Source organism: Zea mays, chromosome 5 (assembly GCF_902167145.1).
Source record: "Zea mays cultivar B73 chromosome 5, Zm-B73-REFERENCE-NAM-5.0, whole genome shotgun sequence".
NCBI classification, from domain to species: domain Eukaryota; kingdom Viridiplantae; phylum Streptophyta; class Magnoliopsida; order Poales; family Poaceae; genus Zea; species Zea mays.
Genome location: NC_050100.1, coordinates 177,781,040 through 177,851,554, shown reverse-complemented (window position 1 = coordinate 177,851,554; position 70,515 = coordinate 177,781,040). Strand labels below are relative to the sequence as shown.

Genomic DNA, 70,515 nt, shown 5'->3' with positions numbered 1-70,515 from the left:
ATACAAAACAACATATAAACTAACATTTTAATTATAAAACAACGTGAACACTAATTTCATTTTTTTTATTCTTTAGGGAAAACTAATTGATATATAAATAATATGGACTTAATTTGATGAATGGTTAATCATGCATAGAAAACTAATTAATTCATTATAATTTAGCAACAAATGATCTAATTTATTAATAAGGAAATTGTATTCGATATAATATAAACTATCATTTTAGTTTACAAAACAAATAAGACTAATTAATCCATTTTAACATTTATTTTAGGAAAAAGCCCTATATTACTTTTAAACATTGTGACACGTAATATATCATCATTTATAAGAACTTGAATGTAAGGCTAAATCAAATTTTATGGGAAATATAATTAGACGTATATTTATCTTTTATTTGTATTAAGAAACATATGGTCTACAATTTCTTTTAAATTTCTATTTAAAAAGGTTATACTTAAATAACTATGTTAAACAATATTAAATTATCAAAACATGATATCTATTGCAAACGTCCTTTATATTTATTTTATGTTCCTTATTTACAAAACTACACCCAATTAATTATAACAAACATAATACAAATTAATTTAAAACACATGTAAATCGTTGCAACTATCAATTAAAACTGATTAGTGCACTAACACAAAGCTATCTAAATACTATTTAATTTATTTGGATATTGAATACGCATAAATCGATTGTAGTAAACATAATTCAAATTTATTTGTGAAAACATGTAAATTATTGGACATGTAAATCAATGTAAATCGATGTAAATTTACAAAGTTAACAAATTAATATTTAATTTATTTGAGTCTCACATGCGCATTAAAATAGAGAAAATTGTAGTAGTGGTCAGCTCAAAATTAAACGTAGACGATAGGGGGTAGCGTGTAAAAATTGGACCTTTCTTCTACCTTCGGATGACACACGAAGAGAGCAGAACACGAGATCGACTGAGACGTGACGATGCTTTGATGACGGTGAGCTGGTGAGACGGTAGTGGGCGCAGAACAGCACACGCACAGGGATTTCGGCGCGACAACGGTGTGGCCACCGACCAGCATAGCATCTCGGCACGACGACGACGGGTAATCAAACACGATTGCTGGCGTTGAGGGGCAGACAACAGATGGAACGATCAGGCCTTGGCGACGAGCGTGTGGTGCTGCGAACTCCACGGGCACGTTTCGACGAAGCTCCGGCGGCCGACGAGGAACTGGCATGCGACGCAGGTGGCAGACATAGAGTTGGCAGTAGCGTGGGAGAGGGAAGGCTGGGATGGGCTCGGCGTGGCGCAGGAACGATGATTTATAGGGGCGAGGAGGGAGCGAGCCGGGGAAGAAGAAACGGTGGCCGGTCTTCATCAATGGACATCAATGGCGGCTGTTACCTCCATTGAAGGAGAGAGGACGTGGGGAGGGAAAAAGGGGAGAAGAAACGGCAGCCGTTTCCGGCTTGGGGACTCGGGTCGCGGTCGGTGCGCTGCTCGACGGGGCGTCGGGATGGCGGGGTCCTTGCTCGGCTCCTGGGCTGCTGCGTGGTGGCGGTAAGGTCTTCGGGTCGCGTCGTACTGGATGCGGTCGGGCAGGGGCGCGCGCGGCTCAGTCTTCGGCAGGGCTGCTCGGCATCGGTCTGAGCGGGCGTGGGGCAGGTGGCTTGGGCGCGCGAGAGAGAAGCGAGGAGATGCGGCGGCTGGCCGGCTGCTCGGGAGATTGAGGAGGCGGCGCAGCTGCGTTTCCTGAGCATACTACGGACCAAGAAAATGGGGAGGGAGAGAAAAAGCAGGTGGGGGAGAAACAGTCGATTCAAGGCGCCATTGATGAGAGATTGATGAGAGGGAGTGATGGGAGAGAGAGTAACGGCTCCATTAAACTCCATGAATGCAGAGGAGCAACAGTCGCGGAATCTTCGGTCGTCGGGCTGGGTGCGCGGCTCGGAGTCGAGTCTGCGGCGTCGCACGGTCAGTTCCTTGCAGCGCGGTGTCGGCTTGGCGTGCGCGGGGTCGGCTTCGGTCGGTTCGGGCGTCGCGGCGAGTTGCGCGGCTGGAGCAGGGTCGGGTCCTGGCGGGGCGCGTCGGGCAGGTTCGTCCCTGGCGCGTCGAGCGTGACGCGCGGGATGCGGACGGAGCGTCGGGGGCGCTGCGCAGTCGAGTCGGGCGTCAGGGTGCGGTTGCTGGGCTCGGTGCTGCAAGGCTGCGGCTCCTGCGGGCTGGCGGGGAGAGAGAAACAAGGGGAGGAGAGAGAGTGCCGAGTGGGAGAGAGAGGTTTGGGGAGGGAGAAGCAGTGGCGGCGGCCACCAAGGAGCAGGGGCGGCGGCGCTACTCTGCCTGAGTCAAGTGGACGGAAGAAATAGAGGAGAGAAGATGAATGGGGCATAGGGGGGACCCACATGTCATTGGATATAAGAGAAAGCTAACAATCTATGCCATATAGCTAGACCGAGCACCTACGTGTGGTTTAGTTTTTAGGTTTTTTTTCCTTTTCTTTTTAAATAGAAAATGTTATATATATATTCTAAAATTCTAAGTAAATCCAAAATATTAGTAGCCAAAAATAAAATACATGTTCTCAGGAAAAAAATATTATTCAGTAACTTATTATATTTTTTTATAACAAGTTTCCACACAAGAAATAAAGCCAAATAATACATAAACTTATATATATTTCTGAAAACATAATAATCTCAAAACTATTATTTGCAAATCGAAATGCATACTCTCTAAAAATATTGTTGCTAATCATTCATTACTATTTTATTTTATGAAAACATAAATATGATCCTTTTTATTGGAAACTAATAAATCAAACTGGGTTATTTTCATTTGATAGATTTAGGGTGTTACAGAGAGGGAGGGGTCGCCGGAGAGCACCAGATCGCCGGAGAGACGCCGGTGGGGGAAGATCGCCGGCGCAGGGGAAGAAATGCCAGAGACAGAGAGGAGCACGCGGCTTGCTGGGAAAGAAAGGAAGTCTCTGGCTCGGTCGGGCTGGAGGCTGTTTTTAAAAACGCGAGATGGGCGCACCGGACAGCGCACAGTAGTTGTCCGGTGAACCACCGGACAGCGCACAGGAAAATGAATTTTAGCGCGCGGCTGCCGGTGCACCGGACATTGCACAGTGCAGTGTCCGGTGCACACCGGACTGTCCGGTGAGCCCAGACATAGGGGAGTTTGGAAAATTTTGAATTTTTATATCTAACTCCTAACCAAACCAAATCCCAACTTATAATCACACAAAATAACACTTGTTGGGACAGGTATTGGCACCCTTATATATTTTTCAAAATATTTTGCCATAGGCTAGATAATTTTTAGATAAAATAGGCAAACGGTGAAATTTGCATTTGGGCTTGCACTAGGGGTTTTCAAGAGTGATTTGAGTTTTGAATACTCCCCCTAAGTGCAGTACCTCATGCACATTTCAAGAACCAATAATTGCATAGAAAGTAAGAATCTAAGTGCTAAAAGCTTAAAAACTAAGACTTGTCAAGTTTGACCCGAGTTAAGCTTTTTCACTCGCTTTGTTGGCGGTTATCTCAACTAGGTTAGGCAAGTCCTAGATGCAATACAAGGAATTTAAATATGCAATGCAAGTGACAACACCATTTGACATTTCACATATAATTTCTGAGATCAAGAATATTTAGTTCATTCCTCAACATGCAAAAGCGGGTCTTATCAAGAGGCTTAGTGAAAATATCCGCTAATTGATCTTCCGACCTCACTCCTTCTAAAATGATATCTCCTTTAGCAACATGATCTCTAAGGAAGTGATGACGGATATCAATGTGCTTGGTGCGAGAGTGTTGAACAGGATTATTAGCAATTTTAACAGCACTCTCATTATCACACAGCAAAGGTACTTTTTCTAGGACTACGCCATAGTCTAGAAGAGTTTGTTTCATATATAAAATCTGTGTGCAACAAGCACCTGCGGCAATGTATTCCGCTTCGGCAGTTGACAAGGCAACACTATTTTGCTTTTTGGATGTCCATGAAACTAGTGATCTACCAAGCAGATGGCATCCCCCAGAAGTACTTTTCCTATCAATTTTGCAACCGGCATAATCCGAATCGGAATAGCCAATTAAATCAAAAGTAGCTCCTTTGGGATACCACAGACCAACGCTTGTGGTGTGCTTGAGATACCTAAGAATTCTCTTAACAACACGAAGATGAGCTTTCTTAGGATTAGATTGAAATCTAGCACACATGCAGACACTAAACATAATATCGGGCCTAGATGCGGTAAGGTATAATAAACTACCAATCATAGAACGGTAGAGAGTTTGATTAACCGGGTTACCTCCCTCATCTAAGTCGAGATGTCCATTTGTAGGCATGGGGGTCTTGATTGGTTTGCACTTCTCTATGTTGAACCTTTTCAACAAGTCTTTGGTATACTTCTCTTGTGAGAGAAAGTTGCCATCTTTCATTTGCTTGACTTGAAAGCCGAGGAAGTATGTTAGCTCACCAATCATCGACATCTCGAACTCCTTCGACATCAACTCACCAAATTCCTTGCAATGATAGTCATTTGTCGAGCCAAAGATTATATCATCAACATATACTTGACAAATGAAAATATCACCGTTATGTTTCTTTGTGAAGAGAGTTGTGTCGACGGTCCCGATTTTGAAGCCCTTTTCGATGAGGAAGTCGCGAAGACGCTCATACCAAGCCCTTGGAGCTTGCTTTAGCCCATAAAGCGCCTTGGACAACCTGTAAGCATGGTTAGGATATCTAGGGTCTTCAAATCCAGGCGGTTGCTCAACATATACAAGTTCATTTATGAAGCCATTTAAAAATGCACTTTTTACATCCATTTGATAAAGTTTTATATCATAGCATGATGCATATGCAAGTAGGATACGGATGGCTTCCAGTCGAGCAACCGGTGCAAAGGTCTCTCCAAAATCTAAGCCTTCAACTTGAGAGAATCCCTTTGCGACAAGTCTTGCCTTGTTTCTTACAATCACACCTTGATCATCTTGTTTGTTTCTGAACACCCACTTTGTTCCAATGATTCTTGCATCTTGTGGGGGCTTCTCCAGGGTCCAAACTTCGTTACGAGTGAAGTTGTTAAGTTCTTCATGCATGGCATTCACCCAGTCCGGATCCTGTAGCGCCTCATCTATACAAGTAGGCTCAACACAAGAAACAAAAGAGTGATGTTCAATAAAATTAGCATGTTTATGTGATCGAGTAATAACCCCTTGTGAAGGACTCCCGATGATTTGGTTTTGAGGATGAGCTTGAAGTAGTGATGAGTTTCTCCTGTCAACCACTTGGGAAGAAGATCCTGGAGCATCAACATCTTCGGCTTGTACCCTTGCTTGTTCATGAGAGACAAATGTATCTTCATTTGCATGCCTCTCATCTTTTTCATCATCTTGTGGTACATTTGATGAAGAAGGCCTGTCAATGATTTGCACCTCTTCTTCATCTTCTTTTGGTTTGATAGCTCCAATAGGCATGTTCTTCATTGCTTCCCTAAGTGGCTCATCACCTACATCATCAAGATTTTCAAGTGCTCCTTGGGAGCCATTAGTCTCATCAAATTCCACATCATATGTTTCTTCTACCACGCCAGTGGCATGGTTGAATACTCGATATGCTTTGGACTTTAATGAATAACCCAAGAGAAAACCAATATCACAACGTCTTTGAAACTTCCCTAGGTGATGGCGTTTCTTGTAGATGTAGCATTTGCACCCAAATACCCGGAAGAAAGAGACGTCTGGCTTTTTCCCATTTAGCAGTTCATAAGGAGTCTTCGCAAGTAGCCGGTGAGGAAATAGCCTGTTTGATGCATAACAAGCAGTGTTGACAGCTTCGGCCCAAAACCTCTCCGGTGTGTTATACTCATCAATCATTGTTCTTGCAAGGGTGATCAAGGTCCTATTTTTCCTTTCAACAACTCCATTTTGTTGAGGTGTATATGTGGCAGATACTTCATGCTTGATCCCAATTTCATCACAGTACTCATGAATGTTGGTGTTGTCAAATTCTTTGCCATTGTCACTTCTAATCTTCTTAATCTTGCAGTCAAATTCATTTTGTGCTTTCTTGGCAAACTTCTTGAATATAGATGCAACTTCAGATTTGTCATGGAGAAAGAACACCCAAGTGTATCTTGAGAAGTCATCAACAATCACTAGACAGTAGAGGTTGCCACCGACACTGACATAATTTGTAGGTCCAAATAAATCCATGTGAAGTAGTTCCAGTGGCCTTGATGTTGACATGAAATCTTTAGTGGGATGTGTATTAGCAACCTGCTTTCCAGCTTGACATGCACTGCATGGCTTGTCTTTTTCAAATACCACATCCTTTAATCCTCTAACCATATCTTTCTTTAATACCTTCTTGAGTGTGCTCATCCCAACATGTGCAAGCCTCCTATGCCAAAGCCATCCAAGAGAAGCTTTGGTGAAGAGGCAAGTTCTTAAGTCTGCATCTTCTGAAGTGAAATCCATTAAGTAGAGGTTGTTGTATCTAAAACCCTTGAATACCATTGATTCATCATCCATTTTTGTTACAATAACCTCTGATGGAGTGAATAAGCATTGAAGTCCAAGATCACAGAGTTGTCCCACTGATAATAAATTGAAGCTCAAAGGTGCAACTAAGAGAACATTTGATATTGATAAGTCATTTGAGATTGCCACCTTGCCAAGTCCTTGTACTTTTCCTTTTGAGTTGTCTCCAAATGTGATTTTATCTTGACCATCAACATTCTCATCTAATGAGGTGAACATCCGTGGGTTGCCTGTCATATGTTGTGTGTGATAGTTGCCTAGAGGGGGGGTGAATAGGGCGAAACTGAAATTTACAAATATAAACACAACTACAAGCCGGGTTAGCGTTAGTAATAAAGAAACGAGTCCGCGAGAGAGGGCGCAAAACAAATCGCAAGCAAATGAAGAGTGTGACACGCGGATTTGTTTTACCGAGGTTCGGTTCTCGCAAACCTACTCCCCGTTGAGGAGGCCACAAAGGCCGGGTCTCTTTCAACCCTTCCCTCTCTCAAACGATCCCACGGATCGAGTGAGCTTCTCTTCTCAAATCAAAGCCGGGAACAAAACTTCCCCGCAAGGGCCACCACACAATTGGTGCCTCTTGCCTTGATTACAAGTGAGTGTTTGATCACAAGAACAATTGAGAAAGAAAAGAAGCAATCCAAGCGCAAGAGCTCAAAAGAACACGGCAAATCTCTCTCGCTAATCACTAAAGCCTTTTGTGGAATCGGAGAGGATTTGATCTCTTTGGTGTGTCTAGAATTGAATGCTAGAGCTCTTGTAGTAGTTGGGAAGTGAAAAACTTGGATACAATGAATGGTGGGGTGGTTGGGGTATTTATAGCCCCAACCACCAAAAGTGGCCGTTGGGTGGCTGTCTGTTCGATGGCGCACCGGACAGTCCGGTGCACACCGGACAGTCCGGTGCCCCCTGCCACGTCATCACTGCCGTTGGATTCTAGCCGTTGGAGCTTCTGTCTTGTGGGCCCGCCTGGGTGTCCGGTGTGCCAGTATGGGCAAGCCTGACTTCTGCGCGCGCTGTGCGCGCATTTATTGCTCTGCAGGTAGCCGTTGGCGCGGAGATAGCCGTTGCTCCGGAGTCGCACCAGACAGTCCGGTGCACACCGGACAGTCCGGTGAATTTTAGCGGACTAGCCGTTGGCGTTTTCCCGAAGCTGGCGAGTTCCTGAGGCTGACCTTCCTTGGCGCACCGGACACTGTCCGGTGTACACCGGACAGTCTGGTGAATTATAGCGGAGTCGCCTCTGGAAATTCCCGAAGGTGGCGAGTTTGCGCTGGAGTCCTCTGGTGCACCGGACACTGTCCGGTGTACACCGGACAGTCCGGTGCTCCCAGACCAGAGGGCCTTCGGTTCCCACTTTTGCTCCTTTGTTGAATCCAAAACTTGGTCTTTTTATTGGCTGAGTGTGAACCTTTTACATCTGTATAATCTATACACTTGGGCAAACTTAGTTAGTCCAATTGTTTGTGTTGGGCAATTCAACCACCAAAATTAATTAGGGACTAGGTGTAAGCCTAATTCCCTTTCAATCTCCCCCTTTTTGGTGATTGATGCCAACACAAACCAAAGCAAATATAGAAGTGCATAATTGAACTAGTTTGCATAATGTAAGTGTAAAGGTTGCTTAGAATTTGAGCCAATATAAATACTTACAAGATATGCATGGATTGTTTCATTCTTATATAACATTTTGGACCACGTTTGCACCACATGTTTTGTTTTTGCAAACTCTTTTGTAAATCCTTTTCAAAGTTCTTTTGCAAATAGTCAAAGGTAGTGAATAAGAATTTTGCAAAGCATTTTCAAGATTTGAAATTTTCTCCCCCTTTTTCAAATGCTTTTCCTTTGACTAAACAAAACTCCCCCTAAATGAGATCCTCCTCTTAGTGTTCAAGAGTTTTGATATGTCCTTTTTGAAATACTACTTTCTCCCTCTTTTTAACACAATAGGATACCAATTCAAAATATTCAACACTTAAGTTTTTGATTTTGAAATTGGTGGTGGTGCGGTCCTTTTGCTTTGGGCTCATTTCTCCCCCTTTTTGGCATGAATCGCCAAAAGCAGAATCATTAGAGCCCTTGAAGTGCTATCTTCCCCTTTGGTCATAAAAGAAAGAGTTAAGATTATACCAAAGACGAAGTCCGGTCCTTTTGCTTTGGGCTCTTACTCTCTCCCCCAAGGACAAGGTCCTTTTGTTGGAGCGATGGCGAAGGATGAGTTACGGAGTGGAAGCCTTTGTCTTCGCCGAACACTCCAATTCCCTTTCAATATACCTATGACTTGGTTTGAGATAGACTTGAAAACTCATTAGTCATATAGCACATGAAGAAGACATGATCAAAGGTATATAAATGAGCTATGTGTGCAATCTAGCAAAAGAAATTGCGTGAATCAAGAATATTGAGCTCATGCCTAAGTTTGGTAAAAGTTTGTTCATCAAGTGGTTTGGTAAAGATATCGGCTAATTGATCTTTAGTGTTAATGTAAGAAATCTCGATATCTCCCTTTTGTTGGTGATCCCTAAGAAAATGATACCGGATGGCTATGTGTTTAGTGCGGCTGTGCTCGACAGGATTGTCGGCCATTTTGATTGCACTCTCATTATCACATAGCAAAGGGACTTTGGTTAATTTGTAACCATAGTCCCGCAGGGTTTGCCTCATCCAAAGCAATTGCGCGCAACAATGGCCTGCGGCAATGTACTCGGCTTCGGCGGTGGAAAGAGCGACCGAATTTTGCTTCTTTGAAGCCCAAGACACCAAGGATCTTCCCAAGAACTGGCAAGTCCCCGATGTGCTCTTCCTATTAATTTTACACCCCGCCCAATCGGCATCCGAATAACCAATCAAATCAAATGTGGATCCCCGAGGGTACCAAAGCCCAAACTTAGGAGTATAAGCCAAATATCTCAAGATTCGTTTTACGGCCGTAAGGTGGGATTCCTTAGGGTCGGATTGGAATCTTGCACACATGCAAACGGAAAGCATAATGTCCGGTCGAGATGCACATAAATAGAGTAAAGAACCTATCATCGATCGGTATACCTTTTGATCCACGGACTTACCTCCCGTGTCGAGGTCGAGATGCCCATTAGTTCCCATGGGTGTTTTGATGGGTTTGGCATCCTTCATTCCAAACTTGCTTAGAATATCTTGAGTGTACTTTGTTTGGCTTAGGAAGGTGCCCTCTTGGAGTTGCTTCACTTGAAATCCTAAGAAATACTTCAACTCCCCAATCATAGACATCTCGAACTTTTGTGTCATGATCCTACTAAATTCTTCACATGTAGGCTCGTTAGTAGACCCAAATATAATATCATCAACATAAATTTGGCATACAAACAAGTCATTTTCAAGAGTTTTAGTGAATAGAGTAGGATCGGCCTTTCCGACTTTGAAGTCATTAGCAATAAGGAAATCTCTAAGGCATTCATACCATGCTCTTGGGGCTTGCTTGAGCCCATAAAGCGCCTTAGAGAGCTTATAGACATGGTTAGGATACTCACTGTCTTCAAAGCCGGGAGGTTGCTCAACATAGACCTCTTCCTTGATTGGTCCATTGAGGAAGGCACTTTTCACGTCCATTTGATAAAGCTTAAAGCCATGGTAAGTAGCATAGGCTAATAATATGCGAATTGACTCAAGCCTAGCTACGGGTGCATAGGTTTCACCAAAATCCAAACCTTCGACTTGGGAGTATCCCTTGGCCACAAGTCGAGCTTTGTTCCTTGTCACCACACCATGCTCGTCTTGCTTGTTGCGGAAGACCCATTTGGTTCCTACAACATTTTGGTTAGGACGTGGAACTAAATGCCATACCTCATTTCTCGTGAAGTTGTTGAGCTCCTCTTGCATCGCCACCACCCAATCCGAATCTTGAAGTGCTTCCTCTACCCTGTGTGGCTTAATAGAGGAAACAAACGAGTAATGTTCAAAAAAATGTGCAACACGAGATCGAGTAGTTACCCCTTATGAATGTCGCCGAGGATGGTGTCGACGGGGTGATCTCGTTGGATTTCTTGGTGGACTCTTGGGTGTGGCGGTCTTTGCTCTTCATCCTCCTTGTCTTCCTCATTTGCATCTCCCCCTTGATCATTGCCATCGTCTTGAGGTAGCTCATTTGCTTGATCTTCTACTTCATTATCTTGAGCTTCAACCTCATTTTGAGTTGGTGGAGATGCTTGCGTGGAGGAGGATGGTTGATCTTGTGCATTTGGAGGCTCTTCGGATTCCTTAGGACACACATCCCCAATGGACATGTTCCTTAGAGCGATGCACGGAGCCTGTTCTTCACCTATCTCATCAAGATCAACTTGCTCTATTTGAGAGCCGTTAGTTTCATCAAACACAACGTCACATGAGACTTCAACTAGTCCAGTGGACTTGTTAAAGACCCTATATGCCCTTGTGTTTGAGTCATAACCAAGTAAAAAGCCTTCTACAGTTTTAGGAGCAAATTTAGATTTTCTACCTCTTTTAACAAGAATAAAGCATTTGCTACCAAAAACTCTAAAATATGAAATATTGGGCTTTTTACCGGTGAGGAGTTCGTATGATGTCTTCTTGAGGATTCGGTGTAGATATAACCGGTTGATGGCGTAGCAAGCGGTGTTGACCGCCTTGGCCCAAAACCGATCCGGAGTCTTGTACTCATCAAGCATGGTTCTTGCCATGTCCAATAGAGTTTGATTCTTCCTCTCCACTACACCATTTTGTTGTGGGGTGTAGGGAGAAGAGAACTCATGCTTGATGCCCTCCTCCTCAAGGAAGCCTTCGATTTGAGAGTTCTTGAACTCCGTCCCGTTGTCGCTTCTAATTTTCTTGATCCTTAAGCCGAACTCATTTTGAGCCCGTCTCAAGAATCCCTTTAAGGTCTCTTGGGTTTGAGATTTTTCCTGTAAAAAGAATACCCAAGTGAAGCAAGAATAATCATCCACAATAACTAGACAGTACTTACTCCCGCCGATGCTTATGTAAGCGATCGGGCCGAATAGATCCATGTGTAGGAGCTCCAGTGGTCTGTCGGTCGTCATTATGTTCTTATGTGGATGATGAGTGCCAACTTGCTTTCCTGCTTGGCATGCGCTACAAATCCTGTCTTTCTCAAAATGAACATTTGTTAGTCCTAAAATGTGTTCTCCCTTTAGAAGCTTATGAAGATTCTTCATCCCAACATGAGCAAGTCGACGGTGCCAGAGCCAGCCCATGTTAGTCTTAGCAATTAAGCAAGTGTCGAGTTCAGCTCTATCAAAATCTACCAAGTATAGCTGACCCTCTAACACTCCCTTAAATGCTATTGAATCATCACTTCTTCTAAAGACAGTAACACCTATATCAGTGAATAGACAGTTGTAACCCATTTTGCATAATTGAGATACAGAAAGCAAATTGTAATCTAAAGAATCTACAAGAAAAACATTGGAAACAGAATGGTCAGAAGATATAGCAATTTTACCCAATCCTTTGACCAAACCTTGATTTCCATCCCCGAATGTGATAGCTCGTTGGGGATCTTGGTTTTTCTCGTAGGAGGAGAACATCTTCTTCTCCCCTGTCATGTGGTTTGTGCACCCGCTGTCGAGTATCCAACTTGAGCCCCCGGATGCATAAACCTACAAAACAAGTTTAGTTCTTGACTTTAGGTACCCAAATGGTTTTGGGTCCTTTGGCATTAGACACAAGAACTTTGGGTACCCAAACACAAGTCTTGGAGCCCTTGTGCTTGCCCCCAACATATTTGGCAACTACCTTGCCGGATTTGTTAGTCAAAACATAAGATGCATCAAAAGTTTTAAATGAAATGCTTTGTTCATTTGATGCACTAGGGATTTTCTTCTTAGGCAACTTAGCACGGGTTGGTTGCCTAGAGCTAGATGTCTCACTCTTATACATAAAAGCATGGTTAGAACCAGAGTGAGACTTCCTAGAGTGAATTTTCCTAATTTTGTCCTCGGGATAACCGGTAGGGTATAAAATGTAACCCTTGTTATCCTGAGGCATGGGAGCCTTGCCCTTAACAAAGTTGGACAATCTTTTAGGAGGGGCACTAATTTTGATATTGTCTCCCTTTTGGAAGCCAATGCCATCCTTGATGCCAGGGCGTCTCCCATTATAAAGCATACTACGAGCAAATTTAAATTTTTCATTTTCTAAGTTATGCTCGGCAATTTTAGCATCTAATTTTGCTATATGATCATTTTGTTGTTTAATTAAAGCCATATGATCATGAATAGCATTGACATCAACATCTCTACATCTAGTACAAATAGTGACATGCTCAATGGTAGATGTAGATAGTTTGCAAGAATTAAGTTCAACAATCTTAGCATGAAGAATATCATTTTTGTCTCTAAGATTGGAAACGGTAGCATTGCAAACATCTAGTTCTTTAGCCTTAGCAATTAAATTTTCATTTTCTACTCTAAGGCTAGCAAGAGAAATGTTTAATTCTTCAATCCTAGCAAGCAAATCATCATTATTATCTCTAGGATTGGGAATTGAAACATTGCAAACATGTGAATCAACCTTAGCATTTAAACTAGCCTTTTCATTCCTAAGGTTGTCAATCATCTCACGGCAAGTGCTTAGCTCACTAGATAATTTTTCACATTTTTCTACTTCTAGAGCATAAGCATTTTTAACCTTAACATGTTTCTTGTTTTCCTTAATTAGACAATCCTCTTGGGAATCCAAAAGGTCATCCTTTTCATGAATAGCACTAATTAATTCATTTAATTTTTCTTTTTGTTCCATGTTAAGATTGGCAAAAAGGGTACGCAAGTTATCCTCCTCATCACTAGCATTTTCATCACTAGAGGTTTCATATTTGGTGGAGGATCTTGATTTTACCTTCTTCTTTTTGCCGTCCTTTGCCATGAGGCACTTGTGGCCGACGTTGGGGAAGAGAAGTCCCTTGGTGACGGCGATGTTGGCGGCGTCCTCGTCGTCGGAGGAGTCGCTTGAGCTTTCGTCGGAGTCCCATTCCCGACAAACATGGGCATCGCCGCCCTTCTTTTTGTAGTACCTCTTCTTCTCCTTTCTTCTCCCCTTCTTGTCGTCGCCTCGGTCACTGTCACTTGATATAGGACATTTAGCAATAAAATGACCGGGCTTACCACACTTGTAGCAAACCTTCTTGGAGCGGGACTTGTAGTCTTTCCCCCTCCTTTGTTTGAGGATTTGGCGGAAACTCTTGATGACAAGCGCCATCTCCTCATTGTCGAGCTTGGAGGCGTCTATTGGTTGTCGACTTGGTGTAGCCTCCTCCTTCTTTTCTTCCGTCGCCTTGAATGCGACGGGTTGAGCTTCGGATGTGGTGGGCTCGTCAAGCTCGTTGATCTTTCTTGAGCCTTCGATCATGCACTCAAAACTTACAAAATGCCCGATAACTTCCTCGGGGGTCATTTTAGTATATCTAGGATTACCACGAATTAATTGAACTTGAGTGGGGTTAAGGAAAATAAGTGATCTTAGAATAACCTTAACCATCTCGTGGTCGTCCCACTTTATGCTCCCGAGGTTGCGCACTTGGTTCACCAAGGTCTTGAGCCGGTTGTACATGTGTTGTGGCTCTTCTCCTTTGCGAAGCCGGAACCGACCGAGCTCCCCCTCGATCGTTTCCCGCTTGGTGATCTTGGTGAGCTCATCTCCTTCGTGCGCGGTTTTGAGTACATCCCAAACCTCTTTTGCGCTCTTCAACCCTTGCACTTTGTTATACTCCTCTCTACTTAAAGAGGCGAGGAGTATTGTCGTCGCTTGAGAGTTGAAGTGCTCGATTTGGGCCACCTCATCCTCATCATAGTCCTTATCCCCTACCGATGGTACCTGTGCACCAAACTCAACAACATCCCATATACTTTTGTGGAGTGAGGTTAGATGAAAACGCATTAAATCACTCCACCTAGCATAATCTTCACCATCAAAAGTTGGTGGTTTGCCTAATGGGACGGAAAGTAGAGGTGCATGTTTAGAAATACGAGAATAGTGTAGGGGTATCTTACTAAACTTCTTACGCTCTTGGCGTTTAGAAGTTACGGAGGGTGCATCGGAGCCGGAGGTCGATGTTGATGAAGTGTCGGTCTCGTAGTAGACCACCTTCCTCATCCTCTTTTGTTTGTCCCCACTCCGATGCGGTTTGTGGGAAGAGGATTTTTCCTTCTTCTCTTTGTGGTGAGAAGAAGATTTCTTCTCCTTCCCTTTGTTGGAGGAGCTCTTCTTCTTCTCCCTCCTCTTGGTGCGGGACTATTCCGATGAAGTGCTCCCTTGGCTTGTAGTGGGCTTGTCGCCGGTTTCCATCTCCTTCTTGGCTTGATCTCCCGACATCACTTCGAGCGGTTAGGCTCTAATGAAGCACCGGGCTCTGATACCAATTGATAGTTGCCTAGAGGGGGGGTGAATAGGGCGAAACTGAAATTTACAAATATAAACACAACTACAAGCCGGGTTAGCGTTAGTAATAAAGAAACGAGTCCACGAGAGAGGGCGCAAAACAAATCGCAAGCAAATGAAGAGTGTGACACGCGGATTTGTTTTACCGAGGTTCGGTTCTCGCAAACCTACTCCCCGTTGAGGAGGCCACAAAGGCCGGGTCTCTTTCAACCCTTCCCTCTCTCAAACGATCCCACGGATCGAGTGAGCTTCTCTTCTCAAATCAAAGCCGGGAACAAAACTTCCCCGCAAGGGCCACCACACAATTGGTGCCTCTTGCCTTGATTACAAGTGAGTGTTTGATCACAAGAACAATTGAGAAAGAAAAGAAGCAATCCAAGCGCAAGAGCTCAAAAGAACACGGCAAATCTCTCTCGCTAATCACTAAAGCCTTTTGTGGAATCGGAGAGGATTTGATCTCTTTGGTGTGTCTAGAATTGAATGCTAGAGCTCTTGTAGTAGTTGGGAAGTGAAAAACTTGGATACAATGAATGGTGGGGTGGTTGGGGTATTTATAGCCCCAACCACCAAAAGTGGCCGTTGGGTGGCTGTCTGTTCGATGGCGCACCGGACAGTCCGGTGCACACCGGACAGTCCGGTGCCCCCTGCCACGTCATCACTGCCGTTGGATTCTAGCCGTTGGAGCTTCTGTCTTGTGGGCCCGCCTGGGTGTCCGGTGCACAGCGGACAAGTACTGTTTACTGTCCGGTGTGCCAGTATGGGCAAGCCTGACTTCTGCGCGCGCTGTGCGCGCATTTATTGCTCTGCAGGTAGCCGTTGGCGCGGAGATAGCCGTTGCTCCGGAGTCGCACCGGACAGTCCGGTGCACACCGGACAGTCCGGTGAATTTTAGCGGACTAGCCGTTGGCGTTTTCCCGAAGCTGGCGAGTTCCTGAGGCTGACCTTCCTTGGCGCACCGGACACTGTCCGGTGTACACCGGACAGTCCGGTGAATTATAGCGGAGTCGCCTCTGGAAATTCCCGAAGGTGGCGAGTTTGCGCTGGAGTCCTCTGGTGCACCGGACACTGTCCGGTGTACACCGGACAGTCCGGTGCTCCCAGACCAGAGGGCCTTCGGTTCCCACTTTTGCTCCTTTGTTGAATCCAAAACTTGGTCTTTTTATTGGCTGAGTGTGAACCTTTTACATCTGTATAATCTATACACTTGGGCAAACTTAGTTAGTCCAATTGTTTGTGTTGGGCAATTCAACCACCAAAATTAATTAGGGACTAGGTGTAAGCCTAATTCCCTTTCAGTGTGCATCCACTGTCAATAACCCAATGGCTCCCACCGGTCTTGTAGTTCACCTACATTCACAGACAATTCAAGCTTGAGTTTTGAGAGCCCTATATTGCATAGGACCAGTGACTCTCTCAATTAAGGACTTTGCCACCCAGATTTGTCTAGGTCTACTCTTATTTGGTGGACCTAGGAATGTAACCTTAATCTTTCCATTTGCAACCTTTCTTAGAACATAGTGAGCATTGAAAGCAAATGGTCTTGAGTGCTTAGGCAAGGGAGTTGGTGGTTTAGCTTTGCAGTTGTGGGCAAAATGACCTTCATTTCCACACTCAAAGCATTTGATAGGCTTGTGAGTCTGCTTTGGCTTGTATTGAGTGATAGCTTTCTTTTGCACAAAAGCATTGTATCCAATACCACTCTTGTTATTTTTCATAACAGTGTTCATAAGCAGCTCATTTTGGAGGTATTGACCCTTGTTGAACTTTTGCACACTTGTTGCAAGATGTTCATTTTCACTTTTTAGTTTCTTGACCTCATTCTTAAGCCTTTGATTATCCACTGCCAACTCATTGTTGAAATCATTGTTCTCAATAGCAACTTTTCCTCTAGTAGTTGCATCAGTCAAATAATTCTTCAATTTTTGGTTGTCTAAAGTCAGGACTTCAACTTTTTCAGTCAATTCAGCATGTAGACTAGTTTGCTCTTCTTGAATCAAATCATCACATGAGGTTGCTACATCAAGCTTAACAACAGGGTTAATAGCCTCATGTGTTTTGCAAGATAAAAGTTCATTTTCAACAAGAAGATTGTCATGATCAAATTTAATTTGAGTATAGTCTTCCTTGATCTTAACTAGTCTATTTTGCAACTCCCTATTAGCTTCATTTAATTTGTCATATTTCTCCTTAGCATCTTTTAGGGAGTTTGTGAGCTCATTTACAGTTGATGACATAGTTTTATTTTCTTCTTTTATTTCATCACTAGCCTTTATAACTATGTCATACTTGGCATTTAAAGATTCATTTTCATTTTTCAGCCTATCACATTTAGCTTTTGACTTTCTAATGATTTGAGTATATTCTTTAAGTAAGTCAGCTAACTCATCATATGAAGGTGAAGCAAATTCTTCATCACTATCACTATCACTATCATCATCAATATTAATATCATTTTGTACCTTTCGTTCACCCCTAGCCATGAGGCATAGGTGAGAAGTGGATGATGGCGATGGTGGTGGTGAAGAGAAGTCCCCGGCGATGGCCGCAACTTTTTCATCATCCTCTTCTTCACTTGAAGAAGATCCACTTGATGATTCGATGTCGGTGAGCCAATCGCCAACAATATAGGCCTTTCCATTCTTCTTCTTGTGGAACCTCTTTTGCTTCCCATCCTTCCTCTTGAAAAATTTCTTTTCCTTCTTTTCATCATCGCTGTCATCTTCCTTCTTGCCCTTGAACTTGTTCTTCTTGGGCTTGTTGCATTGATGAGCAAGATGACCAAGCTCACCACAGTTGTAGCAGTCCATCTCAGAAATGGGCTTTCTTTTGTTGGAAAAGAACTTCTTCTTTCTTGAATCAAATTTGATGCCTTCTCTATTTAGCTTCTTCAACATCTTGGTGGTCTTCCTTACCATCAAGGCAATGTTTGCATCAAGGTCATCATCACTTGAGGACTCTTCCTCAACTTGTATTTTTGCTTTTCCTTTTCTTTCATGATTTGCTTTGAGAGCCAAATCCTTTCTTTTGGAAGATGATTCTTCTTTGTTGATGTGCGTGTACATTTCATGGGCATTGATCTTTCCCAAAATTTGTGTAGGTGTGGTAACTGAAAGATCCATTTGATGTAGCACAGTGACAATGTGTCCATATTTGTCTATTGGGAGGACACTGAGAATCTTCCTCACAACATCCGGTTGTGAGATTTGAGTAAGCCCCAATCCATTGACTTCCTCTACAAGAATATTAAGTCGTGAGTACATAGCGTTTGCATTTTCATTAGCAAGCATTTCAAAAGAATTTAACTTTCGCATAGCTATGTGATATCTTTCCTCACGTTCACTTCTAGTTCCTTCGTGTAGAGCACAAATGTCCATCCACAAATCATGAGCATTTTTATGATTCCGAACTCTATTGAACACATCTTTGCAAAGGCCTCTAAAAAGGGTGTTTTTGGTCTTCGCATTCCATTTCTCATAATTGAACTCATCACCTACAAGATTTGTGGGATCTCTAGGTTGGGGAAACCCTTGTGTGGCGGCTTTATAGACACCAATGTCTATAGCCTCTAAGTATGCTTCCATACGAATTTTCCAATAAGAAAAATCATCACCATCAAAAACGGGAGGAGGTCCATCCCCACCGGACATCGTAACTCTAGCGGTTAAGCTAATTTATGAGCAACAAGGCTCTGATACCAATTGAAAGGATCACGATGCCCAAGAGGGGGGGTGAATTGGGCTTTTCTAAAAATCAACACTAATTAAAACCTAAGCAAGAGCTAAACAAGAGCCCAACTTCACCCCAACAACTAGCACTAATCAAATAATACTAGAAATGTAACAAAGCTAAGATAATACTTCAAATACTTGCTAAACAAATACACAATGTAAAGTGCTTGAATTAAGTGCGGAATGTAAAGCAAAGTTTAGAAGACTCCTCCAATTTTTCCCGAGGTATCGAAGAGTCGGCACTCTCCACTAGTCCTCGTTGGAGCACCCGCGCAAGGGTATCGCTCCCCCTTGGTCCTCGCAAGAACCAAGTGCTCACTACGAGATGATCCTTTGCCACTCCGGCGCGGTGGATCCCTCGAGACCGCTTACAAACTTGAGTCGGGTCACCAACAAGATCTTCACGGTGATCACCGAGCTCCCAACGCCACCAAGCCGTCTAGGTGATGCCGATCACCAAGAGTAACAAGCCATAGACTTTCGCTTGACCAAGAGAAGCCTAATGCAAGTGGTGTGTGCTCTAGGTGGCTCTCACTAGCGCTAATGAGGAACAAGCGCGGATTATGATTCTCTAATCTCCTCACTAGGCTTTTGGTGCTTGCAATACTCTACCAAGGTGCTGGAATAAATGTGGAGTGCAAGACCTTGAATATGGTGGGTGGAGGGGGTATAAATAGCCCTCACCCACCAACTAGCCGTTACAGGCATTTACTGCGCGATGGCGCACCGGACAGTCCGGTGCGCCACCGGTGCGCCAACGGTGCGCCACCGGTGCGCCAACGGTCACTTCCAACGGCTAGTTCTAACAGCTAGCCGTTGGACTCATGGCGCACCGGACAGTGAACAGTCCACTGTCCGGTGCACACCGGACAGTCCGGTGCGGTGTCCGGTGTGCCACTAAAATTCATCTCCGAAGGCTGCGCTCTCGGGTTTCTGCGACTGGGAAGACTCTGCCGTGGACCAGCCAGGCCCCACCTGGCAGAGGGTGCACCGGACAGTCCGGTGCACACCGGACAGTCCGGTGCCCCAAAGCCAGAAACACTAAGTCTTGTTTTTCAGCTGATTTTCAAATCGGTTTTCGTTCTAACTTGTGTGTGAGTTCTAGAGTGACACCTAGCACTGTATATGAGTGTGATTGTGCACCAACACTACACTAGAACTCTCTTGGTCAAACTACTCATCGACAACCCCTCTTTATAGTACGGCTAAAAGAGAATAAAAGACCTAACTAAATCGCGAGTGTCCACATCTCCTTGACACTCGGACTCCGTAGACCTTCACCTTTTGTTCCGTCGTTTTAGCCGTCGCTTCGAGTTCTTATCTCCGGGATTGTTTTCACCGTTGTAGTACTTCTACCTGTCATGCGACCTAACTTACCATTTGTCTCTGCAAAACACACGTTAGTCACATATAATATTACGTTGTCATTAATCACTAAAACCAACCAGGGGCCTAGATGCTTTCAGGCTGAAAGGTACCAACTCCCACGGAGTTGCGTTCCTCCAACGATGAGGCGAAAAGATGGCGGGTATCCCCCATCCGGGGGCTTGGAAGGTGGAAAGACACGATGCATAAGGGAGCGCGAAGACATGGTCGCCTTCCGAAGGGAGTCACCCTCCTTTTAAAGGCAACTCTCCCTACTTGCGCCCCCAGCCGTCACGGGCTGAGTCTTCTCCAACACGCTCCAAGGCCCTCCCCTGCGGCGCGGGGGCTGGGTCCCGCATGTCATGCAAGCCGGCTCAGAGCAGAAGAAGCCAAACCGCCGCGCGCGGTGCACACAACCGCCCAGCGGTTACAAGCGACCCTCCACTTTTGCCCAGACCAACGGGCGAAAGGGGCGGGCAGCCATGCAGGCGGCATGCAACCGCGCCAAGTGGGCGCGCTTCTTCGACTCCCAACACGCCCAGCCTGGAGGCCCAGGCCCACGCGTCATGCAACCGGCGCGCCGACTGCTTCGTGCAAGCAATTGCACCGCCACTTGCGCCACCACCGCGCCTCCTCGATTGCGGAACCAATACCGCGACTCGAGGCGACCCAGCGCACGACCCAGCAGCACCAGCCTGGCGCGGCGGTCAATGCGGCCAAAAATGGGCCGGCAGTAATGACGGTGGCAGGCGGGCGGGAGCAGCGGTCACGTCGTCAGCCAAGCTCACGTCCCATCCAGGGGCAGCAAGAGAACCCCCTCTCACGGCGTGAAGACAACACGCCTGTGATTCGTTCCTCGAACGGCTCGCGCACGCGCAACGGCCACCCCGCCAACCACTCGCCCCGTCGCATTAACTCCGCGGCAGGACAGGCGGCGCCTCCGGCAGGAGAAGCGGGCGACGCTTCGCCTTCGCCATAATGACCGCGTCAGTAAAGGTACGCCGCGTCGTTCGATTTCGTATCATTTTCCTTTTTTTTCCTCTTTCTCTCTCTCTTGCAACGGGGACCGGGAAAGGGGGATACCCCGAAAAGGATCCTTCCCCAGGAAGGAACCAGGCTCCGAGCCTCCCTACTGATCAGAGGTTCGAAGGCTGGCCCCCCAAAGGGTTCGACAGCCGCCTTAGATCGCGTGGGCCCTACACCCACTACTGGTCAGAGGTTCGAAGGCCGGCCCCCGAAGGGTTCCACGGCCGCCTCAGGCTACTCGGGCTTCGCGCCCATTACTGATCAGGGGTTCGAAGGCTGGCCCCCGAAGGGTTCACAGCCGCCTCAGACGCTGGGCGAGGGATGACCATGGGTACGTTCGATACATAACCAAGGCTCGGACTGCGCTCCCGAGGTACCTGAAAGGGAATTAGGCTTACACCTAGTTCCTATATAATTTTGGTGGTTGAATTGCCCAACACAAATCTTTGGACTAACTAGTTTGTTCTAGTGTATAAGTTATACAGGTGTCAAAGGTTCACAACATAGCCAATAAAATGACCAAGTGTGGGGTTCAACAAAAGGGCAAAGAGCCAACCGTAGGCCCTCTGGTCTGGGCGCACCGGACTGTCCGGTGTGCCACCGGACAGTGTCCGGTGCACCACCGGACAGTGTCCGGTGCACCAGGGGACTCCAGCTCGAACTCGCCACCTTCGGGAATTTCCAGGGGCTCTCGCGCTATAATTCACCGGACTGTCCGGTGTACACCGGACAGTGTCCGGTGCGCCATGGAGAAGCGGCCTCAGGAACTCTTCAGCTTCGGGAAAAGCCAACGGCTCGTCCGCTATAATTCACCGGACATGTCCGGTGTGCACCGGACTGTCCGGTGTGACTCCAGCGCAACGGCTATCCCGCGCCAACGGCTACCTGCAGAGGCATTAAATGCGCCGCAGCGCGCGCAGACGTCAGGTTTGCCCATACTGGCGCACCGGACAATGAACAGGAGCTGTCCGGTGCGCCACCGGACATCAAGGGTGGTCCACAAGTCAGAACTCCAACGGTCAGATTCCAACGGCACTGATGACGTGGCAGGGGCACCGGACATGTCCGGTGTGCACCGGACTGTCCGGTGCGCCATCGAGCAGACTGGCTCCCCAACGGCCACATTTGGTGGTTGGGGCTATAAATACCCCAACCACCCCACATTCATTGCCATCCAAGTTTTCCCACTTCTCAACCACTTACAAGAGCTAGGCATTCAATTCTAGACACATTCAAAGAGATCAAATCCTCTCCAATTCCACACAAAACCCTAGTGACTAGAGAGAGAGATTTGCCGTGTTCTTTTGAGCTCTTGCGCTTGGATCGCATTCTTTCTTTCTCTTTTGCTCTTGTGATCAACACTCAATTGTAACCGAGGCAAGAGGCACCGATTGTGTGGTGGCCCTTGCGGGGAAGTTTTGTTCCCGGTTGATTGAGAAGAAGGAAAGCTCACTCGGTCCGAGGGACCGTTTGAGAGAGGGAAGGGTTGAAAGAGACCCGGCCTTTGTGGCCTCCTCAACGGGGAGTAGGTTTGCAAGAACCGAACCTCGGTAAAACAAATCCACGTGTCACTCTCTTTATTTGCTTGCGATTTGTTTTGCTCCCTCTCTTGCGGACTCGTTTATTATTACTAACGCTAACCCCGGCTTGTAGTTGTGATTATTTTTGTAAATTTCAGTTTCGCCCTATTCACCCCCCCCTCTAGGCGACTATCAATTGGTATCAAAGCCCGGTGCTTCATTAGAGCCTAACCGCTCGAAGTGATGTCGGGAGATCACGCCAAGAAGGAGATGGAGACCGGCGACGACAAGCCCACTACAAGCCAAGGGAGCACTTCATCTTCATCGGAAGAGTCCCGCACCAAGAGAAGAGAGAAGAAGAAGAAATCCTCCAAGCGGAAGGAGAAAAGATCTTCCTCTTCTCACCATAAGGAGAAGAAGGAAAAATCTTCTCACAAGCCGCATCGGAGTGGGGACAAGCACAAAAGGATGAGGAAGGTGGTCTTCTACGAGACCGACACTTCATCGACCTCCACCTCCGGCTCCGACGCGGCGTCCGTCACTTCTAAGCGCCAAGAGCGTAAGAAGTATAGTAAGATCCCCCTACGCTACCCTCGCGTTCCTAAACATACACCTTTACTTTCCGTCCCATTAGGCAAACCACCAACTTTTAATGGTGAAGATTATGCTATGTGGAGTAATTTGATGCGATTTCATCTAACCTCTCTCCACAAAAGGTTATGGGATGTTGTTGAGTATGGTGTACAGGTACCATCCGTAGGGGATGAGGACTACGACACGGACGAAGTGGCCCAAATCGAGCACTTCAACTCTCAAGCCACAACCATTCTCCTTGCCTCTTTAAGCAAGGAGGAATACAACAAAGTACAAGGGTTGAAGAACGCCAAGGAGATTTGGGACCTACTCAAGACAGCGCATGAGGGTGATGAACTCACCAAGATCACCAAGCGGGAAACAATCGAGGGGGAGCTCGGTCGCTTCCGTCTTCGCCAAGGGGAGGAGCCACAAGACATGTACAACCGGCTCAAGACCTTGGTGAACCAAGTGCGCAACCTCGGGAGCACAAAATGGGATGACCACGAAGTGGTTAAGGTTATTCTGAGAGCCCTTATTTTCCTTAACCCTACTCAAGTACAATTAATTCGTGGCAATCCTAGATATACACAAATGACCCCCGAGGAAGTCATCGGGAATTTTGTTAGTTTTGAATGCATGATTAAGGGCTCCAAGAAGATCAACGAGCTTGATGAGCCTTCCACATCCGAGGCGCAACCCGTGGCCTTCAAGGCAACGGAGGAGAAGAAGGAGGAGTCTACACCAAGTAGACAACCAATTGACGCCTCCAAGCTCGACAACGAGGAGATGGCCCTAATCATCAAAAGCTTCCGGCAAATCCTCAAGCAACGGAAGGGGAAGGACTACAAATCCCGTTCCAAGAAGGTTTGCTACAAGTGTGGTAAGCCCGGTCACTTTATTGCTAAATGTCCATTATCAAGTGATAGTGACAGGGACAACGACAAGAAGGGCAAGAGGAAGGAGAAGAAAAAGTACTACAAGAAGAAGGGCGGCGATGCCCATGTTTGTCGGGAGTGGGACTCCGACGAAAGCTCAAGCGACTCCTCCGACGATGAGGACGCCGCCAACATCGCCATCACCAAAGGCCTCCTCTTCCCCAACGTCGGTCACAAGTGCCTCATGGCCAAGGACGGCAAAAAGAAGGTAAAATCCAAGTCCTCCACTAAATATGAAACATCTAGTGATGAAGATGATAAAAATGAGGAGGATAACTTGCGTATTCTTTTTGCCAACCTTAACATGGAACAAAAAGAAAAGTTGAATGAATTAGTTAGTGCTATACATGAGAAGGATGAACTCTTGGACTCTCAAGAGGACTTCCTTATTAAAGAAAATAAGAAGCATGTTAAGGTTAAAAATGCTTATGCTCTAGAAATGGAAAAATGTGAAAAATTATCTAGTGAGCTAAGTACTTGCCATGAGACTATAGACAACCTTAGGAATGAGAATGCAAATTTGTTAGCTAAGGTTGATTCTCATATTTGCAATGTTTCAATTCCTAGAAATAATGATGATGATTTGCTTGCTAGGATTGAAAAATTGAACATTTCTCTTGCTAGCCTTAGAAATGAGAATGAAAAATTAATTGCTAAGGCTAAGGATTTTGATGTTTGCAATGCTACCATTTCCGACCTTAGAACAAAAAATGATTTGCTGCATGCTAAGGTTATTGAATTAAAGTCTTGCAAACCCTCTACATCTACTATTGAGCATGTGTCCATTTGCACTAGATGTAGAGATATTAATGTTGATGCTATCCATGATCACCTTGCCTTAATTAAAAAACAAAATGATCACATAGCACAACTTAATGTTAAAATTAGAGAGCATGACTTAGAAAACGAAAAATTTAAATTTGCTAGAAGCATGCTCTATAATGGGAGACGCCCGGGCATTAAGGACGGCATTGGCTTTCAAAAGGGAGACAATGTCAAAATTAATGCCCCTCCTAAGAACTTGTCTAACTTTGTTAAAGGCAAGGCTCCCATGCCTCAGGATAACGAGGGTTACATTTTGTACCCTGCCGGGTATCCTGAGAATAAGATTAAGAAAATTCATTCTAGGAAGTCTCACTCTGGCCCTAATTATGCTTTCATGTATAAGGGTGAGACATCTAGACCTAGGCAACCAACCCATGCCAAGTTGCCTAGAAAGAAAACTATTAATGCATCAAATAATCATGCCATTTCATTTAAAACTTTTGATGCATCTTATGTGTTGACTAGCAAATCTGGCAAGGTAGTTGCCAAAATTGTTGGGGGCAAACACAAGGGCTCCAAGACTTGTGTTTGGGTACCCAAAGTTCTTGTATCTAATGCTAAAGGACCCAAAACCGTTTGGGTACCTAAAACAAAGAACTAAACTTGTTTTGTAGGTTTATGCATCCGGGGGCACAAGTTGGATACTCGACAGCGGGTGCACAAACCACATGACCGGGGAGAAAAGGATGTTCTCCTCATATGAGAAAAACCAGGATCCCCAACGAGCTATCACATTCGGGGATGGAAATCAAGGTTTGGTCAAAGGTTTGGGTAAAATTGCTATATCTCCTGACCATTCCATTTCCAATGTTTTTCTTGTTGATTCATTAGATTACAATTTGCTTTCCGTATCCCAATTATGTAAAATGGGCTACAACTGTCTTTTTACTGATACTGGTGTTACTGTCTTTAGAAGAAGTGACGATTCAATAGCTTTTAAGGGAGTGCTAGAGGGTCAGCTATACTTGGTAGATTTTGAAAAAGCTGAACTCGACACTTGCTTAGTTGCTAAGACTAACTTGGGTTGGCTTTGGCACCGCCGACTAGCCCATGTTGGAATGAAGAATCTTCACAAGCTTCTAAAGGGAGAACACATTTTGGGACTAACCAATATTCATTTTGAGAAAGACAGGATTTGTAGCGCATGCCAAGCAGGGAAGCAAGTTGGCACTCATCATCCACACAAAAATGTCATGACTACCGACAGGCCGCTGGAGCTACTACACATGGACTTATTCGGCCCGATCGCTTACATAAGCATCGGCGGTAGTAAGTATTGCCTTGTAATTGTGGATGATTATTCTCGCTTCACTTGGGTATTCTTTTTACAGGAAAAATCTCAAACCCAAGACACCTTAAAAGGATTCTTAAGACGGGCTCAAAATGAGTTTGGCTTGAGGATCAAGAAAATAAGAAGCGACAACGGAACAGAGTTCAAGAACTCTCAAATTGAAGGCTTTCTTGAGGAGGAGGGCATCAAGCATGAGTTCTCTTCTCCCTACACACCTCAACAAAATGGTGTAGTGGAGAGGAAGAATCGAACTCTATTGGACATGGCAAGAACCATGCTTGATGAGTACAAGACACCGGACCGGTTTTGGGCCGAAGCGGTCAACACCGCCTGCTACGCCATCAACCGGTTATATCTTCACCGAATCCTCAAGAAGACATCATATGAACTCCTAACCGGTAAAAAGCCCAATATTTCATATTTTAGAGTTTTTGGTAGCAAATGCTTCATTCTTATTAAAAGAGGTAGAAAATCAAAATTTGCTCCTAAAACTGTAGAAGGCTTTTTACTTGGTTATGACTCAAACACAAGGGCATATAGGGTCTTTAACAAGTCCACTGGACTAGTTGAAGTCTCATGTGACGTTGTGTTTGATGAAACTAACGGCTCTCAAGTAGAGCAAGTTGATCTTGATGAAGTAGGTGAAGAACAGGCTCCATGCATAGTGCTTAGGAACATGTCCATTGGGGATGTGTGTCCTAGGGAATCCGAAGAGCCTCCGAATGCACAAGATCAACCATCCTCCTCCACGCAAGCATCTCCACCAACTCAAAATAAGGATGAGGCTCAAGTTGATGAAGGGCAAAATCAAGAAGATGAGCCACCTCAAGATGACGGCAATGATCAAGGGGGAGATGCAAATGATCAAGAAAAGGAGGATGAGGAAGAACCAAGACCGCCACACCCAAGAGTCCACCAAGCAATACAACGAGATCACCCCGTCGACACCATCCTCGGCGACATTCATAAGGGGGTAACTACTCGATCTCGGGTTGCACATTTTTGTGAACATTACTCTTTTGTTTCCTCTATTGAGCCACACAGGGTAGAGGAAGCACTTCAAGATTCGGATTGGGTGATGGCGATGCAAGAGGAGCTCAACAATTTCACAAGGAATGAGGTATGGCATTTAGTTCCACGTCCTAACCAAAATGTTGTAGGAACCAAATGGGTCTTCCGCAACAAGCAAGATGAGCATGGTGTGGTGACAAGGAACAAAGCTCGACTCGTGGCCAAAGGGTATTCACAAGTCGAAGGTTTGGATTTTGGTGAAACCTATGCACCCGTAGCTAGGCTTGAGTCAATTCGCATATTATTAGCCTATGCTACTTACCATGGCTTTAAGCTCTATCAAATGGACGTGAAAAGTGCCTTCCTCAACGGACCAATCAAGGAAGAGGTCTATGTTGAGCAACCTCCCGGCTTTGAAGACAGTGAGTATCCTAATCATGTCTATAGGCTCTCTAAGGCGCTTTATGGGCTCAAGCAAGCCCCAAGAGCATGGTATGAATGCCTTAGAGATTTCCTTATTGCTAATGGCTTCAAAGTCGGCAAGGCCGATCCTACACTCTTTACTAAAACTCTTGAGAATGACTTGTTTGTATGCCAAATTTATGTTGATGATATTATATTTGGGTCTACTAACGAGTCTACATGTGAAGAGTTTAGTAGGATCATGACACAGAAATTCGAGATGTCGATGATGGGGGAGTTGAAGTATTTTCTAGGATTTCAAGTAAAGCAACTCCAAGAGGGCACCTTCATCAGCCAAACGAAGTACACTCAAGACATTCTAACCAAGTTTGGGATGAAGGATGCCAAGCCCATCAAGACACCCATGGGAACTAATGGGCATCTCGACCTCGACACGGGAGGTAAGTCCGTGGATCAAAAGGTATACCGGTCGATGATTGGTTCATTGCTTTATTTATGTGCATCTCGACCGGATATTATGCTTTCCGTTTGCATGTGTGCAAGATTCCAATCCGACCCTAAGGAATCACACCTTACGGCCGTAAAACGAATCTTGAGATATTTGGCTTATACACCTAAGTTTGGGCTTTGGTACCCTAGGGGATCCACATTTGATTTAATTGGTTATTCGGATGCCGATTGGGCGGGGTGCAAAATCAATAGGAAGAGCACATCGGGGACTTGCCAGTTCTTGGGAAGATCCTTGGTGTCTTGGGCTTCAAAGAAGCAAAATTCGGTCGCTCTTTCCACCGCCGAAGCCGAGTACATTGCCGCAGGACATTGTTGCGCGCAATTGCTTTGGATGAGGCAAACCCTGCGGGACTACGGTTACAAATTAACCAAAGTCCCTTTGCTATGTGATAATGAGAGTGCAATTAAAATGGCCGACAATCCCGTCGAGCATAGCCGCACTAAGCACATAGCCATTCGGTATCATTTTCTTAGGGATCACCAACAAAAGGGGGATATCGAGATTTCTTACATTAATACTAAAGATCAATTAGCCGATATCTTTACCAAGCCACTTGATGAACAATCTTTTACCAGACTTAGGCATGAGCTCAATATTCTTGATTCTAGAAATTTCTTTTGCTAAGCTTGCACACATAGCTCATTTGAATACCTTTGATCATATCTCTTTTATATGCTATGACTAATGTGTTTTCAAGTCTATTTCAAACCAAGTCATAGGTATATTGAAAGGGAATTGGAGTCTTCGGCGAAGACAAAGGCTTCCACTCCGTAACTCATACTTCGCCACCACTCCGAGCAACTCTCTCTTCTTTGGGGGAAAAATGAGCATCAAGGAAAAGAACTTCATCCTTGGGGGAGAGAGTAAAAGCTCAAACGCAAAAGGACTTCGTCTTTGGTATAATCTTAACTCACTTATTTATGACCAAAGGGGAAGATTGCACTAATAGGGCTCTAATGGTTTCGTTTTTGGCGATTCATGCCAAAAAGGGGGAGAAATGAGCCCAAAGCAAAAGGACCGCACCACCACCACCAAATTCAAAAACGTAGTGCTTTCCAAAAGTCTTTATCATTTGGTATCCTATTGTGTTCAAAAGGGGGAGAAAGTAGTATTTCAAAAATGGTATATCAAAACCCTCTTGAACACTAAGAGGTGAATCTCTTTTAGGGGGAGTTTTGTTTAGTCAAAGGAAAAGCATTTGAAACAGGGGGAGGAAATTTCAAATCTTGAAAATTCTTTTGCAAACTCTTATTTATTTACCTTTGACTATTTGCAAAAGATCTATGAAAAGGATTTACAAAAGGTTTTGCAAAAAAAAAAAAACAAGTGGTGCAAACGTGGTCCAAAATATTATATAAGAAAGAAACATTCCTTGCATATCTTGTAAGTAGTTATATTGGCTCAATTCCAAGCAACCTTTACACTTACATTATGCAAACTAGTTCAATTATGCACTTCGATATTTGCTTTGGTTTGTGTTGGCATCAATCACCAAAAAGGGGGAGATTGAAAGGGAATTAGGCTTACACCTAGTTCCTATATAATTTTGGTGGTTGAATTGCCCAACACAAATCTTTGGACTAACTAGTTTGTTCTAGTGTATAAGTTATACAGGTGTCAAAGGTTCACAACATAGCCAATAAAATGACCAAGTGTGGGGTTCAACAAAAGGGCAAAGAGCCAACCGTAGGCCCTCTGGTCTGGGCGCACCGGACTGTCCGGTGTGCCACCGGACAGTGTCCGGTGCACCACCGGACAGTGTCCGGTGCACCAGGGGACTCCAGCTCGAACTCGCCACCTTCGGGAATTTCCAGGGGCTCTCGCGCTATAATTCACCGGACTGTCCGGTGTACACCGGACAGTGTCCGGTGCGCCATGGAGAAGCGGCCTCAGGAACTCTTCAGCTTCGGGAAAAGCCAACGGCTCGTCCGCTATAATTCACCGGACATGTCCGGTGTGCACCGGACTGTCCGGTGTGACTCCAGCGCAACGGCTATCCCGCGCCAACGGCTACCTGCAGAGGCATTAAATGCGCCGCAGCGCGCGCAGACGTCAGGTTTGCCCATACTGGCGCACCGGACAATGAACAGGAGCTGTCCGGTGCGCCACCGGACATCAAGGGTGGTCCACAAGTCAGAACTCCAACGGTCAGATTCCAACGGCACTGATGACGTGGCAGGGGCACCGGACATGTCCGGTGTGCACCGGACTGTCCGGTGCGCCATCGAGCAGACTGGCTCCCCAACGGCCACATTTGGTGGTTGGGGCTATAAATACCCCAACCACCCCACATTCATTGCCATCCAAGTTTTCCCACTTCTCAACCACTTACAAGAGCTAGGCATTCAATTCTAGACACATTCAAAGAGATCAAATCCTCTCCAATTCCACACAAAACCCTAGTGACTAGAGAGAGAGATTTGCCGTGTTCTTTTGAGCTCTTGCGCTTGGATCGCATTCTTTCTTTCTCTTTTGCTCTTGTGATCAACACTCAATTGTAACCGAGGCAAGAGGCACCGATTGTGTGGTGGCCCTTGCGGGGAAGTTTTGTTCCCGGTTGATTGAGAAGAAGGAAAGCTCACTCGGTCCGAGGGACCGTTTGAGAGAGGGAAGGGTTGAAAGAGACCCGGCCTTTGTGGCCTCCTCAACGGGGAGTAGGTTTGCAAGAACCGAACCTCGGTAAAACAAATCCACGTGTCACTCTCTTTATTTGCTTGCGATTTGTTTTGCTCCCTCTCTTGCGGACTCGTTTATTATTACTAACGCTAACCCCGGCTTGTAGTTGTGATTATTTTTGTAAATTTCAGTTTCGCCCTATTCACCCCCCCCTCTAGGCGACTATCAGTACCCTAGGACATTTCCGAGACCAGCGGGAGCGATCTTGTAACGGAATCCCATCAGAGGGAGGCATCGAGCCCTCGGACCCCGTCGCTAGGGGACCGGGTCCGGCAGATCACCCGCAGGTACTTTTGGGCGTGCCTCTGGGCCCCTAGCCGACCCCTAACGAACGGGGCACGGACGTCCACTCGGATTACCCGCTTGCAGCTCACCGGAGACACCATGTTCGGCGCCCATCGAGGGCAACATGGCGCTTTCCCCCCTCCTCCTTGAGGAAAGGCGACGCAGGGGCGTATGTAAAAAAGCCGAGTATGTCCCTGATCGCCCTCTCGCCCTGTGCGGAGGCTCGGGGGCTGCTCTCGCAAACCCGACTCCGGCCGAACCGTTGACAGCGTCAACATACCAGCCCGAGAACTTGGGACCCGACCGTACACCCGGGCTACGGCCAGCTCGCATGAGGGAACAACCATACCAGCCGAAGCATTACGCGAGGCATTAAGACCTCGAAGGAGTGAAACCACTCCTCCGAGGCCTCGGGGGCTACACCCGGCGGGTGCGCTCGCGCGCACCCACCGGAACAAAATGCAACCGAGAAAGGCTGGTCCCCTTGCAAAAAAGTGCGACGAAAGCCTCCAAGCGAGTGTTAACACTCCCTTCGAGGCTCGGGGGCTACTGTCGGGGACGATAATTAGGGGTACCCTCAAGACTCCTAATTCTCAGCTGGTAACCCCCATCAGCATAAAGCTGCTAAGGCCTGATGGGTACGATTAAGTCAGGGATCAATCCATTCGAGCGACTCGATCACGCCTCGCCCGAGCCTAGCCTCGGACAAGGGCAGCCGACCCCGGAGGATTTCCGTCTCGCCCGAGGCCCCCCTCCAACGGCAGACGTATTTCCGGCTCGCCCGAGGCCCTGCCTTCGCTAAGAAGCAACCCTGACTAAATCGCCGCACCGACCGACCAAGTCGCAGGAGCATTTAACGCAAAGGTGGCCTAACACCTTTATCCTGACGCGCGCCCCCCGGCAGAGCCGAAGTGACCGCTGTCACTTCGCCGCTCCACTGACCGGCCTGACAGAAGGACAGCGCCGCCTGCGCCACTCCGACTGCAGTGCCACTTGATAGAGTGAAACTGACAGGCAGTCAGGCCCTGCCAAAGGCACCATAGGAAGCTCCGCTCCGCCCGACCCAGGGCTCGGACTCGGGCTAAGTCCCGGAAGACGGCGAACTCCACTCCGCCCGACCCAGGGCTCGGACTCGGGCTCAGCCCCGGAAGACGGCGAACTCCGCTCCGCCCGACCCAGGGCTCGGACTCGGGCTAAGTCCCGGAAGACGGCGAACTCCGCTCCACCCAACCCAGGGCTCGGACTCGGGCTAAGTCCCGGAAGACAGCGAACTCCGCTTCGCCCGACCCAGGGCTCGGACTCGGGCTAAGTCCCGGAAGACGGCGAACTCCGCTCCGCCCGACCCAGGGCTCGGACTCGGGCTCAGCCCCAGAAGACGACGAACTCCGCTTCGCCCGACCCCAGGGCTCGGACTCCGCCCTGGCCTCTGCCGACGACCTCCGCCTCGCCTAACCCAGGGGCTCGGACTCGACCTCGGCCATGGAAGACAGACTCGACCCCGGCTTCGGAGGAGCCTCCACATCGCCCAACCTAGGGCGCGGGCCAGCTACGTCAACAAGGAGGCACCATCATCACCCTACCCCGAGCTGACTCGGGCCGCAGGGAACAAGACCGGCGTCCCATCTGGCCAGCACCGCCAGATAGGCAATGATGGCGCCCCGCATACTCTGTGACGACGGCGGCTACTAGCCCCCTAACGGAAGCAAGAGGACGTCAGCAAGGACTCAACCGCTCCGACAGCTGTCCCTCCGCCAGGCTCCATCGCTCCTCCGACGGCCACGACATCACATCAGCTGGGTGCCAAAATCTCTCCGGCTGCCACATCGGCATGTACTTAGGGCGCTAGCTCTCCCCCGCTAGACACGTAGCACTCTGCTACACCCCCCATTGTACACCTGGATCCTCTCCTTACGCCTATAAAAGGAAGGACCAGGGCCCTCTTAGAGAGGGTTGGCCGCGCGGGGACGAGGACGAGACAGACGCTCGCTTGGAAGCCGCTCGCTCCCTCACCCGCGTGGACGCTTGTAACCCCCTACTGCAAGCGCACCCGACCTGGGCGCGGGACGAACACGAAGGCCGCGGGATTCCCACCTCTCTCACGCCGGTCTCCGGCCGCCTCGCTTCTTCCCCTTCGCGCTCGCCCTCGCGCTCGACCCATCTGGGCTGGGACACGCTCACTCGTCGGCCCGAGGGACCCCCGGTCTCGAAACGCCGACAGATATGGTGGCATGTGATGATGCCGTACAAGGGAGCATGATGATTAGCAGCACTTTCTACTTGATTAGTGACAAAGTAGCAAGTGGTACATGTCAACTTGCCTGAGCAAAGAAATGAATTAAATTGTTTGAGCCAGCTTCGCCATATTGAAGTGCTATGCCCCCAGGAGCAACCTGTATGTGACCGCGGTGATGATGGTCTCAGCAGTGTTCGCCACTAACATGCTCAGATCAGGTGATAAACCGGAGGAAATTATCACACTAAGCAGCACTTAATTACCGAACACGAGTTTCCAAACGCCAGCAGTTCATCCGTCACTACGATGACAGCAGTCAGCCTGCTAACACAACACATCACCACTAGCTACCATGTCCCTGCCCAGTTTACAACACACGTCGAGAGAAGATACAACAGCCGGCACGCGCACCGGTACGCTAAACAGGTGAAGCGGTTCTAATGACACCGCTTCATAGCTCCTAATGATTCTAAAATGCTTCCGTTAACTGGGAGCAGGTCCTGTTCCCAGGGTGCCGTCATTCTCGGCTCCGCTTGGTGCTGCAGCTGGGACACTTGTACTGCTTGATGTGCTCCGCCTTGGCAGGGGTGATGCGGACACACTTGCCATGGAACCACTTCTCGCACACATCGCAGCAGATCCAGAACTCCCCGTTCGCATAGCTCTCCCCACAGGACCCACACAGGTACGCCTGGTCCTCCTCTGCGTCCTCCCGGCCGCTGTCCTCCTCTTCTTTTGGGTGGGCTGGCTTCGCGGGCTTACTGTTAGAATTGGTCAGTTTTGATGGCTGCAAGAGATGGCAGAGCAAACGAGCCAGGGGTCTTGCATCAACAGCATTAGCAACATGTAATGCATATGAGATGTAGCACATATGCATTACTTTTGAGCCACAGACACAAAAAAAGATATTTACTTACTTTAGAGTTAGGTTTGCTGCTTTTGCTGCTGCCGTTGGGGGCTTTCGATTGCTTCTTAGCAACCCCCGTCACAACTTCATAAACAGTGGGCAGGTTGTTAATCATGGTGAAGAGCCTTCTCCTGAAATCCAAATGCCACCAATGGATTATCCCAAATATTGGTTGTTTCGCCCTTTTTAGGTACATAGCTTTTGCTGTGCACCTAGATATACACTATGTCTAAGGTACATATCTAGAAAAGTCAAACAGACCTATAATTTGGAACAGAGGTGATATGTTTTTTTTGCTACAAAAAGGATAAAAGCTGGAACATCTTATACATCTTTACACTAGAATTTGTGGCCTACACTAACAACTGCAAGATCAGTAAGCAATTCTATTTAGAAGAACAATTTCTATTTGAAACCTTAACAAGTTAAAATATAACACCACTATAATTTAATCTAGTAAAGATTTTTTTATAACGTAAATGGTTATTACATATTTGGTGAATATCTCCACACAGATGCATAATAACTGCCTACATCTTTTTTTGAATCAGACAAATTTTCCAACAGGAGAGTAGGGCTGTCATGAGCAAAAGAATGGAAAATAGATAACTAAAGATATTATAAATGGAAAATAAATGGAGATTACCTAATTAAGGGAACCCCATCTCCTCACCTAGAAATGGGACACTCCACAGCTGTGGCATAATGGCAGGGAGCCTTCCACTCAGCACAGCCTTAAGTACTCCTCACTAGCTCTGAACTGTCCCATTGCATACATCATTTCCCTAATGCACCACCACAACACTCTTCTCCACAAAGGCCATAAATCCCTCCCGAACTCCAGTTTCCACGACTGATGTGCCTCCACAACCTGTGGAAGCAACATATGCATCTTCCCATCTAGCACCCACCAACCAGAGTACTAGACTAGACCCCATCCCCCCCCCCTTGCCGTGCACCACTCTCACATACATCTTCCCAACCTGTGGAAGCAACCATATGCATTTTCATTACAGTAACTGATGCATATGCGTCTCCCAGCTAGCATCCACCAAACAGAGTACTAGATCCCCTGCCTCTCTTCCCGCCTCCTTAACCACTCCCATAGCAAGACACGAGAACAATATACATTTCTCCCTAGTTTGTGCCAAGAAAATATTTCCAAAAAATATGAAAATAAATTATGGAAGTAAATCTGTGGCCATAGACATCTGAATTCAATATTGCAATAAGAAGTACGAAAAGGGAAACACAAATACAGTAAAGGGGTGAATTAAAGCAAAAAAAAAGGAATTAAACCTTTGCCATGAAAACAAAACACAAACCTGGCATCTTTGTCAAATCCAAAACGAGCTCCAAAATAGAATGCAACAGACAGGAGCCATGCATCACTATGAACTGCAACTAGAGACAACCAGTCTTTTTCGACCATTCCATCACGGGCAAAGTTTATCCCCAGTGCTGGTTCTGGAAGCTCAGGAGGTACTTCCTCAGCTGGAAGAGTGACCTCCCAAGTCTCATTTGGCAAACCATAAAGGCACAAGTTCTCTTTCTCTGGCATAAGAAAGAAAGCACTATGTCAACGGGACAAAACAAAAAAATATGGAATCTGATGTGTTCATGTCAACAATATGGCATATTACTGAACATCAGTAGAGAGCAGACCAAGGATGCTATTAGAAAATGCTAATCCAGTAAACGGGTGCTGCAATGATGACTAGAAGCAACTTTACTCATAACCGTTTTCCATGAATGTACGTCAGGTTTAGTTGTGGACATTGAGCAATATTAGGCCGGTCATCGTTGATGTCTGCATCTGACTTTTATCGTGTCTCCACTTCACACTTCTTCAGACAATTTGTAATTCCTTCTACTAACATATGTTACTTCTCATTCCTTTTTCATACACAGGAGGGCAACCTGGAAAAACCAGGTTACATGATATATCAAGTCAAAGGCACTATATCAATTTAGTTAGCTTTTATAGTTTTAACCAGCTGTCAATCCTCACAGCAGCAGTAACAGATTTGTAGCTCAAAACGACATCCATCTGAGGGTTTAAATGATTAGGTCCATGGTAACCAATTAGTACAAATCATCTCCACTGAGGCTGAAAATTTCAGCAAATACCAACATACACCAACCTGAGCCAAATTATCATGTGTCCCATCAAGTGATAGTGTACTGTCATACTGTGATTGGCCAATCCCCTTTATTATGTAAGGTACATGGTTTTTTATGTACAAACCAAGCATTATGCATGGAAATGCAAATGAAAATTGGTTGACCCCCCTTTATTATGTACCGTACATGGTTTTTTTCGTTCAACCCAAGCATTATGCATGTAAGCAGAAATGAAAATGACCACAGCTGGAGCATATTCCAGGACTTCAAATTACCTAACCATGACATTTACCGAGTGTTGAAGTGTATAAATGGATTGCATATCTCCTCCCATCAGATTAAGCTTTTGGGTTGAACTGGATAGTGCGTCCACTCTAACATGGTATCAAAGTCCGCGATCTCGAATTCGAATTCTGGTAGAGACTTTATTTGATCATCTAAATAAACTGGAGGGCGAAATCAAATTACAAAATATGCGTGGCAGTCACATCAAAACTTAGTAATTTTACAAAACAAAAGTAAATGGCTAACCAGACCAACTATTCGTTCTTAAAAATCCAACGAATCCCTAAACGGCAACCGGATCGAGCTCCATAAACGAACGCCAGATCGGCATACAGTGAAAAGCGAAGCTTAGCACGAACATACGAGCAGCACAAATGGAAGGAAAAAAAAAGAGGGAGAGGAACCAAGTCCGGCGCGTCACCTGGATCGCACTGCTGATAGAACTTCTCCACATCTGCGCGCACCACCGAAGCAACTACAGCGTCAGGAAGCATCGACAAACCAAAAGGACAGAGAGGAGGAGGCTGGAAATGCGTGAGGCTAGCTGACCCGTGGTGAGCGCCTTGACGATGCCGGCTCGGCGCGCGCGGAAATCGCGGAAGACGTCCTCGGGTGAGCGCGTGTGGTGGTGCAGCGCACCAGCGCCTCCTCCGTCGCCGTCCATCGCCGGCCACCGTGTCCCTTGGCTAGGGTTTGGGGAAGCGAGGGTTGGGTAGCAGTGGTGGTGGACTGGTGGTGGAGGGAGGCAAAGAGATTAGAGAAGGCGAGAAGTGCAAAACCGCGGCGTGGTCGCGTGGAGGCCTGCGAGAATAGGAGGATATCAGAGGGCCAATTTGGTAAAAGAAGGAAAGCACGAAGTAGAGATGGCAACGGGTACAAACCCGCTGGGTTTTGCCGTCCCAAATCCGTACTCGTGAAAAATATCTATGTCCATTAAAAAACTCGTACCCATGACGGGTTTGAGATTTTGCCCAAACCCGTACCCATCGGGTTAACGGGTACCCATGGGTTACCCGCGGATTTTATCTCCAATATACTTGTTCTTCTCATAATCAATAAGTATCGTAATGATTAATGATATCATGATCCAAAATCTATGTAATGAACAACGAGTTCATGATTTGGTATAAAAATTATTAGTAGAGAGAATGAAATACAAATAATAAGTTGTATAATTAAGTGACCTTGAACTAAGTTATCCATCCACCACATATATAACGCTATTAAAAACTATAATAGCAAGCAAGCAACACTCTCACCGACTACTGATACATTCACCAATTGATAAAAATTATGAAGTAAATAAGGAATAACAAGTTTGTTGTTCGTTTATAAAATAAAATGACAATATGCACTAGGTTAGGTTTGGTCGGGTTTAAAAAACTCATGGGTTCACGGGTTTGGGTACTATAGGAACAAACTCGTACCCATAAACCCGCTGGGTACAGATTTATGTCCATTAACAAATCTATGAGTATAAAAATTGACCCAAACCCGTACCCTAATAGGGTAAAAACTCATCGGATTTCGGATTTCGGATTTCGGGTACCCATTGCCATCTCTAGCACGAAGTGCTCGTCGACTCGTCGTCCAAAACGTTTTCCACTTCGCTTTGAAGGAAGGGAGTAAAAGGATAGTGGGCCCGTCAGCTGGGCTTGCGGCTTTCGGACTAGGCATGGGCACACCTGGCTTCAGGATTGGCTTGACGGACGTGACGTGATTGGGCCGGTTTTTCCTAACCAAATAATGGGCCGCGTCTGCTGCAAACGAGCCCATTTCAGTTGTATTCCGTGTTCCACTTCGCTTGCTTGCAGGTTCCTCTTCTTCCGTCGCTCTCGCTCTCGGTCTCGGACTACGGTTGAGCGAAGTCGTCACTGTAATCTACTGATCTGCAAATGGCGGAGGCGGAGGCGACGGTGGGGCGACTGATGCTGTACTCGTACTGGCGCAGCTCGTGCTCCCACCGTGCCCGCATCGCTCTCAATCTCAAAGGTGCGTGCTGTTCGGCCACCGCTGAATAAGACTCGGGCCATTGTCTATTGGACGCATTGATGCATTCGTTTCGATTGATTCGATGTGTGGGTTGTTTTTTTTCTGCAGGTGTGGATTACGAGTACAAGGCGGTGAACCTTCTCAAGGGCGAGCAGTCTGATCCAGGTGGGTTCGTACTACACCATACCATTACTTGTACTACCTACCTTATGTTACAATTGCTTGAATATGAAGTATTAGGTACCCGAGCTAGCCATTGCTAGTTCCATTTTGTTCGCCTTTACTTTTGAGTGTCGTTCGGCTGTGTTAACACCTTGATTAAATTGTTCTAGACGATTTTGTAGAATAAAGCCGGTTGCAATTAGATTATTCAAGGAGTCTTGTTTGAGAAGTCACTAATAGGTTGATCTTCATGAGAACCAGAATTCGTCAAGCTTAATCCTATGAAGTTCGTCCCTGCGTTGGTTGATGGCAGTTCTGTAATAGGTGACTCTTACGCGATAACACTGGCAAGTATCGAGATTTTGAGTTTATTGTCTCAGTATTGTTTATCACTTGAATCACTTGTTCCTTTGTGCTATGTAGTATTTGGAGGACAAGTACCCAGAGCCTCCTCTTCTACCTCAAGACCTTCAAAAGAAAGCTTTGAATCACCAGGTAATGATAGGTTCTGCAACCCCCTTTTTTCCATGATTGCGACCACATCCACATATTGTTGTAGGTGACATGGCTGCTCAAACTAGCCGGTGGAAATTCAGGACAGAACATTGTTACTGTGAGGATAAAATAATAATTAATAATGTGGCATTGCAGAGAAACATAATAAAGTGGCATGTTATACAGTGATTGTGCAATTTGTTTATGACTTGCTTTTTGGGGGGTGGTTCATGCGTTTTCAGAAGACCTTACTTATTTAGTTATTTTATACTCCAATGCAGACACATAAAATGCATTTCCAAAAAGCTTTGCTTCTTTTATGCTCCATCATTCCAGACACATGAAAATACTGCACCCTTCCATAAGCATACTAATCTTAGGAGGCAAAGCCATTAAATAAGTAGCACGGCAAAGGGGGCAAAAGGGGAATAATTTAGTAGTTTAATTCAATAGCAGATCTGGATAAATCAGTAAATATGGTTCATCTTGGGACTACATGTGGGGTTAGTCCACATGCTAGTGATGCAATGGATGGTAGTTTCCAACCCGCTGTAATGGTTCAGACAATCTTGCCCAAAAGGAAATTAGTGGTAAATGAAGATGCCTATTTCAAAGTGACATGAATGTTGATGTTGAGCATGTCGAAATTCAGACCATGGCCTTGTTAGTTCCGAATGTGCATGATATCATGCATTTGAATTTAATTATGGCCTGTGCTGCACATGTACGGAGTGGATAAGGGCTGAACAGGAAACCAAACCAGCTAAGGGATAAAGAGTACACATGCTAGAGATAAAGCACAAGTAAAATAATTGCTGCTGGAGTTATTGGAGTCCATGCATGCGTGTGCATCCTTCAGGTGTTCCACATGGCAATGTTGCTGTCATGCAGCACACAGGCTGCTACAGTACAGGCAGGTTCAGCACAGGACACAATCAAACTCAAGTGTGTGATATTATATGTACTCAGAACTGACAATGTTCCTGTTCTTTATGTTCACAGCTCAGCATCGACAGCCATGTCACTTTGAAACATGCATTTTTATATACCACTCATTTTTTTCCTGGCTAATATTGTCCTTCACCATTACAATGGATTGCACATTACCATTCATTACATCACTAGTGTGCAGCACAGGCCGATATAGTTTAGCAAGGTTCCAAGGTCTACCCGCAGTCTGGAATGACATGTGGTTTGTTTTGTTTTTCTTGATCACCAATTCATCATGCTTAACATGAACTTTTCAATCTTCCTATTGCAGATTGCAAGCATTGTAGCTTCTGGTATTCAACCTCTCCATAACCTCACAGTGTTGGTAAATATACCATACCTTATTTCTTGGCATATGTGGTTATTTGTGTAGAAATAGATTGATCTGCGCACCTTAGTCAAGTTCTATAGTGATATAGGATTCCCAGTTCTCCGGCCTGCAGCGCTGCATTGTGCAATTATACAGTTTTTAAAAAAGAAAAGAGGACAATTCCAGCCTCTGCAGCCCCACAGACATTTTTTACAAAAGATTCTGCTCAAATAGAGGAAAATCAAATGCAAAGTTACCGTATGGGAACATTATTTGACCCATTGCCTGTCTGTTTGCAGAGGTTCATTGACCAGAAGGTTGGTGCAGGGGAGAGTGTGTTGTGGACTCAACAACAAATCGAGAGAGGTTTCACAGGTTGGTTCACAGACATAACCGCCCTTTACTGATTGAAGTGACTACTACTTTCGCCTGCATTAATTCCATCAAGCAAAATTTGTTTCAAGAAAATATTGTTTGCTTTGCAGTTCTGTTGTATTACACCACTATTGAAATTCACTCATAGAGTCATAGTTCCCTTAGTAGCTTGCTATCCTGTAATGTGCTCGCTTTCCCTAATGGTTTAGCTATTGAGAACCTGATACAACTAAAAGGATGCGCCGGGAAGTATGCAACAGGAGATGAAGTCCAACTGGTACGTTTGCTCGCCATTTGTCACCTTTTTTTAGAATGTGTTCTTGAGCACTTCCTGCTGATGCGTGAGAGGGGGATTTTAAAAATAAATAAAATAGAGAAGCACCATCATTTTGCTCTATTCCCACGAAAATTCAACTTTGTTATGGTTTTCTGAAAGTTTCAGATGACAGTGTTTATTTCATGCTCATTATAAAGAGGAGGGTATATGATTATGGACTATGAGCTCAAAATGAACATAAGGATAAGACTGTCTCCAGTGTAAAATGAGGGACACGGAATTGTAGATGATACTGTTTGCAGAGTGAAGTTTAAAATAGAGGATGAGATGGGAGATTTGCTGGAGATAGCCTAAGGATAAGTTTTTTAGGAACCCATTATGCGCATTGTACAGTTGTAGACTCTGAAAGTATAAATTTTCTAGTAGAACACCAATACATTACGATGCAGATTACTCGTGTTGATGCAGAGTCAAAACCGGATTTGTTCTTTGAGGCCAATAAACCTGTTGTTTGCCAACTTGCCCTCTGTCTGTTATATGTTTGTTTACAAATACTGGGTTTATTGCCAATAGATTAAACTGTCTTTCCATTCTTGCTTCACATGCAGGCAGATGTATTCCTTGCACCCCAGATCTATGCAGCCATTGAACGCACTAAAATTGACATGGTACTGTCCTTTTCCTCTCGTTACTATACAACAAATGTAAACCGTTGTCTCCATTTTAAAAAAATAATAATAATAAAGAACTGCTGATGAAACGTGCTTCTTCTCCGCAGTCAAACTACCCCACTCTTGCTAGGCTCCACTCGGAGTACATGTCACACCCTGCGTTTGAAGCAGCGCTCCCTGGCAAGCAACCGGACGCCCCTTCATCCTCCTAGGAACTGCACCCTAGTGTGTTGTTCCTCTGAATATATATATATATATATGTATACTTCTGTAAGAATTAATAATTACAGAGTTTCGTCTGCTATGTCGAAAAATGTCAAAAGTTTTTGTGATTTCAGAGACTAGCGGCATGAAGCGTCGTTGTGGATCTGGCCGTCGTCCTCATGTGGCATCTGTGATTTCAGGGCATGCACTTCGTCTTAGAAGGAAAGAGAAAGACGCAATTCTTAAAGACTGTTGTGCACGGCCAGGACGATAAAACAGGAGTAACGTGGTGCTTTGATTTCGAAACGCGGGTGTGAATTCATAAAGTTAAGAAAAGAAGCCGAAATCATAATTTCAATAAGTACAAAGCAAGGATATACGAGTACGAGATCCCCATGTTATTTCTTCTGCGAGGCACGGTCTGGTTTCCAGATCTCGAATACGCACGTACTCGTGTCGTATGTCGCCACGACGGCAGAGAGGAGACAGTGTGGCATGGAAAATTTATCACGCCTGGCCACCAGAACCACCCGCGCCCTTCACAGCCTCGTAGACCGCCGAGAAATCCTGGTCCCCCCTGTTGGCATGGCTACGGCGTTCTCGTCTCCCAGTCCCAGCGCAAGAGCTAGCCTCATGTCCTTCTGCTGGTGCTTCAGAGGGAACGCAGGGCTGTAGCTGCCTTGCAGCATTGTCGGCCCCTTCAGCTTGAACATCGGGTCTGCGATGGCGCCAAGGTCCTTTTTTGTTTGGATTCAAAGAGTAAGCACTGATCAAGTCATTCAACGGTACAGCATGCAATCTCAAAAAAACGTCCTAGTGTGTTATACCAGTACGTCCAGAAGTGCTTGGGGACTCAACCCACTTTTGTCGGCCAAACAGAGTCCCTCGGACAAAGCGTTCATCATACTGCAGCGACAAACGAATGACACTGAAGAGTGAATAGCTGTTGCCCTTGAACTTACAGCTCTTGTAATGAGGTAAAGAGATGCTAAACTAGTTGTGATGTTTCAAGTGTGCAATGGGTATATATATATATATATATATATATATATATATATATATATATATATATATATATATATATATATATATATATATATATATATAGGGAAGAGGTAATGGAAGCCCTGGGCTTCCGTTAGTGGGGGAAGCCCCAGCCAGGACGTCAACCAGATCGCAGTTGGCCCACTGTACGCGAACATGTGTCAGCCATGCATATGATAGCCACGAATCTCGGATGAGACGTGACAGACGATATACGCACGCATAAATATATGTAAAAATGTGCATAAATCATGCATAGAAGGAATCTTTGGGCCACGAATCACGGGAACGAATATTACCATGTGTACACCGTTTACGACTGCATAACGCTGTGTAACATGATAGCGTAAATCATGCAACATTTAAATATCCATCGGTTTGAGATAAGGAAAGACGTGCTCCACGTTCGCGTAAATAAAGGCACAGTTACGGGAGGAAACAAATTCTCATTTACAGCCGCTCGTCCACGTTCGTATCTGTGATATTGGCGACGGTTAACGACTGCATAACGATGCGTAAATAAACCGTTTACGACTGCATAACGATGTGTAACATGATAGCATAAACCATGCATTATATAAATCTTGACCTGTTTGATATAAGGAAAGACGTGCTGCATAATCGCGTTAATAAAGGGACAGTTACGGTTTGAGGAGCATTAGTAGAAGGAAATAAATTTTAATTTACAGCCGCAGTTCGCGGGTTCTGCTCGGGCGGATTCCAGCGTAAAATGTGAGCTAAAACAGCGTAAATGAGTACGAAATTTAGCGTAAATCATATATATGTTTTGTAACATCAAACGAAGCCCAAAATTACGGCGTGAAAATCGCGTGCACCCAATCGTGCGCGGGTTCTGGCTAGGGCAGATTCTGGCGTAAAACGTGAGCTAAAACAGCATAAATGAATACGAAATTTACGTAAATTATAGACCTGTTTCGTAACAGCGAATGGGGTCCGAAAATTACGGCGTGAAAATTGATCACGTTCGATCGTGCACGGATTTTGGCTTGGTCAAATTTCAGCGTAAAACGTGAACCAAACAGCGTAAATGGGTACAAATTTTATCGTACATCATCAATCTATTTCGTAACGACGAATGTGGCCTAAATTACGACGTGAAAATCGCGCTCCGATCGTGCTTGGGTTCTAGGTCAGGTGGATTTAAGAGTAAAACGTGATCCGAAACAGAGTAAATGGATACGAATTTTAGCGTAAATCAATGATCTGTTTTGTAACGACGAATGTGGCACTTGCTTTTTAGTGGAAGCGTAAAATGCAATAAGAGCTATCTTAAATTTTTGTTTGAAAATGTATAAATCACGATGGTCATAGATGACATGATGACGACGTAGATGCCCCTGAGCGCCGCCGACTCCTTGACGCGCTTGAGCAGCTCGTACTCGGTCATCCCAGACATCCAGTAGTCGGTGATGATCATGCTGACGTCGGGGATCAGGCCCATCGCGAGCAACTCCAGCGCGCGCGTCGCCGACTCCACGGCGGTCACCCTGTACCTGGAGCCGCGCAGGATCCTAGCGATCGCGGCGCGGTCCACGGATTTGTCGTCCACCGCAAGCACGTGCTTCTCCAGCTCCGACGTGTCGACGGGCACCACCGCCTTCCTGCTGTCATTGGCCTTGGGTGCAAGGGACGATGCCACAGATGCTGGAGCGGCGGTGGCGGTGGCCATTGCAGAGACGAACGGGACAACCGCTGTTGTCGTAGGGCCTAGGGTGCGCTGTCGTCGTCCGTCCGCTTCGACAGCGCCGTCACCGCTTGCCCGCCTGCCTCAGAGCGTCATTGTCGCTCGTTCCTGGTGGAGCGCCGCTGTCGGTCGCCTGCCTCGAGGCGACACCGCTGCTGGCCCCAGGATCACCGCCGTCGCACGCCCGAGGGAACCACCGCCGCCGCTAAAACCTAATCTCTGGCGGCGTGTGGGTGTTTTTATAGTGGCAGCATGGGACTGGATAATTGTGAGCGCGTGAGCCGGATTGTGGGCCCGATGCACGTAATATGTGCAGACTATATTTGCGTAAACTGATACACACATCAGCATAACTCGTATTATAATTTAGCGTAAGCACAGTTAGGTACAATAAGCCAAAAAGGTCTGGTGCGGTCTGCGCCCCTGGTCGGGGCTTCCTGTAGTTAAATAGAGCTCAGGGCTCTAAATACTACATATATATATATATATACACACACACTAGGTGTGTACTCGTGCGTTGCAACGGGAACATATAATACCATGATAACTTATATACAAAATGTGAAAATGTTTCATAATCTATTTGTGATCCTAGCCATACATAAATTTTGTTATTTTAATTTATCTGTTTCTGTCGGCGTTTCGACCCCGGGGGGTCCCTAAACCGACGAGTAAATTGTCGCTGCGTGTCCCAGCCCAGATGGGTCGACGTGAGATGGAACACAAGGGGGAAAAGAGAACCGCGGCTCGTGTTATCCTGCGTCCAGGGCGGATGCGCTTGCAGTAGGGGGTTACAAGCGTTCGCGAGGGGGAGAGAGAGCCTGTTCGTCAGCCCGTCCTCCCGCGCGGCCACCTCTTCGTACGAGGGTCCTGGACCTTCCTTTTATAGATGTAAGGAGAGGATCCAAGTGTACAATGGGGGTGTAGCAATATGCTAACGTGTCCGGCAGAGAGGATCCAGAGTCCTATGTACATGCCAACGTGGCTGTCGGAGAAGTGCTAGAGCCTTGTGCATGCGATGTCGTGGCCGTCGGAGGAGCGTTTGAGCCCTGTAGAAGCACAACTGTCGGGGCTGCCGAAACCTTGCTGACGTCTCCTTGCTTCCGTAGGGGGCTGAGAACCGCCGTCGTCATGGGCGCACGCGGGGTGCCATCATTACTTGTTTACCGGGGCGAGCCAGATGGGACGCCGGTCTTGTTCCCCATAGCCTGAGCTAGCTAGGGGTAGGGTAATGATGATCCCCCATGTGGCGTGGCCGGTCCGAGCCCAAGGTCGGGCGAGGCGGAGACTCCTCCTGAGGCCAAAGCCGGGGTCGGGCAAGGACGCGATTCCGCCCGAGGTCGAGGCCGAGCCCTAGGGTCGGGCGAGGCGGAGTCCATCTTCCGAGGCCGAGGCGGGGGCCGAGCCCCGGGGTCGGGCGAGGCGGAGACTTCTCCCGAGGCCGAGGCCCAAGGTCGGGCGATGTGGAGCTTCCTGTGGCGCCTGAGGCGGGACTTAGCTGTTGTCAGCCTCACCCTAGCGGGTGGCACAGTAGTTGGAGTGGGGCAGGCGGCGCTGTTTTCCTGTCAGGTCAGTCAGTGGAGGGGCGAAGTGACTGCGGTCACTTCGGCCTTGCCGACTGAGGAACGTGCGTCAGGATAAGGTGTCAGGCGATCCTTGCATTGAATGCTCCTGCGATACGGTCGGTTGGCGAGGCGATCTGGCCAAGGTTGCTTCACTGCGAAGCCTGCCCGAGCTGGGCCTCGGGCGAGTCGAAGGTGTGCCCGTTGCTTGAGGAGGTCCTCGGGCGAGGCGTGAATTCGCCTGTGTCTACTGTTCGTGCCCGAGGCTAGGCTCGAGTGGGGCGAGATCGCGTTCCTTGAGTGGACGGAGCCTTGTCCTGAATTGCGCCCATCAGGCTCTGCAGCTTGTGTTGATGGTGATTACCAACCGAGTTTAGGAGTCTTGGGGGTACCCCTAATTATGGTCCCCGACAATAGCCCCTGAGCCTCAAAGGGAGTGTTGGTACTCGCTTGGAGGCTTTGTCGCACTTTTTTGCAAGGGGACCGGCCTTTCTCGGTTACATTTTATCCCGGTGGGTGCGCGCGAGCGCACCCGCCGGGTGTAGCCCCCGAGGCCTCAGAGGAGTGGTTTTACTCCTCCGAGGTCTTAATGCTTTTCGCGATGCCTCGGCCGGTCTGGTTGTTCCCTCATGTGATCTGATCGTAGCCCGGGTGCATGGTCAGGTTCCGAGTTCTTGGGCTGGTTTGTTGACGCTGTCAACGATTTGGCCGGAGCCGGGTTTGTGAAAGGGAAATGTGCCCTTGGCCCATTTCTAAGTATTTTGGTGATTTAGTGTCCAACACAAGTGCCTAAGTGTTAAATGGTGGACAAAGTACAAATCAAGTATAAAGGTATGTTTCTAAGACTTAGTATATTGTTTCGGGGACTAATGTATTATGTCTAAGTGCTGGAAACAGAAAAAATCAAGTTGGAATTAAAGATGACTTTGTTCAGCCAAAGTCAGCTCAGTCTGGGTGCACCGGACTGTCCGGTGGCGCACCGGACACGGACAGTGTCCGGTGCGCCAGGCTGACTCAGGCGAACTTGCTGCTCTCGGGAAATCGTCGGCGACGTACGACTATAAATCACCGGACTGTCCGGTGGTGCACCGGACTGTCCGGTGAGCCAACAGTCAGCCGGGCCAACGATCGGCCACGGAATCCACGCGCGACGCGTAGCAAGCGCCAACGGTCGGATAGGGCACCGGACTGTCCGGTGTGCACCGGACAGCGTCCGGTGCGCCAACGGCTCCAAGACTGCAACGGTCGGCTTCGCCAAATAAGGAAAGAGATCCGCACCGGACAGTGTCCGGTGGTGCACCGGACTGTCCGGTGCGCCAGGCGACAGAAGGCAAGAATTGCCTTCTTGAAATTCTCTCAACGGCTCCTAGCTGCCTAAAAGGGACCCCTAGGTGCATGAAGGAGGATACCAAGCATTCTCTAAGCATTCCTAAGCACCAAGACTTCGATTTCGCGCATTTGATTCTTTGTGATAGCAATTAGAGCTCCATTTGAGTTGTGAACTCGTCGGGTTGTGTTGTGAGCTCTTGTTGTGACTTGTGTGCGTGTTGGTACTCTGATTTCGTGTCTTGTGTGCGTTGCTCATCCCTCCCTTACTCCGTGCTTCTTTGTGAACATCAAGTGTAAGGGCGAGAGGCTCCAAGTTGTGGAGATTCCTCGCAAACGAGATATAGTAAACAAAGCAAAACACCGTGGTATTCAAGTGGGTCTTTGGACCGCTTGAGAGGGGTTGATTGCAACCCTCGTCCGTTGGGACGCCACAACATGGAGTAGGCAAGTGTTGGACTTGGCCAAACCACGGGATAAACCACTGTGCCATCTCTGTGTTGATCTCTTTGTGGTCATCGTGTGTGCAAGTTCTCCTCTCTAGCCACTTGGCTTAATTGTGCTAACTCCTAATCAAGTTTTGTGGATTAAGTTTCAAGTGTTTTACAGGATCACCTATTCACCCCCCCCCCCCCCTCTAGGTGCTCTCAATTGGTATCGGAGCCGTTCTCTTCAAGAAAGGGACTAATCGCCCGAAGAGATGGATCCTAAGGGCAAGGGGATGGTGGTCAATGATAAGGAGAAGGAGTCCTTCGTCAATGATCCAAAGGAGGACAAGCCTACTGACTCGGGCTCGAGCCACAAAAGAAAAGATGGGAGGAAGAAGAAAAAAAGGCGCATCAAAGAGATAGTCTACTACGACAGCGACGAATCCTCTTCTTCCCAAAAGGACGACGACAACGTCTACGAGAATAAGAAGACGGTTAATTCAAACTTCTCTTTTGATTATTCTTGTATTCCTCAAAGTACCAATACTCATTTACTATCCATTCCACTTGGTAAACCTCCTCATTTTGATGGAGAGGACTACGGATTTTGGAGTCACAAAATGCGTAGTCACTTGTTCTCTCTCCATCCTAGTATATGGGAAATAGTAGAGAGTGGAATGAAATTTGATAGCTTGGATAGTCCTTTGTTTATCAATGAACAGATTCATAAAAATGCACAAGCTACTACTGTGTTGTTAGCCTCATTATGCAGGGACGAGTACCATAAGGTGAGCGGCTTGGACAATGCTAAGCAGATCTGGGACACCCTCAAGATCTCACATGAGGGGAACGACGTCACCATGCTCACCAAGATGGAGTTGGTGGAGGGCGAACTCGGGAGATTCGCGATGATAAGGGGGGAGGAGCCAACCCAAACGTACAACAGGCTCAAGACTCTCGTCAACAAAATAAGGAGCTATGGAAGCACGCGATGGACGGACCACGACGTCGTCCGCCTAATGCTAAGGTCCTTTACTGTACTTGATCCACATCTGGTAAACAATATTCGTGAAAATCCTAGGTACACCAAGATGTCGCCCGAAGAAATCCTTGGGAAATTTGTAAGCGAGCGGATGATGATCAAGGAGGCGAGATACATGGATGATGCATTGAATGGCCCAATCCACGAGCCTCAAACCGTTGCTCTCAAAGCGACAAGGAGCAAGGAGGCACTACCAAGCAAGGTGGCGCAAGTTGAGGCGGTCGGGCTTAATGAGGAAGAAATGACCCTTATCATCAAGCGGTTCAAGACGGCGCTAAAGGGTCGCAAGGAGCACCCCAACAAGAACAAGACGAAGGGGAAGCGCTCCTGCTTCAAATGTGGTAAGGTTGGTCATTTTATCGCTAACTGTCCCGATAATGATAGTGACCAGGAAAAGAAGAGTGGAAAGTGGGAAAAGAAGAAGAACTACAAGAAGGCGAAGGGCGAGGCACATCTTGGAAAGGAGTGGGATTCGGATTGCTCCTCGTCCGACTCCGACAACGAAGGACTCACCGCCACCGCCTTCAACAAGTCATCCCTCTTCCCCAACGAGCATCACACATGCCTCATGGCAAAGGAGAAGAAGGTATGTACTCGAAACCATACTACTTATGCTTCTTCAAGCGAGGATGAGTCTAGTGATGATGATGAAATAGACTATTCATGCTTATTCAAGGGCTTAGATAGAACTAAGATTGATAAGATTAATGAATTGATTGATGCTTTGAATGATAAGAATAGATTACTAGAAAAACAAGAGGACCTTTTATATGAAGAGCATGATAAATTTGTTAGTACACAAAATTCTCTTGCTCTAGAAGTTAAAAGGAATGAAATGCTCTCTTGTGAACTATCTACTTGTCATGAAACTATTTCTACTTTAAAAGGTGTTAATGATGATTTAAATGCTAAACTAGAAGTAGCAAATAAATCTAACTCTTGTGTAGAACATGTTATAATTTGCAATAGGTGCAAAGATTTTAATGTTGATGCTTGCAGTGAACACCTAGTTTGCATTTCTAAATTAAATGATGAAGTGGCTAGTCTTAATGCCCAACTTAAGACTAGCAAGAGTGAATTTGACAAGCTAAAATTTGCAAGGGATGCCTACACGATTGGTAGACACCCCTCAATTAAGGATGGTCTTGGCTTCAAGAGGGAAGTCAAGAACTTAACAAGCCATAAGGCTTCCATCTCCGCCAAGGAGAAAGGGAAGGCCCCTATGGCTAGTAGTGCTCAAAAGAACCATGCCTTCATGTATCATGATAGGAGACATTCTAGAAATGTTTATAGAAGTTATGATGCTTTTGATTCTCATGTCATGGTTGCTTCTAGTTCTTCTATTATGCATGATAAAAATTTAGCTAGGAGAAATGTTATTAATCACATGCCTAGAAGAAATGTTGTTCATGTTTCTAGGAAAATAATAAATGAACCTTCTACAATTTATCATGCTTGCAATGCTTCATTTGCGATTTGTAGAAAGGATAGGAAAGTGATTGCTAGGAAACTAGGGGCAAAATGCAAGGGAGATAAAACTTGCATTTGGATCCCTAAGGATATTGTCACTAACCTTGTAGGACCCAACAAGAGTTGGGTACCTAAGACCCAAGCCTAAATTTGCCTTGCAGGTTTATGCATCCGGGGGTCAAGCTGGATCATCGACAGCGGATGCACAAACCACATGACGGGGGAGAAGAAGATGTTCACCTCCTACGTCAAGAATAAAGATTCCCAAGATTCAATCATATTCGGTGACGGGAATCAAGGCAAGGTTAAAGGCTTAGGCAAGATTGCAATCTCAAATGAGCACTCTATTTCTAATGTATTCTTAGTAGAGTCGCTTGGATATAATTTGTTATCTGTAAGTCAATTATGTAATATGGGATATAATTGTCTATTCACAAATGTAGATGTGTCTGTCTCTAGAAGAAGTGATGGTTCATTAGCTTTTAAGGGTGTATTAGACGGCAAACTCTATTTAGTTGATTTTGCAAAAGAGGAGGCCGGTCTAGATGCATGCTTAATTGCTAAGACTAGCATGGGCTGGCTGTGGCATCGCCGCTTAGCACATGTGGGGATGAAGAACCTTCACAAGCTTCTAAAGGGAGAACACGTGATAGGTCTAACTAATGTTACTTTCGAAAAAGATAGACCTTGTGCAGCTTGTCAAGCAGGGAAACAGGTGGGAAGCTCTCATCATGCCAAAAATGTGATGACAACATCAAGACCCCTGGAGTTACTTCATATGGACCTCTTCGGACCCGTCGCCTATCTAAGCATAGGAGGAAGTAAGTATGGTCTTGTTATAGTTGATGATTTTTCCCGCTTCACTTGGGTATTCTTTTTGTAGGATAAATCTGAAACCCAAGGGACCCTCAAGCGCGTCCTAAGGAGAGCTCAAAACGAGTTTGAGCTCAAGGTAAAGAAGATAAGGAGCGACAATGGGTCCGAGTTCAAGAACCTTCAAGTGGAGGAGTATCTTGAGGAGGAAGGAATCAAGCACGAGTTCTCCGCTCCCTACACACCACAGCAAAATGGTGTGGTAGAGAGGAAGAACAGGACGCTTATAGACATGGCGAGGGCGATGCTTGGAGAGTTCAAGACCCCCGAGCGTTTTTGGTCAGAAGCCGTGAACACGGCTTGCCACGCCATCAACCGGGTCTACCTTCATCGCCTCCTCAAGAAGACTTCGTATGAGCTACTAACCGGTAACAAACCCAATGTTTCGTATTTCCGAGTTTTTGGGAGTAAATGCTACATTCTAGTGAAGAAGGGTAGGAATTCCAAATTTGCTCCCAAAGCGGTAGAAGGGTTTTTGTTAGGTTATGACTCAAATACAAAGGCGTATAGGGTCTTCAACAAATCATCGGGTTTGGTTGAAGTCTCTAGCGACGTTGTATTTGATGAGACTAATGGCTCTCCAAGAGAGCAAGTTGTTGATCTTGATGATGTAGATGAAGAAGACGTTCCAACGGCCGCAATACGCACCATGGCGATTGGAGATGTGCAGCCACAGGAGCAAAATGCGCGAGATCAACCTTCTTCCTCAACAATGGTGCATCCCCCAACTCAAGACGATGAACAGGTTCATAAAGAGGAGACGTGTGATCAAGGGGGAGCACAAAATGATCATGTAATGGAGGAAGAAGCACAACAGGCACCTCCAACCCAAGTTCGAACGACGATTCAAAGGAATCATCCTGTCGACCAAATATTGGGTGACATAAGCAAGGGAGTAACTACTCGTTCTAGATTAGTTAATTTTTGTGAGCATTACTCCTTTGTCTCTTCTATTGAGCCTTTCAGGGTAGAAGAGGCCTTGCTAGATCCAGACTGGGTGTTGGCCATGCAAGAGGAGCTCAACAACTTCAAAAGAAATGAAGTTTGGACACTGGTGCCTCGTCCCAAGCAAAATGTTGTGGGAACCAAGTGGGTGTTCCGCAACAAACAAGACGAGCACGGGGTGGTGACAAGGAACAAGGCTAGACTTGTGGCAAAAGGTTATGCCCAAGTCGCAGGTTTGGACTTTGAGGAGACTTTTGCTCTTGTGGCTAGGCTAGAGTCAATTCGCATATTGTTAGCCTATGATACTCACCATTCTTTTAGGTTGTTCCAAATGGATGTGAAGAGCGCCTTCCTCAACGGGCCAATCAAGGAAGAGGTGTACGTGGAGCAACACCCTAGCTTCGAGGATGAACGGTACCCCGACCACGTGTGTAAGCTCTCTAAGGCGCTCTATGGACTTAAGCAAGCCCCAAGAGCATGGTATGAATGCCTTAGAGACTTTTTAATTGCTAATGCTTTCAAGGTCGGGAAAGCCGATCCAACTCTTTTTACTAAGACATGTGATGGTGATCTTTTTGTGTGCCAAATTTATGTCGATGACATAATATTTGGTTCTACTAACCAAAAGTCTTGTGAAGAGTTTAGCAGGGTGATGACTCAAAAGTTTGAGATGTCGATGATGGGCGAGTTAAGCTATTTCCTTGGGTTCCAAGTGAGGCAACTCAAGGATGGGACCTTCATCTCCCAAACGAAGTACACGCAAGACTTGATCAAGCGGTTTGGGATGAAGGACGCCAAGCCCGCAAAGACTCCAATGGGAACCGACGGACACACCGACCTCATCAAAGGAGGTAAGTCCGTTGATCAAAAGGCATATCGGTCTATGATAGGGTCTTTACTTTATTTATGTGCTAGTAGACCGGATATTATGCTTAGTGTATGCATGTGTGCTAGATTTCAATCTGATCCAAGGGAGTGTCACTTAGTGGCTGTGAAGCGAATTCTTAGATATTTAGTCGCTACGCCTTGCTTCGGGATCTGGTATCCAAATGGGTCTACCTTTGACTTAATTAGATATTCAGACTCCGACTATGCTGGATGTAAGGTCGATAGGAAGAGTACATCGGGGACGTGCCAATTCTTAGGAAGGTCCCTGGTGTCGTGGAGTTCTAAGAAACAAACCTCTATTGCCCTATCCACCGCTGAGGCCGAGTACGTTGCCGCAGGACAATGTTGCGCGCAACTACTTTGGATGAGGCAAACCCTCAGGGACTTTGGCTACAATCTGAGCAAAGTCCCACTCCTATGTGATAATGAGAGTGCTATCCGCATGGCAGATAATCCTGTTGAACACAACCACACCAAGCACATAGACATCTGGCATCACTTTTTGAGAGACCACCAGCAAAAGGGAGATATCGAAGTGTTTCATGTTAGCACCGAGAACCAGCTAGCCGATATCTTTACCAAGCCTTTAGATGAGCAGACCTTTTGCAAGTTGCGTAGTGAGCTAAATGTCTTAGATTCGCGGAACTTGGATTGATTTATAGCATATATGTGTTTTATGCTTTGATCATGTTCCTTAATGCATTTTGTTGCCTATTTATGGTGCTCAAGTTGTACAAGCACTCCCCGGACCTCACAAGTCCATTTGCAAGTGATGCACTTATTTAGGGGGAGATGTGCTACAACTTGACCCTTTGAGACTAACTGTGTGCTTGAGTTTGCTTAATTTAGTCTCAAAGGAGGTTTGAAAGGGAAAAGGTGGACTTGGACCATGCAAGACTTCCACTGCACTCCGATGAAAGAGTAACTAATTCCAAGTTCATCTTTGTCCTCTTATTGCCTTTTTACTCTTAGTTGAAGATTTTGGTGAGGCAATGGGGTTTAAGGGCCAAAATTGATCCCGTTTTGGTGCTTGATGCCAAAGGGGGAGAAGATAAGGCCAAAAGCAAGAAATGGATCAGCTACCACTTGAGAATTTTGAAAATAGTAGAGTTAGAGCTTTTGTTTGTCAAAATACTCTTGTTTGTCTCTTATTGTCAAAAGTTGGTCTCTTGTGGGGAGAAGGCTTGATTAAGGGAAAAAGGGGGAGTTTTTGAATCCTTGATCAAATTTCTCGTGAAATATATCTCTTTATGTTTCAACAAGTGTGTTTGACTTAGAGATAGGAAATTGAGTTTGATTTGCAAAAATGAACCAAGTGGTGGCAAAGAATGATCCATATATGCCAAATTTGAATCAAAACAATCTTGAGTTCTTATTTGAATTGATTTTGCACTTGTTCTACTTGCTTTGTGGTGTGTTGGCATAAATCACCAAAAAGGGGGAGATTGAAAGGGAAATGTGCCCTTGGGCCATTTCTAAGTATTTTGGTGATTTAGTGTCCAACACAAGTGCCTAAGTGTTAAATGGTGGACAAAGTACAAATCAAGTATAAAGGTATGTTTCTAAGACTTAGTATATTGTTTTGGGGACTAACGTATTATGTCTAAGTGCTGGAAACAGGAAAAATCAAGTTGGAATTAAAGATGGCTTTGTTCAGCCGAAGTCAGCTCAGTCTGGGTGCACCGGACTGTCCGGTGGTGCACCGGACAGTGTTCGGTGCGCCAGGCTGACTCAGGCGAACTTGCTGCTCTCGGGAAATCGTCGGCGACGTACGGCTATAAATCATCGGGATATAGTAAACAAAGCAAAACACCGTGGTATTCAAGTGGGTCTTTGGACCGCTTAAGAGGGGTTGATTGCAACCCTCGTCCGTTGGGATGCCACAACATGGAGTAGGCAAGTGTTGGACTTGGCCGAACCACGGGATAAACCACTGTGCCATCTCTGTGTTGATCTCTTTGTGGTCATCGTGTTGTGCAAGTTCTCCTCTCTAGCCACTTGGCTTAATTGTGCTAACTCCTAATCAAGTTTTGTGGATTAAGTTTCAAGTGTTTTACAGGATCACCTATTCACCCCCTCTAGGTGCTCTCAGTTTGCGAGAGCAGCCCCCGAGCCTCTACACAGAGCGAGAGGACGATCAAGAACTGACTCGGCTTTTATCATACGCCCCTTCGTCGCCTTTCCGCAAGGAGGAGGGGGGAAAGCGCCATGTTGCCCTCGGAGGGCGCCAAACATGGTGTCTCCAGTGAGTTGCTAACGGGTGATCCGAGTGGATGCCCGTGCCCCGTTCGATAAGGGTCGACTAGTGGCCCAGAGGCGCGCTCCAAAAGTACCTGCAGGTGATTTGCCGGACCCGGTCCCGTTTGATAGGGTCCGAGGGCTCGATGCCTCCCTCTGATGGGATTCCATTACAGAATCGCTCCTGTCGGTCTCGGAAATGTCCTAGGGTACCTCGGGAGCATAGCCCGAGCATCGACCATGTATCGGACGTACCCAGAGTCATCCCTCGCTCTGCGCGTTCTGGGGCGGCTGTCGAACCCTTCGAGGGGCCAGCCTTCGAACCCCTGATCAGTAGTGGGTGCGGAGCCCGAGTGGTCTGAGGCGGCTGTCGAACCCTTCCGAGGGGCCAGCCTTCGAACCTCTGATCAGTAATGAGCCTGAAGCCCGAGTGCTCTGGGGCGGCTGTCGAACCCTTCCGAGGGGCCAGCCTTCGAACCCTTGATCAGTAGGAGGGCTCGGGGCCCGCTTCCTTCGCGGAGAAGGATCCCTTTCGGAGTATCCCCTTTCCCGGTCCCTGTAGCAAGAGAGAGAAAGGGGAAGGAGAAAAGGATACGAATTTAAATGATGTGGCGCACCTTTTTTGACACGGTCATCATGGCGGAGGTGAAACGTCGCCCGCTTCACCTGCCAAAGGTGTTGCCTGCCCTGCCGCGAAGTTAATGCGACGGGACGGGTGGTTCGCGGGGCAGCCGTTGCGCGAGCCGTTCGAGGGACGGAACACGGGCGCGTCGTCTTCACGCCGTGGGAGAGGGCTCCCCTGCTGCTCCAGGAGGGGACGTGAGCCTGCAGTCGATTTGACTACTGCTTCCGCCTGCCTGCTGCCGCCATTACTGTCGGCCCACTTTTGGCCATATCGACCGTCGCGCCTTCTCCCGCGGCTGACTGACCCGTGACCGATGCGCTTGGTTGGCACTGTTGGGCCATGCGCAGGGTTGCCTCGAGTCGCGGCACCGGTTCCGCAGTCGAGAAGGCGCGACATTGGCACAAGTGGCGGTGCAGTTCTTCGCACGTAGTAACCGGTGCGCCGGTTACATAACGTGTGGGCCTGGGCCTCCATGCTGGATGCGTCGAAGTCGAAAGGGTGTGTCCCCATGGTGCAGTTGCATGCCACCTGCATGGCGGTCCGCCCTTTCACCCGCTGGTTTAGGCGAAGGTGGGGGAGTGGTTGTAACCGCGGGGCGGTTACACGCTCCGCGCGCGGCGGTTTGGCCTCTTCTGTCCCGGGCCAGCTTGCATGACGCATGGGACCTAGCCCCTGTGTCGTAGGGGGGGGGACCTTAGAGCACGTCGGTGAAGACTTAGTCCGCGACGCCTGAGGACGCGAGTGGGGAGAGTCACCTTTAAAAAGGGATCGACCCCCTGGGTGGTAGCCACGCCTTCGCACTCCCCTCATGCATTGCGCCCTTCCACCTTCCGAGCCCCCGGATGGGGAGCGTCCGCGTTGCTTTCGTCTTGCTGCTGTTGGAGGAGCGCAACTTCACGGAGGTTGGCACCTTTCAGCCATCGCTTGGCTTCAAGGATTTTCATCAAGCAGCCCGGCTGCGTTCCCTCACCGATGGTCACCCAGGATGGTGACCACCAGTTCGATGGTGGGGAGAAGCAAGCCGGGCTGCGGCCTCTGCCCCACCCTCAGCTTCAAGGATCTTCATCATCCTTGCTGGAGAGGAGGGCGAGGCGAGCCCGGGCCTGCCTTCGCGTGGGCTGGCGTCCCGCTTCTTCCTCCGGCATCTGGGGGTGGAAACCATCCTCCGGCTCTGCGGAGGAGGTGTCCTCCAGCCATGCGAGGGAAGGCGAACTGCTGCTGCCTGGCCAGGGTGCAGCATTCCGTCCTCTGTCCGGGTGACTGTGGCCGGCCACACCAGAGGGTCTCACAACACGTCGTACGCCGCGAGGGCGGTACTCATGTTCTGGGATGGTCCCGTTCTCGTTTTTGTGGCGAGGACGAGAGTGAGGACCTGCTGGTACGGTTTGGGGCGGCCGGCGCTCACTGGTGCGGTGTTGGTGGGCAGGTGGACGCCGCCGTTAGTGCTGAGGTGGTGGCAGCCGGAGAAGGTTTCTCCGTCGACGAGATCGTCGGTGTCACCTGCGCTCCGGGCCTCCGGCTCTTTGGCTTTAATGGCTGGTTCTCGTCCCCTGCGAGGGGACACGAACGAGAGCCTTCCAGCGGTAGCGTTCGCCCTGGGGCCATCGCTGCTGCTGCAGAGGTCGCCGGCGAGCCACCCGGAGTTTGTCGTCCCGCAGGCCCTCCGATGTGGGGGTTGTTCGTACCCGCGGGAGTGGAACCAGAGTTCCGTTTGTAATGGCATCTTGAGTGTCGGTGTATGTTCATTGCGGTTGTCGGGGCCTGGACATCTGTGTACTTAGGCGTAAAGCCGTGTTTTCCCCTTATTTCGAGCATTGGGACTCGCCTGTCGACTATCTGAATCGCTTAACCGAGTGTGAGTTGCCTTGCGCGGAAGGTGACGAGTGAGGTATCCATATCCCGGAGGCGTAGGAGTCCCTCGGCTCGGTCGACCTTGCCACTCAAGGCTTCTCTTGCTCAGTTAAGGAACCCTTGGCTGCTCTGCGATGAGCCGGAGCCGGAGGCAGCGGCGTCAGCATGGACAGAGGCGGAGTCGGCTCGAAAAGGGGCTTCGTCGGCCCAGGAGCAGGTGGCTTCCCAGGCCGAGGAGGTGCATCAGCAGCAGCCGGAGCCTGGCCGGGTCCTCCATGAGCGAGACTATCTTCGGAGTCACGCTCCCGAGACCGTGAGTCGGGCTGATGTCCTCGGGGGACAGCTGGCTGAGGCTACGGAGCAGCCAGACGAGCCGTCTGCTTGGGCCGGGTTCCTGGGGGAGACCCTGGCGGCGATGGCCCAGGCGCGGTGCTGACATCTTCCTTCGAGGTGGAGATCCTTCCGCCCGTGTCGCCGTCCGAGGCCGGGCCAGATCCCGCCGAAGGTGGAAACAATGCCGAGGGTGCTGCTGCTCCCTTTGTTGATGTCTGAACCTGCAGAAACAGTTTGTCTGTAGTACGCGTATGTTTTTTTTTGCGGCCGCCGAGGCCCAAACATATCGTTGTCGTGTTATAAAGCTGCGTTTCTTTTCCTCTTGTTTCGAGTATCAGGACTTGTTTGTCGGTAGCAGAATCACTTATCCGAGCGAGTTACTTATTGAAAGGGAAATGTGCCCTTGGGCCATTTCTAAGTATTTTGGTGATTGATTGCCAATGCAAGTGTTTTTGTGTTAATGTATGCAAAATGGTGGACAAAGTGCAAATCATGTCAAAAGGTATGTTTCTAGACTTAGTACATTGTTTTATGGACTAATGTATTGTGTCTAAGTACTGGAAATAGGAAAAATCGAATTGGAAGAGAGATAGCTTTGTTCAGCCAAAAGTCAGCTATGTCTGGATGCACCGGACAGTGTCCGATGGTGCACCGGACAGTGTCCGGTGCGCCAGGCTGGGTCAGGTGAACTCGCTGCTCTCGGGAAATGATTAACGGTGTATGGCTATAATTCACCAGACTGTCCGGTGTGCACCGGACAGTGTCCGGTGAGCCAACGGTCGACCGGGCCAACGGTTGGCCGCGCGATCTGCGCGGGACACGTGGCCGAGCCAACAGCTAGAAGGAGGTACCAGACTGTCCGGTGTGCACCGAACACTGTCCGGTGCGCCAACGGCTCTCAAACCCCAACGGTCGGCTTCGCCAAATAAGGAAGGATATCCGCACCGGACAGTGTCTGGTAGTGCACCGGACTGTCCGGTGCGCCAGTCGACAGAAGGCAAGAATTGCCTTCCTACAATGCTCTCAACGGCTCCTAGCTGCCTTGGGGCTATAAAAGGGATCCCTTGGCGCATGGAGGAGGATATCCAAGCATTCCTTGAGCATACTTGATCACTCACACTTCATTCTTGCGCACTTGTTCGACATTCTAGTGATTTGAGCTCAGTTCTAGTGTGCTAGTCTTTAGAGCTTAAGTCTGGGTCTTGTGTGTGCATATTTGCTGTGATCTTTGTGTCTTGTGTGAGTTGCTAATCCCTCCCTTACTCTGTGCTTCTTTGTGAACTTCAAGTGTAAGGGCGAGAGGCTCCAAGTTGTGGAGATTCCTCGCGAACGGGATAAAGAAAAGCAAGCAAAACACCGTGATATTCAAGTGGGTCTTTGGACCGCTTGAGAGGGGTTGATTGCAACCCTCGTCCGTTGGGACGCCACAACGTGGAATAGGCAAGCGTTGGTCTTGGCCGAACCACGGGATAACCATCGTGCCATCTCTGTGATTGATCTCTTGTGGTTATTGTGTTTTGTTGAGACTCCTCTCTAGCCACTTGGCGATTATTGTGCTAACGCTTAACCAAGTTTTTGTGGCTTAAGTTTCAAGTTTCACAGGATCACCTATTCACCCCCCCTCTAGGTGCTCTCAATTGGTATCGGAGTCGTTCTCTTCAAGAAAGGGACTAACCGCCCGAAGAGATGGATCCTAAGGGGAAGGGAATCGTGATCAATGACAAGGAGAAGGAGTCATTCGTCAACGAGCCCAAGGATGACAAGCCTACCGACTCGGGCTCGGGCCACAAACGCAAGGATGGGAAGAAGAAGAAGACAAGGCGCATCAAGGAGATCATCTACTACGACGACAGTGACGAGTCCGCTTCTTCCCAAAAGGACAATGATGACAACGACTACGAGAGAAGGAAACCGGTTAATTCGAACTTTTCTTTTGACTACTCTCGTATTCCGCAAAGTACTAATTCTCATTTGCTCTCCATTCCACTTGGCAAACCTCCTCACTTTGATGGAGAGGACTACGGATTTTGGAGCCACAAAATGCGTAGTCACCTGTTCTCTCTCCATCCAAGCATATGGGAGATTGTGGAAAGTGGAATGAAATTTGATAGCTCGGATAGTCCTATGTTTATCAATGAACAGATTCATAGAAATGCACAAGCTACTACTGTGTTGTTAGCCTCTTTGTGCAGGGACGAGTACCATAAGGTGAGCGGCTTGGACAATGCCAAGCAGATCTGGGATACCCTCAAGATCTCTCATGAGGGGAACGACGTCACCTTACTCACCAAGATGGAGTTGGTGGAGGGCGAGCTTGGAAGATTCGCGATGATAAGGGGCGAGGAGCCAACCCAAACATACAACCGGCTTAAGACCCTTATCAACAAAATAAGGAGCTACGGAAGCACACGATGGACGGATCACGACGTCGTCCGCCTAATGCTAAGGTCCTTTACTGTACTTGATCCACATTTGGTGAACAATATTCGTGAAAATCCTAGGTACACCAAGATGTCGCCCGAAGAAGTCCTTGGGAAATTCGTGAGCGGGCGAATGATGATCAAGGAGACGAGATATGTGGACGACACGTTGAACGGTCCAATTCAGGAGCCTCAACCCATTGCTCTCAAGGCAACAAGGAGCAAGGAGGCACTACCTAGCAAGGTGGCACAAGTTGAGGCGGCCGGGCTCAATGATGAAGAGATGGCCCTCATCATCAAGCGCTTCAAGACGGCGCTAAAGGGTCGCAAGGGACAGCCAAGCAAGACCAAGACAATGGGGAAGAGTTCATGCTTCAAATGCGGTAAGATTGGTCATTTTATTGCTAACTGTCCCGATAATGAAAGTGACCAGGAACAAGGGAGCAAGAGGGAGAAGAAGAAGGCATACAAGAAGGCTAAGGGCGAGGCACACCTTGGCAAGGAGTGGGACTCGAATTGTTCGTCATCCGACTCCGAAAATGAAGGACTTGCCGCCACCGCCTTCAACAAGTCATCCCTCTTCCCGAACGAGCGTCACACATGCCTCATGGCGAAGGAGAAGAAGGTATGTACTCGAGACAGTACTAATTATGATTCTTCTAGTGATGATGAGTATAGTGATGAAGAAATAGATTGCTCTAGTTTGTTCAAGGGATTGGATAGAACTAAAATAGATAAGATCAATGAATTGATTGATGCCTTGAATGAAAAGGATAGACTCTTAGAGAAACAAGAAGACCTTTTATATGAAGAGCATGATAAATTTGTTAGTGCACAAAATTCACTTGCTCTAGAAGTTAAAAGAAATGAAATGCTTTCTAGTGAATTGTCTACCTGTCATGACGCTATCTCTAGCTTAAAGAGAATTAACAATGATTTAAATGCTAAACTAGAAGTAGCAAATAAATCTAACTCTTGTGTAGAACATGTTGTAATTTGCACTAGGTGTAAAAATTTTAATGTTGATGCTTGTAGTGAACACCTAGATTGCATTTCTAAATTAAATGATGAAGTAGCTAGTCTTAATGCCCAACTTAAGACTAGCAAAAGTGAATTTGATAAATTAAAATTTGCAAGGGATGCCTACACGATTGGTAGACACCCCTCAATTAAGGATGGACTTGGCTTCAAGAGGAAAGCCAAGAACTTGACAAGCCATAAGGCTCTCATCTCCGCCAAGGAGAAAGGGAAGGCCCCTATGGCTAGTAATGCTAAAAAGAACCATGCTTTTATATACCATGATAGGAGACAATCTAGAAATGCTTACAGGAGTTGTAATGCTTATAATGCTTTTGATTCTCATGCCACGTTTGCTTCTAGTTCTTCCTATATGCATGGTAGAAATATGCCTAGAAAGAATATTGCTCATGCTCCTAGGAAAGTTAATGAATCTTCTACAATATATCATGCTTGCAATGCTTCATTTGCTATTTGTAGAATGGATAGGAAGGTGATTGCTAGGAAGGTAGGGGCAAGATGCAAGGGAGATAAAACTTGCATTTGGGTCCCTAAGACAATTGTGACTAACCTTGTAGGACCCAACAAGAGTTGGGTACCTAAGACCCAAGCCTAAATTTGCCTTGCAGGTTTATGCATCCGGGGGTACAAGCTGGATTATCGACAGCGGATGCACAAACCACATGACAGGGGAAAAGAAGATGTTCACCTCCTACGTCAAAAACAAGGATTCCCAAGACTCAATAATATTCGGTGATGGGAATCAAGGCAAGGTAAAAGGGTTAGGTAAAATTGCTATTTCATCCGAGCACTCTATATCTAATGTGTATTTAGTTGAGCCTCTTGGATATAATTTGTTATCTGTTAGTCAATTATGCAATATGGGATATAATTGTCTATTCACAAATGTAGATGTGTCTGTCTTTAGAAGAAGTGATGGTTCACTAGCTTTTAAGGGTGTATTAGACGACAAACTTTACTTAGTGGATTTTGCAAAAGAGGAGGCCGGTCTAGATGCATGCTTAATTGCTAAGACTAGCATGGGCTGGTTATGGCATCGCCGCTTAACACATGTGGGGATGAAGAACCTTCACAAGCTTCTAAAGGGAGAACACGTGATAGGTTTAACTAATGTGGAATTCGAAAAAGATAGACCTTGTGCAGCTTGTCAAGCAGGCAAACAGGTGGGAAGCTCTCATCACACCAAAAATGTGATGACCACGTCAAGACCTCTAGAGATGCTTCACATGGACCTCTTCGGACCCGTCGCCTATCTAAGTATAGGAGGAAGTAAGTATGGTCTTGTTATAGTTGATGACTTTTCCCGCTTCACTTGGGTATTCTTTTTGCAGGATAAATCTGAAACCCAAGGGACTCTCAAGCGCTTCCTAAGGAGAGCTCAAAACGAGTTTGAGCTCAAGGTGAAAAAGATAAGGAGCGACAATGGGTCCGAGTTCAAGAACCTTCAAGTGGAGGAGTACCTTGAGGAGGAAGGGATCAAGCACGAGTTCTCCGCTCCCTACACACCACAGCAAAATGGTGTGATAGAGAGGAAGAACAGGACACTTATAGACATGGCGAGGACGATGCTTGGAGAGTTCAAGACCCCAGAGCGCTTTTGGTCGGAAGCCATGAACACGGCGTGCCACACCATCAACAGGGTCTACCTTCATCGCCTCCTCAAGAAGACGTCGTATGAGCTACTAACCGGTAACAAACCCAATGTTTCGTATTTTCGAGTTTTTGGGAGTAAAAGCTACATTCTAGTGAAGAAGGGTAGGAATTCCAAATTTGCTCCCAAAGCCGTAGAAGGGTTTTTATTAGGTTATGACTCAAATACAAAGGCGTATAGGGTCTTCAACAAATCATCAGGTTTGGTTGAAGTCTCTAGCGACATTGTATTTGATGATACTAATGGCTCTCCAAGAGAGCAAGTTGTTGATCTTGATGATGTAGATGAAGAAGACGTTCCAATGGCCGCAATGCGCACCATGGCGATTGGCGATGTGCGACCACAGGAACAATTGGAGCAAGATCAATCATCTTCCTCAGCAATGGTGCATCCCCCAACCCAAGATGACGAACATGTACCTCAAGTGGAGGCGCATGATCAAGGGGGAGCACAGGATGTTCAAAGTGAAGAGGAAGAAGCACCTCAGGCACCTCCAACCCAAGTTCGAGCGACGATTCAAAGGAATCATCCCGTCGACCAAATTTTGGGTGATATTAGCAAGGGAGTAACTACTCGCTCTAGATTGGTGAATTTTTGTGAGCATTACTCTTTTGTCTCTTCTATTGAGCCTTTCAGGGTAGAAGAGGCCTTGCTAGATCCGGACTGGGTGTTGGCCATGCAGGAAGAGCTCAACAACTTCAAACGCAATGAAGTTTGGACACTGGTGCCTCGTCCCAAGCAAAACGTTGTGGGAACCAAGTGGGTGTTCCGCAACAAACAGGACGAGCACGGGGTGGTGACAAGGAACAAGGCTTGACTTGTGGCAAAAGGTTATGCCCAAGTCGCAGGTTTGGACTTTGAGGAGACTTTCGCTCCTGTGGCTAGGCTAGAATCTATTCGTATATTGCTAGCATATGCCGCTCACCATTCTTTCTGGTTGTTCCAAATGGATGTGAAGAGCGCTTTCCTCAACGGGCCGATCAAGGAAGAGGTGTACGTGGAGCAACCCCCTGGCTTCGAGGATGAACGGTACCCCGACCACGTGTGTAAGCTCTCTAAGGCGCTCTATGGACTTAAGCAAGCCCCAAGAGCATGGTATGAATGCCTTAGAGACTTTTTAATTGCTAATGCTTTCAAGGTTGGGAAAGCCGATCCAACTCTTTTCACTAAGACTTGCGATGGTGATCTCTTTGTGTGCCAAATTTATGTCGATGACATAATATTTGGTTCTACTAATCAAAAGTCTTGTGAAGAGTTTAGCAGGGTGATGACGCAGAAATTCGAGATGTCGATGATGGGCGAGTTGAACTACTTCCTTGGGTTCCAAGTGAAGCAACTCAAGGATGGCACCTTCATCTCCCAAACGAAGTACACACAAGACTTGCTAAAGCGGTTTGGGATGAAGGACGCCAAGCCCGCAAAGACTCCGATGGGAACCGACGGACACACCGACCTCAACAAAGGAGGTAAGTCCGTTGATCAAAAAGCATACCGGTCAATGATAGGATCTTTGCTTTATTTATGTGCTAGTAGACCGGATATTATGCTTAGCGTATGCATGTGTGCTAGATTTCAATCCGATCCAAGGGAATGTCACTTGGTGGCCGTGAAGCGAATTCTTAGATATTTAGTCGCTACGCCTTACTTTGGGATCTGGTATCCAAAGGGGTCTAACTTTGACTTGATTAGATATTCATATTCTGACTATGCTGGATGTAAGGTCGATAGGAAGAGTACATCGGGGACGTGCCAATTCTTAGGAAGGTCCCTGGTGTCATGGAATTCTAAGAAACAAACTTTCGTTGCCCTATCCACCGCTGAGGCCAAGTACGTTGTCACAGGACAGTGTTGCGCGCAACTACTTTGGATGAGGCAAACCCTCTGGGACTTTGGCTACAATCTGAGCAAAGTCCCACTCCTATGTGATAATGAGAGTGCTATCCGAATAGCGGAAAATCCTGTTGAGCACAGCCGCACAAAGCACATTGACATCCGGCATCACTTTTTGAGAGACCACCAGCAAAAAGGAGATATCAAAGTGTTTCATGTTAGCTCCGAGAACCAGCTAGCCGATATCTTTACCAAGCCTTTAGATGAGCAGACCTTTTGCAAGTTGCGTAGTGAGCTAAATGTCTTAGATTCGCGGAACTTGGATTGATTTATAGCATACATGTGTTTATGCCTTTGATCATGTTCCTTATGCATCTTGTTGCTTACTTGTGGTTCTCAAGTTGTACAAACACTCCCCAGACCTCACAAGTCCTTTTTGCAAGTGATGCACATATTTAGGGGGAGCTGTGCTACAACTTGACCCTTTGAGACTAACCGTATGCTTGAGTCTGCTTGTTTTAGTCTCAAAGGAGGTTTGAAAGGGAAAAGGTGGACTTGGACCATGAAAGACTTCCACTGCACTCCGATGAGAGGGTAACTTATTCCAAGTTCATCTCACGTACTCTTATTGCCTTTGTATTCTTATTGAAGATTTTGGTGAGGCAATGGGGTTCTCGGGCCAAGCTTGATTCCGTTTTGGTGCTTGATGCTAAAGGGGGAGAAAATAAAGGCCAAAGCAATAAATGGATCAGCTACCACTTGAGAGTTTTTGAAAATAGTAGAATAGAGCTTTTGGTTTGACAAAACTTGACAAAACTCTTTTATTATCAAAAGTTGGCTTCTTGTGGGGAGAAGTGTTGGTTATGGGAAAAAGGGGAGTTTTTGAAATCTTGAATCAATTTCTCTTGGAATGACTCTCTTTATGTATTAACATTTGTGTTTGACTTAGAGATAGAAATTTGAGTTTGATTTGCAAAAACAAACCAAGTGGTGGCAAAGAGTGATCCATATATGTCAAAATTGAATCAAAACAATTTTGAGGTTTCATTTGCATTGATATGGCACTTGTTCTAGTTGCCTTATGTTGTGTTGGCATAAATCACCAAAAAGGGGGAGATTGAAAGGGAAATGTGCCCTTGGGCCATTTCTAAGTATTTTGGTGATTGATTGCCAATGCAAGTGTTTTTGTGTTAATGTATGCAAAATGGTGGACAAAGTGCAAATCATGTCAAAAGGTATGTTTCTAGACTTAGTACATTGTTTTATGGACTAATGTATTGTGTCTAAGTACTGGAAACAGGAAAAATCGAATAGGAAGAGAGATAGCTTTGTTCAGCCAAAAGTCAGCTCTGTCTGGATGCACCGGACTGTCCGGTGGTGCACCGGACAGTGTCCGGTGCGCCAAGCTGGGTCAGGCGAACTCGCTGCTCTCGGGAAATGATTAATGGCGTACGGCTATAATTCACCAGACAATGTCCGGTGAGCCAACGGTCGACCGGGCCAACGGTCGGCCGCGCGATCTGCGCGGGACACGTGGCCGAGCCAACGGCTAGAAGGAGGCACTGGACTGTCCGGTGTGCACCGGACACTGTCCGGTGCGCCAACGGCTCTCAAACCCCAACGGTCGGCTTCACCAAATAAGGAAGGATATCCGCACCGGACAGTGTCCGGTGGTGCACCGGACTGTCCGGTGCGCCAGTCGACAGAAGGCAAGAATTGCCTTCCTACAATGCTCTCAACGGCTCCTAGCTGCCTTGGGGCTATAAAAGGGATCCCTTAGCGCATGGAGGAGGATATCCAAACATTCCTTGAGCATACTTGATCACTCACACTTCATTCTTGCGCACTTGTTCGACATTCTAGTGATTTGAGCTCTGTTCTATTGTGCTAGTCTTTAGAGCTTAAGTCTGGGTCTTGTGTGTATGTGTTTGCTGTGATCTTTGTGTCTTGTGTGAGTTGATAATCCCTCCCTTACTCCGTGCTTCTTTGTGAACTTCAAGTGTAAGGGCGAGAGGCTCCAAGTTGTGGAGATTCCTCGCGAACGGGATAAAGAAAAGCAAGCAAAACACTGTGGTATTCAAGTGGGTCTTTGGACTGCTTGAGAGGGGTTGATTGCAACCCTCGTCCGTTGGGACGCCACAACGTGGAATAGGCAAGCGTTGGTCTTGGCCGAACCACGGGATAACCACCGTGCCATCTCTGTGATTGATCTCTTGTGGTTATTGTGTTTTGTTGAGACTCCTCTCTAGCCACTTGGCGATTATTGTGCTAACGCTTAACCAAGTTTTTGTGGCTTAAGTTTCAAGTTTCACAGGATCACCTATTCACCCCCCCCTCTAGGTGCTCTCACTTATCACGGAAGGTGATGAGTGAGGTATCCGTATCCCGGAGGCGTAGGAGTCCCTCGGCTCGGTCGGCCTCACCGCTTACGTGTACTCTTACTCGTTCGCAGGATTCTGTTATCGATATAGTCGAGAAGGCACGAAAAATCATTCTGGCAGAAAAGTTTTCGAGCGTTAAGACTTGTTCGGTCAGCAGAATCGCTTATCCGAGCGTGAGTTACTTATCGCAGAAGGTGATGAGTGAGGTATCTGTATCCCGGAGGCGTAGGAGTCCCTCGGCTCGGTCGGCCTTGCCGCTTACGTGTACTCCGTCGTTTTCAGGATCCCGCTATCGAAGTAGTCGAAAAGCACGAAAGATGTTCTGGTAGAAAGACTTTTTCTGAGGAAAATTTTGACGCAGAGGGGGTTCCCCCCTTCTAGCCCCCGAGGGAGGTTCGGGCTTTGCCGAGGCAAGGCTGACCCTTCCTTGACGGTTAGACTCTATTTGTGTATGTAAAGAGAACGAGGTATATGAACGACTTGAAAACATCTTAAGGGTAAAAGTGACGTAGCTGTCGGATGTTCCAAGTGTTGTTGTAGACCTCGCCTTGACTGTTTGCCAGCTTGTATGTTCCGGGCTTGAAAATCTTGGCGATGATGAACGGCCCCTTCCCAGGGAGGAGTGAGCTTGTGGCGCCCTCGGGCGTCTTGTCGCAGCCGAAGTACCAAGTCCCCCACCTGGAGGTCTCGGGACCGAACCCCTCGGGCGTGGTAGCGTCGCAGAGACTGCTGATACCGCACCGAGTGTAGTAAGGCCATGTCCCGAGCCTCTTCCAGCTAGTCCAGTGAGTCCTCTCGGCTGGTCTGGTTGCTTCGGTCGTCGTACGCCCTCGTCCTCGGGGAACCATATTCTAAGTCTGTGGGCAAGATAGCCTCGGCCCCATAGACTAGAAAAAACGGCGTGAAGCCCGTGGCTCGACTTGGCGTCGTCCTCAGACTCCAGACCACCGAGGGGAGTTCCTTCATCCATCGCTTGCCGAACTTGTTGAGGTCGTTGTAGATCCTCGGCTTAAGTCCCTGCAGAATCATGTCGTTGGCACGCTCCACCTACCCATTCGTCATGGGGTGAGCTACGGTTGCCCAGTCCACACGGATGTGGTGGTCCTCGCAGAAGTCCAGGAACTTCCTGCCAGTGAACTGGGTGCCATTGTCGGTGATGATGGAGTTCGGGACCCCAAAGCGATGGATGATGTTGGTGAAGAACACCACTGCCTGCTCGGACCTGATGCTGTTTAGGGGTCGGACCTCGATCCACTTGGAGAATTTGTCGATAGCGACCAGCAGGTGCGTGAAGCCCCCGGGTGCCTTCTGTAAGGGACCGACGAGGTCCAGACCCCACACAGCAAATGGCCAGGTGATGGGTATTGTTTGCAGGGCCTGAGCGGGCAGGTGCGTCTGCCTTGCGTAGAATTGACACCCCTGGCAGGAGCGTACAATCCTAGTGGCGTCGGCCACCGCGGTCGGCCAGTGGAAACCTTGCCGGAAGGCGTTTCGAACGAGGGCTCGAGGTGCTGCGTGGTGACTGCAAGCCCCCGAGTGTATTTCTTGCAATAGCTCCTGACCTTCGGTGATGGATATGCATCGTTGGAGGATGCCTGAGGGGCTGCGGTGGTAGAGCTCCTTTTCGTCACCCAACAAGACGAACGACTTGGCGCGCCGCGCCAGTCGCCGAGCTTCAGCTCTATCGAGGGGTAGATCTCCTTGGTGGAGATATTGCAGGTACGGGGTCTGCGAGTTTCGATTAGGCGTGACCCCATTCCGCTCTTCCTCGACGCGCAGTGCCTCACCCTCATCGGCCGAGGGTGCCTTGGGCTGGGCCGAGGCCTCCCCGGGCTCGGGCGTGTCGTCGGTCTTGACGGAGGGTTGATGTAGGTCTCGGGAGAAGATGTCCGGGGGAACCGTTGTCCGTCCCGAGGCTATTTTAGCCAGCTCGTCCGTAGTCTCGTTGTAGCGTCGAGCGACGTGGTTGAGCTCGAGCCCGTAGAACTTGTCCTCTAGGCACCGAACCTCGTCGCAGTAGGCCTCCATCTTCGGGTCGCGGCAGTGGGAGTTCTTCATTACTTGGTCGATGACAAGCTGCGAGTCGCCACGAGCATCGAGGTGCCGAACCCCTAGCTCGATGGCGATGCGCAACCCGTTAACCAGAGCCTCGTACTCGGTCACGTTGTTTGACGCCGGGAAATGGAGGCGCAGCACGTAGCGGAGGTGTTTCCCGAGGGGTGAGATGAAGAGCAGGCCCGCACCCACTCCTGTTTTCATCAGCGACCCGTCGAAATACATGGTCCAGAGTTCCGGTTGGATTGGAGCTGTTGGAAGATGGGTGTCGACCCATTCAACCACAAAGTCCGCCAAGACTTGTGACTTGATGGCCTTCCGAGGAGCGAACGAGATTGTCTCGCCCATGATCTCCACCGCCCACTTTGCAATCCTATCCGAGGCCTCTCGGCACTGGATGATCTCCCCTAGGGGGAAGGATGACACCACAGTCACCGGATGAGACTCCAAGTAGTGTCGCAACTTTCGCCATGTCAGAATTACCGCGTACAGTAGCTTCTAAATTTGCGGGTAGCGGATCTTGGTCTCGGATAGCACTTCGCTGATGAAGTAGACCGGCCTCTGGACGAGCAATGCATGCCCTTCTTCTCGTCTCTCGACCACGATCGCGGCGCTGACCACCTGAGTGGTTGCGGCTACGTAGATCAAGAGGGCTTCTTCCGCAGCGGGGGGCACC

General features: G+C 47.3%; 4 protein-coding genes across 6 annotated transcripts in view; 1 reads left to right on the top strand and 3 right to left on the bottom strand.

Moving 5' to 3' along the window:
• The window catches only part of LOC103627312 (uncharacterized), a 2,657-nt gene extending 689 nt beyond the window's left edge, over positions 1–1,968 (bottom strand). Inside the window, exon 1 of the mRNA XM_008647616.4 lies at positions 924–1,968. Within this exon, the coding sequence (XP_008645838.1) occupies positions 924–1,373 (450 nt within the window). The 5' untranslated portion in view covers positions 1,374–1,968. The remainder of the gene's footprint in view (positions 1–923) is intronic.
• A 31,596-nt stretch (positions 1,969–33,564) lies between these two features.
• On the bottom strand, positions 33,565–37,464 carry LOC100273857 (uncharacterized). Of its 3 annotated transcripts, XM_035967821.1 has the most exons (6): positions 37,208–37,402; positions 36,905–37,112; positions 36,649–36,819; positions 35,575–35,803; positions 34,260–34,380; positions 33,565–34,129 (listed from the first exon to the last, which is right to left on the bottom strand). In XM_035967821.1, exons 3-6 carry the CDS (start codon positions 36,659–36,661, stop codon positions 33,860–33,862), a joined length of 633 nt encoding a protein of 210 aa, XP_035823714.1. In that variant the 5' UTR covers positions 36,662–36,819; positions 36,905–37,112; positions 37,208–37,402; the 3' UTR covers positions 33,565–33,859. The 3 variants fall into 3 exon arrangements, with proteins under 3 accessions (XP_035823714.1, XP_035823715.1, NP_001339362.1); XM_035967822.1 differs by lacking the exon at positions 36,649–36,819 and having other exon boundaries at positions 35,575–36,169; positions 37,080–37,112; positions 37,208–37,464; NM_001352433.1 differs by lacking the exon at positions 36,649–36,819 and having other exon boundaries at positions 33,581–34,129; positions 37,080–37,112; positions 37,208–37,429.
• A 1,034-nt stretch (positions 37,465–38,498) lies between these two features.
• Positions 38,499–42,357, top strand: LOC542543 (glutathione transferase17). The gene is made up of 9 exons (NM_001112084.2): positions 38,499–38,650; positions 38,759–38,815; positions 39,074–39,159; positions 39,236–39,307; positions 40,569–40,622; positions 40,907–40,982; positions 41,192–41,259; positions 41,868–41,927; positions 42,038–42,357. Exons 1-9 carry the CDS (start codon positions 38,554–38,556, stop codon positions 42,140–42,142), a joined length of 675 nt encoding a protein of 224 aa, NP_001105554.2. The 5' UTR covers positions 38,499–38,553; the 3' UTR covers positions 42,143–42,357.
• Positions 42,358–43,628: 1,271 nt separating this feature from the next.
• On the bottom strand, positions 43,629–44,868 carry LOC103628703 (two-component response regulator ORR6-like). The gene is made up of 2 exons (XM_008648859.1): positions 44,500–44,868; positions 43,629–43,679 (listed from the first exon to the last, which is right to left on the bottom strand). Exons 1-2 carry the CDS (start codon positions 44,866–44,868, stop codon positions 43,629–43,631), a joined length of 420 nt encoding a protein of 139 aa, XP_008647081.1.
• Positions 44,869–70,515: the final 25,647 nt, after the last annotated feature.

Excerpts from the sequence above, each read along its gene's own strand:
- LOC103628703 (XM_008648859.1), bottom strand. The coding sequence starts at position 44,868 with ATGGCCACCGCCACCGCCGCTCCAGCATCTGTGGCATCGTCCCTTGCA. Across the intron at positions 43,680-44,499 it reads TCATGTCATCTATGACCATC|TCGTTAACCGTCGCCAATAT; the intron begins GTGATTTATACA and ends ATCGTTATGCAG.
- LOC542543 (NM_001112084.2), top strand. The coding sequence starts at position 38,554 with ATGGCGGAGGCGGAGGCGACGGTGGGGCGACTGATGCTGTACTCGTAC. Across the intron at positions 39,308-40,568 it reads AGAAAGCTTTGAATCACCAG|ATTGCAAGCATTGTAGCTTC; the intron begins GTAATGATAGGT and ends TTCCTATTGCAG. Across the intron at positions 41,928-42,037 it reads AACGCACTAAAATTGACATG|TCAAACTACCCCACTCTTGC; the intron begins GTACTGTCCTTT and ends TCTTCTCCGCAG.
- LOC100273857 (NM_001352433.1), bottom strand. The coding sequence starts at position 37,322 with ATGGACGGCGACGGAGGAGGCGCTGGTGCGCTGCACCACCACACGCGC. Across the intron at positions 37,113-37,207 it reads CGTCAAGGCGCTCACCACGG|ATGTGGAGAAGTTCTATCAG; the intron begins GTCAGCTAGCCT and ends TGGTGCGCGCAG. Across the intron at positions 34,130-34,259 it reads GCAGCAAACCTAACTCTAAA|CCATCAAAACTGACCAATTC; the intron begins GTAAGTAAATAT and ends CATCTCTTGCAG.